The 71,520-nt window shown below is 45.1% G+C and overlaps 3 protein-coding genes across 4 annotated transcripts; all 3 read right to left on the bottom strand.

The window, feature by feature from the left end:
* Window positions 1-5,692: 5,692 nt before the first annotated feature.
* Window positions 5,693-9,735, bottom strand: RAX (retina and anterior neural fold homeobox; the record flags this gene model as incomplete). Its single annotated transcript, XM_081148683.1, has 3 exons — window positions 5,693-6,190; window positions 8,898-9,151; window positions 9,456-9,735. The coding sequence occupies 3 exons, from the start codon at window positions 9,733-9,735 to the stop codon at window positions 5,693-5,695; spliced, it is 1,032 nt and encodes a 343-aa protein (XP_081004809.1).
* Window positions 9,736-22,860: 13,125 nt separating this feature from the next.
* On the bottom strand, window positions 22,861-43,117 carry CPLX4 (complexin 4; the record flags this gene model as incomplete). Its single annotated transcript, XM_081149266.1, has 3 exons — window positions 22,861-23,154; window positions 37,043-37,130; window positions 42,951-43,117. The coding sequence occupies 3 exons, from the start codon at window positions 43,115-43,117 to the stop codon at window positions 22,861-22,863; spliced, it is 549 nt and encodes a 182-aa protein (XP_081005392.1).
* A 3,492-nt stretch (window positions 43,118-46,609) lies between these two features.
* LMAN1 (lectin, mannose binding 1) lies at window positions 46,610-69,474 on the bottom strand. Of its 2 annotated transcripts, none has more exons than XM_081150002.1 (13): window positions 69,098-69,474; window positions 65,825-65,979; window positions 65,634-65,741; window positions 64,654-64,715; window positions 63,466-63,565; window positions 61,448-61,571; window positions 59,805-59,863; window positions 59,016-59,148; window positions 57,434-57,624; window positions 57,222-57,292; window positions 51,195-51,348; window positions 49,224-49,345; window positions 46,610-48,931 (listed from the first exon to the last, which is right to left on the bottom strand). In XM_081150002.1, the coding sequence occupies exons 1-13, from the start codon at window positions 69,321-69,323 to the stop codon at window positions 48,895-48,897; spliced, it is 1,542 nt and encodes a 513-aa protein (XP_081006128.1). In that variant the 5' UTR covers window positions 69,324-69,474; the 3' UTR covers window positions 46,610-48,894. The 2 variants fall into 2 exon arrangements, with proteins under 2 accessions (XP_081006128.1, XP_081006129.1); XM_081150003.1 differs by having other exon boundaries at window positions 57,434-57,627; window positions 69,098-69,367.
* Window positions 69,475-71,520: the final 2,046 nt, after the last annotated feature.

Below are 71,520 nucleotides of genomic sequence, written 5' to 3'. Positions count from 1 at the left end.
AGAAGGAGGGAAGGAGAGAGAGAAACATTGATGTGGGAGAGAAACATCAATTAGTTGCCTTCTGTTTATGCCTTGACCGGGGATCAAACCCACAGTCCAGGTCTGTGCCCTGCCCTGTAATCAAAGCGGCAACTTTTCTGTGCACCAGCATGATGCTCGACTGAGCCACTCCGGCCCAGGGTTCCCACTGACTTCTTGATTCTGGGAGTTCTGATGCATGTGAAGTAGTATCTCATTGTGGCTTTATTTTTTATTTTTCTGATGACAGATTATATCAAAGTAGTTTTCCACGTGATTTTCTCTATTGTTTTCTATTCTCCATTTCATTAATTTCCACTCTGATCTTTACTATGTCCTTCCTTCTGCTCACTTACCACTTCTAGGGCTATTGTGTTATCCCACTTTCCTCCTGGGTATGAAATGAGCGGCTTCCTGCAAGTGCACATTGGGAACCGCTGCCCTGGCCTCCCGGTCTTGGAAAAGTGGCTGGTGGAGGTTCCAACCACCACTGTGACTACTTTCCAGGCAGCAGGAAACACTGATAGTATTTCCAGGATGGCTACATCCCATTCCTCTGTCGGAAGCAAGGATTATATCTTATTGTGTCATCATAGGCTGATTTTCCCCCCATTCGAGACTATGGTGTTTTCCCCCTTATTATTATTACCTATCACAGAAATGGCTGTGTAGGTGCCTGATGTCACATAGTCTGGCCTCTGCAACTGCCTTTCGGGACAGTAGCCCCTCTCACCGTAGTGTCCGGCCCAGCAGTTGCCTGCCATGCTATTTGTCCAGCCCCCTAGATGCACGTCACCAGATTGATGGGATTCTAAGGGAATATGTTCTTTTTTTAATTAAATTTATTGGGGTTACATTGGTTAATAAAATTATATAGGCTGTGAGACGTGGCCAAGGATCTAGATGATTTAATCCGGTTTTACGAAAGGGCTTTTACAGTGAGCGGTTAAGGCAGTTAAGAAATTAATCACTAATGAGTCATTAACTCTGCCCACTATTGTGCAGTTAACAAGCTGAGGTCAGGTTATTAGAGCCAGTTCCCAAATACGGGGACGACACTGGCACAAAGCGCGCAATGGGGCTCTTGGAGGGCCGCGCGCGCCCCGCCTGGCGAGGGGAGCCCCCCCTTTCCCGGGCGCGTTAGGGCGCGGGCCCAGCTCCGGAGAGGGGAGGAAACGCCAAGTTCTCATTCTTAGTAACGTCCCTAAAAGTCTTTTCCTGCGTTCCTAGTCCTGGTCCTGGTCCTGGGGCTGAGGCTGGGGCTGGGGCCGGGGCTGGAGGGGTCGTGTGTGTGCGTGTGTGTGTGTGTGTGTGTGTGTGTGTGTGTGTGTGTGTGTGTGTGCGTGTGTGTAGGGAGGGTCCCCACCTCAAACGCTGAAGTCGCCGGGCGGCTGGGTCCGCACCCTGACGTCCCCGCGGTGCGCAGGAGGGACGCGGCTCCGGGGAAACCGAGTCCCGCCGTCCCCGCTTCCCGCGCGAGCTCTCCCAGGTCTCCGCAAAGACTTTCAATTAACCAGTGAACTTGGCGGAGGGGGGCCTGGTCTGGATTCCCCGCTTCCCCCCGCGGGATCCTGGATTCACTAGGGCTGGGCTGGGGGACCGGCAGGGATGGTCTGCCCTGGTGTGACGGGTCCCATCTCTCCAAATATTAACTAGATGTTCAAAATAAGTAAACACAGCGGGGCTGCCCCGGTTCACTTGCTGACCCCTGGGGGAAGCCTGCCCTTCCCAAGGGGTCTCTCTGAGCCCTCCCAGCACCCACAATAGCTCCGATCGCCCTCGGGGCAGCGGAGGTGGGAGCGCGGCCCCGCAGGGGGCAGAACCGGGTCCCGAGAGCGGGGTGCCCGTGACGGATGGACAGCGGGGCCCCAGGACGCCGAGTGAGGGGAGCTCCGAGGGCTGCGGCCTCCTCGGGACCCCGTGGCTCGGGAGACAGGCGATAAGGAAGCGGGGCCCTCAGTCCCCTGCGCCCCCGCGGTAGGGAAAAGTCGCCACCAGGGGCGGGGAGCCGTGGTGCGCACCGCGGACGCGATACCCCGGGGGCAGGAAGAGGCTCCTCTACAGAAAAATCGCGAAAACTGAAGCTCCCGCACCGCGGCGGTGGAGACTGGTGGAGGCGGGGGGTGGTCGGCCCCGCGCACGCTGGGGGACACAGGGTCAGCGGAGGGTCTCCTCCGGGTCTCCGCCGGGTCCCCGCAGCGCAGCGGGCAGTCCGCGTGCGGGACTAGGGCTGCGTCTGACTCCGCCCCTCTCTCAGGCAGCGGTCAGATCCGTAGGGTCCCCCCACCCCCCGCCTCCTGGGCCCCCGGGTTCTTAGCGCCCAGCCCTGGGTGCGGCCCAACAGGGTTCCCGCGAGGAAAAAAAAAAAAAAGCTGTCCTTCCGACTCACCTGCTTCCCTCCCGCGGGCCAGAGCAGGCGCCGTCTTCAGGGGAAGGGTCCCCAAGGCCTCCCTCTGAGATCGACTGGACCCAAGTCGGCCAGAATCAAGGCCCGCCGCCATCTAGGTCGCTGGGCTTGGGGCGGCGCAGTGTCTTTCCTCTCCGCGCCCTAAGACCACTCGCAACTGGTTCTTGTTTCCCTTCAGCGGACCCTCAGGCTCATTACGGAAGACTCAAGAACCATTTCCCAAGAGATGCGGGCTTGCTGGGGAGGCCTTTCCCCCGAGTCCCGTGTGCCTGCCCCGAATCACAGCCAGCATCGTCTAGTTTTGGAAGCCGGTGCCCCAGCTAGGCCGGAGCCTCCGCAAAGCGCTTTCTGTAGCCCTGAGCTTGAGGCGCGGCCCCCTGTGCTTCAGGGTCCTTTGGGGCTTTAATGCTCCTTACTACAAGCCATTCTCACCTCCACCCTGGCTCCCCACCCCACCTGCACCACTTCTGCTGGAGCTGGCAGCTAGACTATCGGGACCTTTAGAGCCACCCCTCTAGGCAGCCCCTAGGGGTGGGGGTGCGGGTGGGGGCGCTGAGGCTGTTGTGTTGTCCGGCCCTCCCCAGGAGGCCCAGGAAAGCGCAGCTCGCTCCCACCTCTCAGGATCTCAATTCCCCTGTGGTCTAATGAGCTGTTCTTGGGAACTGAAATAAGCACTTACTCAGCAAGTGTTTCCTGGGCATACACTGTGATGGTGAACTGACCCCCAACTTCTGGTTGTTCCAGCTCCAACGATTACAAGAGTGTTAACTGGGGTAACCTTTCTGTGCCTCAGTTTCCTCCTTTATAAAATAGGGCTAATTGCATCTCCCTGGCAGGGTCGTTGTGAGGCTTCGAAGAGTCGACAAATAAATGTAAGCCACTTAGAAGCCTTTTGGCACATAGTTTTCAGTGATTATTAGCTTTGAGCAATTTTATTATCATTTTCCAAGGACTTGTCCCTGAAATCCCGTTAAGGCTGAAATTGTTGATGTCTAAAGAGGTGGTTTAGAAAAATGTTCACTTTCAGACTAAACTAAATAGCAAAAGAGGAGAGGAAGGTGGTGGAAAGTTGTGGATGACCAAAAAATAGAAAGAAAAATGTCAGAGAGAGGAGACAAAATGAACCAACGTGGAAGTAATCTAAGAGAAGCCGAGAAGATGCTGGTGGTGGGATGGGCAAGGTCAGAGGTGCCTGGCATTGTGATAAGAATATTGAGGGCAGAGCAAGTGTGGTACTCACTGGGGGAGGGGGCAGTGAATTTGGGAGCTCTTTGAATAATTTATTCCTAGGTGTTAAAGAATGAAAGAGAACCGGCCAAACTGAGAGAAATTTACTTACATATTCATCTTGAATTTACCAAAAGCTGATATCACCTGGGCCACTTCATCATTTCCCACAAAGCATCCTTTTTAGTGAAAGAGCAGATATTACTCCTTACATCTTGGGGAAATGGCCTATTTAATAAATGCTTACGGACCAGCCTACTACGTGCAAGGCACCAGAGGAAGGCCTAGGATACACAGTCCTGTTTATGCCATAGTCTTTGAGGACCGGGCTTGGTAAGGCCTGAATTCTGCAATGACACTCGCTCCATCTTCAGCCCCCGGGACAGTCATCCTTCCAAGGAGATTTCAGGAACCCAAGCATGAGGCAGGGCTGCTGCAGGGGATCAGAGAAGCAGCCCACAGTGTGTATGGCTTCAAGCCGAGTCACTGGCAATTTGCACAATTTGCACTTACAGACTATCTGATTCCATCTTTCCCACCTCCCAGAGAGGTAGAGTTCTTTCAGACTAGGAACTGGGACCGGGTGGTTTACTAATGTGCTCACCACCGACAGACAGTCGCCGGCTGATGCTAAGGCTCTGGAGGCATCTCCCCGGGTGCACGCGTAGCGGTAGGACCAGAGGACCTGGGTTATTCCCGCGGCCGCCCAGCTTCCAGGCCAACTTCGGATACGGCAGCCGCTCAGCCTGGGAGTCCCGGGCCCTCCTCTGCCCCGGACTCCCCGAGAGCCTCGCGAGCTTCTGACACCCTCGGGGACTTCGGGGATTCCTTCTCCACCCCAGAGCCGGAGAACTGCAGGTGCTGTCCACGAGGCCCCGCGAAGGCGCGCGCTCCCGTTAGGCACGGAGAGCTCCAGGTCACATTCCCCCAGCGCCGCATCTAACCCGACCTGGGTTAACCAGAACCCCGGGTTTGAGGGGTGCGGAGCGAGTTGGGGGAGGAGGAGAAAGGGGGAGCTCAGGACTCAGAAAAGGAAAAGTCACTCTGCCCCAGAATTCGGAAGACTAATGTCATCGACCCTGGGTAGCAGGGGCTGGCACCGACCCGACGACCCAGACCATGATCTGAGAAGGGACTTGGGCCGCGGCGCACTGGAAAGAGGGAGGCGGGGCCGCCAGGGGCTTTGCGACGTTTAGCTTTCATCTTGGGGAGGTGGTGCAGACGCTTCCCATTGGGGTCCATCCTTCAAAGTAGCTGTACTGTTGGGGTGTCGCACAGACAGCTGAGCCTTAGGCCCCGAACACCCAGAACGGCGCACACTCGCGCGCGCCCTTCAGCGCCAGGGGAGAGGCGGCTCTGCTCGGGGACCCCGCAGCGTCGGCAATGGGGACACGGAGTCCTGGAAAGTACGCAGCGTCCGCTGAAGCGCAGCGCCCCCAGGAGGATCCAGGAGGGAGCCCCGGCTCCGCGCGCTCGTCCGCTTTCCTGCGCCCACCGGGTCCGACGCCGCAGTCCCACCCCACCCCCATTCACGCTCACACCTTCCTCCCCCACCGCAGCCCTGAGCGCGCTTAGCTAGCCAAACCAAATCAAGAAAATCTTTTATTTTCCTCTCAAATACTTTGAAGCTACTTATACCAACAATTCTTCAAACTATTTCCCCGCCTGCCCCGCCTCCCAGTGGTCGTCTGGGGTTGCCAGGCTGCCCGGGAGCGGCCGCATCGGGCGCTTTGGGTCCTGCGAACCCGGAGGCTCCGGCGCCCCGGGGGGGGGGGGGTGGCCAGCCCGGGCCGCGTCTCCCCCTCCCGCAGCAGGGCTGGGGGGGCCTGTGGGGGTCAGGGGTGACCAAGGGGCCTCTGCCGGCCTGAGGGACAGTCCTCCCGGGTGAGTCAGGTGCAGACTCGCCCCCAAGACCCAAGCCTGGCTGCAGCTTCGGGCTGCCCAGGGAAGGAGTGGCCGAGTCAGGGGGGCCCAGGGAGAACCTTGCGGCTCAGGGTCGCCCCCAGGACGGCTGTCGGGCCCGATTTGGTCCCCGGTCCCCTAGAGGGCCTGCCACGGCTTCCCGATGGCCTGGATGTGCTCCTTGGCCTTCAGGCGCAGCGCCGCGATGCTGCTGTTGCGCGGGTCCGCCTCGTCCAGCGGGAACTTGTCCCCGAAGCCGGGCGCGCAGGGGTAGGCGGGCGGGGGCGGCGGCGGGGGCGGCGCGAGGGGCTGCAGGCCGGCCCCCGGCGGCGAGTTCAGGAAAGGCGGCGGCGGCGTGTAGCTGGCGGGCAGGCCCTGCGCCGGCGGCCCGAAGCCCGGCAGGCTCTGCAGCGCCGTGGCGCCCCCGCCCGGCAGCGGCGGCCCGAGCCACGACTCCAGCGGCAGGGCGCCCCCCGCCGGCCCCCCGCCGCCGCCCGGGCCCGCCCCGAGGGGCGCCAGAGCGGCCGCGGGCGGGGAGCGGCTGAAGGAGAGGAGGGGCGAGTCCTGCAGCTTCACCGACGACACCTCCAGCTTCTCCTGCCGCCGCCACTTGGCCCGTCGGTTCTGGAACCACACCTGCGGGAGGCAGCACGGCGGCCGTCGAGCTGCAGCCCAGCCGGCTCAGCCCCCCCCCCCCCCCCCGTGAAACAGGCTGGACCGCCCCGCGCCCGCTTCTGTCCCCAGCGCCCCACCCGCAGCATCCTTCCTTTCGCGTCCCGGTTCCTCCTTTCTGTCTCTTTCCTGCTCTCTTGTTTTCTCTGGGTCTCTCCGGCCTTCCCACCCTTGTCCCTATTTATCTCACCCGTAACTGTGGTTTCCAAAAAAAGTGAAGTTAACCCCGGAATCAGACCAGCCCGCAGGACTTTCGCATCCAGTCTCCCCGATGTCTGTGACCTGCTGGTGGGCAGCCCCTCCTGACACTTGGTTTTAGACCCTGCTTCCTCCCTGTGGGTTCAGCTCTCAGGAGCTGGGCCTGGGCTCAGACTTTCTGTGCTTTACCGACCCTCTGTCTCGACTACAAAATACTCTTCAGCAGGGTAACTGGCACCACTGGATGCTAAAACAGCTCTTTCCAACAATTACTGGTTACCCTAACCAGCACGAACGTGAGAGCTTATTTTACCCCCAGCGTATTTCGGTTGCTGCTTTGATACGATTTTCATTTTATTTCATTGATATCCATTTAGGATTTCTGATGTTTCTTAGAAATGGCTTTCGATGATCGCAATAGTTTAAGTTTCTTATATCTACGTTTCCTTTATGGAGTTAGTTCTGACACTACCCTAAGGCGGGCTCAATGAATTCACGTATTTTTTCCTTCACACATGGGAAGCGCGTGCCAGGGTGAAGTCTCATCTCAACGATCAAACTTCCGTTATTGATGTGAGAAAAGCACAAGAAAGGGTGTATAGTTCAGGTTTCACCACAAACTACCACCCTCGGAAACAACAGAGGGGACTGGTCTAGCTTAGGGGAGTATCTGGAAAGAACTTTTGCCAAACTGGTGGCTTCAGTGTCATATTTATGAAGGGAAATGGGGGGATAGATGCAACTTCAGATGGGGGAAAGCAGTTTTAGGTCAATAAGGGTGGGAGCGACACCTCCAGGAGAGCTGAGAAAAGAGCCTCCCAGCACCTGAGCAGAGCAGGGCAAGTGTGTGTAAGGCTGGGATTTGGGGGGGGAGGGGGAGGAAGAGGAAGAACAAAAATGTAAGTACCCCTGGCCCCTTCCCACAAAATATTCATTTACATACATATCTGAGGCCCCAATTTCCCCAGAAATAGGAGATAACTGCCAGTAACCAAGAAAAGAGAAACACTGGCCCCTGGCCCCTCTGCTTCTCTGCATGTCCCACTCCGTCCCCCCAAATATCAGCTATGGTCTTCAGATCCAGTATCCGCAGTGGGAGCGCTAAAGACAGGGATAGTCAGCCCTTAGACTGCTGCTCTCAACACAGCTGGGGACCCTGCTTAGCACCCCACCCCCATCTGACTACATCCTAGCCCGGCATTAAGCGCCCACCATATGCTGGGCACTGTGCTGGCCCTGTGGTCACGGAGAAGTCACAGACACTTAAGAAGCTCACAACCTTGAGGACAAGCCAAAGATCTGAACAAGTAAAGAGGGAGGAAGGGGGGGGGCAGAGGTGGCCTCAGGTATGAAGGCAGCCCCTGAACTGGCTGTGCCTCCATCCTGCAGGGGCCCTGGGAGGCTTGGCCTCCCTTCTTCCTTCACCTTTCTCCAGCGTGCTTTTCCTCTCCCTGTGCCAGCTCCCTCCCTGAACAGCAGGTGCTAATATGCCCACCCTTCAATGAAACCATTGCAGCTTGACCGCCTCAGTTGAGGAGAAATTGAACTGTCCTTGCCGGTGAATCCCGAGTCACATTAGGGAGCTATGTTTTAAAACCGTGACATTTACTCATTACTTTAAACCCTCAAACTGAGCGGAAGAGACAAAGGCAAGAGCCTGTCCCCTTTTGTTTTTAAGACAAAGCTAAAAGCCCCCCCAAAATCTGAGTGTCTCACTTCCTGGAAACCTACACACAAAAATCCCACCTTACCTCCCCTGCCTTGCAGATGCACTGAAATTTGTTCCCAGCGACTCCCTTTCGGGCCTCTGTAAACTCTCCCAATTTGGAAATCCTCCCAGATTTTTCACAGATGACTGGCAAATATTTAAGGCTTTCAAATATTTTAATGATCAGGGATTAAAGATAATTCAGCTTTAATTAAAGCGAAAACCCCTTTACGACAAAAAGAAAGGCCTCTCTGCAGCAGGGGGAAATTTGGTTGGATGCGCACCAAAGAAGCAAAAGTCGGTTCCTTAAATAAATCCAGGGAAAGTTTCAACTGCCAGGCCCCAGACCCCTCTCAGGAAGACAGCGGTTTCCTTTTAAACAGGGTACCCGCACTAGTGACTAGGGTGGCATTTGGGGCCCCCATCCAGTGACCCTCAACGCTGCCTACATCCCCTCTCTACTCAAGCCTCCCCCCCCCCCCCCCCACACACACCCTCTGGCTGCGAACAGTGAGCCGGTCCCAAGCCCTCTCTTTAGCTCAGGAGAGGGAGACCCCAAAGGGGAGATGCGACTGCAAACTGGAACCAGGTGTCCGAAGGACGGTGCTGGGGCACATGGAAGAAGGTCTGTGACGCGCCCTCGGGGCTCTGGGCCGACGGGGAAAGTGGCCTCATAACTGCGTGGCCTCGCGGGGATTCAAGGGAGCCCTGGCTGCGGCTCGGGCTCGGGCTCGGCCCTCCCGGGGACGGATCTGGGCGCTTTACCTGGACCCGGACCTCGGGCAGGTTGACCTTGCCCGCCAGCTCCTCGCGGCTGTACACGTCGGGGTAGTGGGACTTCTCGAACGCTCGCTCCAGCTCGTGCAGCTGGTACGTGGTGAAGGTCGTGCGGTTCCGCCGATGCTTCTTCTTGGGCGGCTCCTCCTCTGACGGCTTCGCGTCGCCCGCGGCGGGTCCGACGGGCAGCCCCGGGCTCGGCCGCGCCTCCCCGGGCTCCTTAGAGCAGTAGGGGCGAGGGGCTGGGGCAACGCGGCCCGGGAAGGTCAGAGGCGCTTCTGGGAGTCTCCCTGGGCCCACCCCGCCCAGCCCTGGGCACTGACGGCCCGACGCGGGCTCGGAGACCGCCCGGCGGGAGGTGGGGTCCGGTGAGCGCCCCGAGGAGCCCCTAAGCTTCCTTTGGAGGTAAGTTGGAAGCTCCCCCTACACCCTCGGCACCCCAAACCACGTCCAGATGCCTTGATGAAAATTAAGGCAGGGCTCCCCCCTCTCGCCGGGTTCCTGAGCCTGGGCTCCCCGGGGCTCCAGCAGCGCGGGCGCACTCACCTTGGTGCTGGGGCGCGGGCGCGGGCGGCGAGGGCTGCGCGCCTCCCCCGGGTGCCTTAGCGCAGGCGGCCCGCGAGCCCAGCCTCCTGTCCCGCTCCTTGGCGCCCTGGGCGCCCGGCTCGGCCGGGAAGGAGCCGAGGACCCCGTCGTCCTTGGTAAACCCCAGGATGGCTTCGATGCTGTGGAGCCGCGAGGTGCTCCCGCCCGGGCTGCGGAGCAGGTGGCCGGCGAGCGAGAAGCTGCCGTCGGCCATGGCCGGGGCGCAGCCGGGCAGGTGCATGGGGAGGGCCGGGGGCGGGAGGGCGCGCGGCCGGCCGTCTCGGCTGCGCCGTCTGCTTTGGAGACGAGAGAAAAGGCTCGAAGGCGATGCTTTCTTTCCTTGTGTGCCCGTCCAACCCGATGATGGCTCCCGATCCAAGGTCAAGCTCGGCGGGCCACGCGGGCGCCGCTGCGCTCGGCCGGGGCCGCCTGGGTCGGCGCGCGAGTCCGAAGGTGCGAGTCCTGGGAGCCGGGGCCCGGGGGCTAAAGGCTGCGGGCCGGCCCCGCCCCTCCGGTGCTGGGCCCAGCCCTCCCCCCTCCCCCGCCCCGCGGCGGGCGGGTCTTTCCCTCGCCCAGACCCCAGGCGGGGGCAGCACTCGGAACCTCCGACCCCGAATCTTTCCATTCGCTCCAAACACACCCAGGGAGCAAGCGGTGGCATGTTCGACAGGTTTGGGGACCCAGGTCTTGGAGTCGGCGCCCCCAGTCTTGCTTCAGTGGGGCCGACGCCCTTGGTCTCGTCTGTGCCCCCGGACTTGCCTCCCCCCAGGGGCTCACCTACCCCTCCATCTCCGCTCATCCCCTACGCGCCTCTATCCTTACCCCGAGCGCCCGGGCCACCCTTGGAAAGGCTTCTTGGCTCCGTGGCTTTGGAAGTCAGACCACGCTTCTTTTCCGTTTGAATTTTCCCCTCTGCGTCCCCCTTTGTACCTCCAGGGGCAATCCTCTTTCGGCCCCCTAGCCCGAAGCCTCGGACTTCGAGCTTATTTTGTTTGTTTGTATCTGTTTTAACTCTTCCCAGTCCTCTCGGACTGGTGCGCGGCAGGCTCCCTGACTCCAGCGCCCGCCCGGGAGGCGGCGGGGCCCTCGGTGCCCAGCGCCCGCTGACCGCAGGTGCCCGACGGCCCAGCAGGAGGCCAGAAGGCCCAGAGTCCGGGGCGCCGCCGGGCTCAGTCCGGACGGAGACCCACTAGGGCTCCTCACTCTCTCAGGCAGTGTCCTGCGGGAACCCTCCCCACCAAGCAATTCTCCAGGCCCAGCAGGCGACCCATCCTCAGGCCCACTGGGGAAGGACCTTGAGGGGTGGGGGGAGGCCTCTAGCTCCTCTGGCGGTCACAGGCATGCATTTCTTTCCCCTTTGGGGGACCCCTCCAGGCTTTTGTGGCCCAGAAAGACTCATAGGCCAAGTGGAAAGATGATTTATTTGGGGTGGCGGGAGTGATTTTTTTTCTTTCGCATCCCTCAATTCTGTGACCGCTAGCACTTCTCAAATCTGAGGCCAGACCCCAGGCAGGAGCCCTGCCTTTGCTGAACTGAAACGCTTCCCAAAAAGCCTAGGACTTTTAGGAAAGGACTCAGTCTTAATCTTTGCAACAGGTGCCTTGATCCCACTCAGGGTCCTGCCCTCCCCTCGCTGCCCCTGTTTGTTTATTTCTTCTGCATTCAGACAAGGGTTTACTGGGCACTTTCTGGGAGCCCAGCTCTGACAGTCCAGCTCTGACATGGGCCCTGTCAGCCCCACAAAGGAAAGGAAAGGCCACTGGCCTTGAGGAGCTTAAGGTCCAGCCTGGGACACAAAAGAAGAAACAAGAGAAAAACACCTATCATGGGATCCCCCACCTTTAAGTTGACGTTAGAAGGGCATTAAAAAGGACATGTGACTAGGCCAAGGATCGTTAAATGGGCAAATGGAGGGTAGGTAATTACACAAATCGCTTTATTTTTAATACAGCCATGAAAAGGTAAGTTAAAACAGAAAGCATATGAGTTCGAAGCAATTGGAAACTGAGCTGCTGTTTCAAGTTAAATTATTTTTAATTTTAAGAAAAAGCTAAATTAATGAAAATCAATATGTGCTTTATAGTATTTGCAGACCACTGTAATTTTCAGAATCCTTTCACAGTCTTCCTGTCATCTGATCCCCACAACCCTGTGAGGTGAGCAGGACATATTTGTCCCCATTTGACAGAAGAGGAAACTGAGTCTCAGAGCCATACCGCTGCTACGTGGAGGGGTCAGGACTAGAACTCAGACCTGCTGACTCCTTGTCCACTGTTTTCCTGCTGCAGCTCATTTGTAATTATTATTGTACAGGGTGATGTTTTGAAAAGAATCAAAGCACAGCTTAGCCTAAGGCATCTTTAATTCCTCCCAGAGGCTGGGAAGCCTGGGCAGAAAGAAGTGAAGTCAGCATCCCTAGACAGAGGCCTGTGGGTGCTGGAGGCCGGGAGGACTGAAGAGGTTCCCACCACAGTCCGGGTGAAGGAGCCGCCCTCGGGCTCTACTCAGGCTTCCTAGGCTGTCAAAGGCACTGCCCCGAAATCAGCCTGGTGGCACCCCACCAGGTCCCTCCAGGTAGCTGGGATGCTGATGCCTGGGTGACCAGGAGGCAGCCTCAGGGGTAATTAATTGGTGTTTGTGGCTTCCCTTCTGACTGAGAACGCTTTTTATGTAAACTTGCCCAATATTAAACTGATCTCTATAATCACCGTTAAACAAAGATTGGCAGCGTTTTCTTAAGCTCCTGCCCACACGCTAAGGGGCTTATGGCCTTGTTTTCCAAAGTTAATTCCCTCTGGAACTGCCCAGCTCTCTCTAATAGGTCCAGGTGAGGTTAGCTTTTATTTACTGTTTATTTCAGAGTCTGGGGGGTGGGGAGCAGAAAAGGCTTCAACAGTCACTGGTGAGGGACTAGGGGGGAAACAGGGCAAAGCTGGACAAGGGGAGGCTGGGGCCTCCTTTGTGAGCAACATAAAGACCTAGTCAATACTATTGTGGGCTTGGTGGAGGGTACTCCAAGCAATCAGCCGGGGGTCATTGTTAGGGGCTAATCTACATGTGTATTTCCCAAGAACTCGATTAGGGAAGATGAATGGACCGGGCCATGTCCCTAATTCTTCTAGCACGAAGCGGCAATTTTCCAGCAGTTACGCCAGCTCATAATCAGCCCAGCTTCAGCAAAAGTAAGGAGCCTGGCTTCTGAACTCCACTCTGTTTAATTCATTAATTCATTAGGTGGATCAAAGAAAGCTCTTCCCTCCCACCCACCCCCATGGGGCCTGAAGTGAGACACAGCTAAAGCCCCTTTAAACCAGGCATGGCTCAGAGAAACATCTCCAGAAGTGAGGAGAGTGGGGTGACTGAGGCAAGGGGGTGTCTTAAGAGGGGAGGCTCTGTGTGATGTGGCTCTTTTCTCTTGGAAGCATGCAGGAGATCCCTTTTCTGGAAGTATTCTAGGTGGACCGCTTCCCCCACAGCTCTCTTGAGAGAAGAGGGTGTCTCTAGAGTTCCCTGAGCACTGGGTGGGCAGAGGGAACGGTCACACAGTGAGTTCATGCCACTTGACCACACACTCTAGGAATTTTCCCTTGAAGTGATGTTTTAGGTTTGGGCGAAAAATGGCTATTTACGAGCCTGTGGGATATCACTTCTGAAAGTATATAAAATAACTCGATGGTCTGCATGTGAACCATCCCCTTAGTAGATGTGGCTTCGTCCTGGAGTAACTCCACCTGCCTCATAGCGCACTGGAGGACCGTCACCTCCCACCAGTCCACATTCATTCGGGAAAGGCAACTAAACTTTAGTTTTAGCCAAAGCAAAATACAACTCATATAATCATTATACACACACACACACACACACACACACACACACTGAAGTTCAGCAAATGCCATTTTCTAGAGTTAAAAACAACACGTAACAGCCCCCGCTGGTGTGGCTTAATTGGTTGGAGCATTGTCCTGTGCACCAGAAGGTCTTGGGTTCAATTCCCGGTCCAGGCACATACCTAGGTTTCAGGTGGAACCCCCAGGGTGTGTACAGGAGACAACCAGTCGATGTTTCTTTCTCACATCGGTGTTTCTCTCTCCCCCTTCCTCTCTCTCTAAAATTAATAAAAATAGATAAATATGTTTAAATCTGAGTTCACGATGATACACATAACATAAAACTTAAAAAGAAGAAAATATTCATGAGGTGCTTATCAGAAATACCATTATTACAAATAGACAACTAATAATGAATATCCTTGGAGACATTTATTTTCTTTTTTTTAAATCCTCACCTGAGGATATTTTTTCCATTGCTTTTCAGAGAAAGTGGAAGGGGGAGAGAGAAAGAGAGAAAGAGAGAGAGAAACATCAATGCGAGAGACACACATTGATTGGTTGCCTCCCGCACATGACCCAAGCAGGGCCAGGGACTGAGCCTGCAACTGAGGTACGTGCCCTTGGCCGGAATCGAACCCGAGACCCTTCAGTACACAGGCCAACGCTCTAACCACTGAGCAAAACCGGTGAGGGCATTGGCAACATTTATTAAATTGGCACTAATGATAATCACACTTCCTACACACCAATTTATGAGTCCCTATGACAATCTGAGTATTCTCTAGTATTTTCAGATTAAATGGAAGCAAGTGTTGATATAAGCAGACTGCAGAAAATAATAACCCCATCATATAACTGTGGCTAAAATACACAAACCAGTGAAGAGATGGGCCTATGTGGGTATTTCTGGCTGAACCGAGAGCCGTCTCCGATGGGCTCGTGGGAACAGACATTTCATCTATCACAAGATGAGACCAGGGCAGTTGGAAGCTGCTGTGTTTCCCGGCGGTAATACCCTGTTTGAAAGACTTCCTTTTGTGTGAGCACAGGGGCCACAGCTCTCTGCAGACCAGTCAGTAATTAGCAAGAGGTCCCTCCTCCTTTGGCATTCTCATTGTTTCCCAATTACAAAATCTTGGGGACCAACATCATAAAACTAATCTCAATTTAGTTTGCTGTTATTTCAGAGAATCATGTGTTTAAGACTTGGAAGGGGGAAACTTGGTGATCATCTTGTGGGCTCTCTCACCTTCCGCCCCCACCTTTCCTGTATAGATGTGGAAGTGGGGGCCCAGAGAGGCTAAGGGATTTACCCAAGATGAAACAGAGCACCTGTGGCAGGCCTCGGGCTCCCGGCTGTACATGAGACCGCCGTGGCATTCCCGGGCCCTGCTGAGCCTTGGGATCCCACACTGGGATGTCCCATGTTGGTACCTGGAGAAAGTCTGTGTATGAACCTGGAGGAATATGTTTGTGGCACAGACACAGTGAAATTACTCCCCACTCATCTACCGACCCGATTACCACAGTCCTGCACTGGCTTTTGCTGCTGATGCCAATCCAAGCAGTCTCTACATAAGAAAAGAGAATCCCTTGGCAATAGGCTTGCCTGGCATTTTGGAGAGCAACTGATATTCCTAGCCACTGGCCGTGAGAGCTGATGGTCAGCACCTCTCCCAGCTGAGTGCAGTGATGTTGCGTTAGTTAGTAGTGAACCCCCCCCCAGTGGGGGGGATTTCCACCACAGATATTGGCAAACACTAAACGCCAGGGCATTCTCCCTCCTCCCCCAGTGAACGGTTTTTCAATATTTACTGCGTCCCATTGGAGAGTGAAGAAATCTGAAAGTATTATTATTAAAACTAACATACGATCTATTGAATAAAGAGGTGTCTGTTGTTTTGCCAAAAAAATGGAGCATTCACATCATTATCTCAGAATATGTAAATGAAAGGGAAACTTGGGTTCCTGCCAAAGAAATGGGCTTTTTTTTTGAGTAGCTAGGAGCAAAGCTATATTAAGATCATTCCGTTTTACTTGTTTTCTAATTAAACTAATTGAATTCAGAGTGTCTAGGGGAAGCACGAGAGACATTGATCTCGAGGGGATGACGGTCTTGAAGCCGGTCAATCCTCTTAGAGTGCTAAGAGGACAAATCCAGGATGTCCATTTTGCAATAGCCTTGACCCAACCCCCACCCAGACTTTGGCCATCTTCAGGATTCTTCTCTCTTATATATATATTTTAAAGTAGGGAGCCAATTCTCATTTCATTTTCACAGCCTTCTATGAGGTCCATATTATTACAATGCTTTCTTTCCCACACCACCCACATTCCATATGCTCCTTTGGCTCTATTTCTGAAATATTTCTCATATCTGGACACTCCTCTCCACCTCCACTGCTTTGTCCTATCTTGCTTGGGCGGATTACTGAATTAGCCTTCTAACTAGTCTCCTTCCTGCTACTCTTAGCTCCCTACTCTCCACTTTACACTCAGCAGCCAGATAATCTTTAAAAAATATAAATCAGATCATGCCACTCTCTGCATAAAACCCTCCAAAGGCTTACCCTTACACTTAGGTTAAGATCCAAGCTCTGTGCACTGCTCTATAAGACTTACCTCTTCCCCATTTCTTAAATAGCCTCATTGAGCACTTCTGGCCATTCTCCTGTTTGTCCCAACTTGCTCAGGACCCCTTCCTGCCTCAGGACCTTGGCACAGACTAATCTCACTGCCTGAAATGCCCGCCCCTAAATGTTTACATGATCCTTCCTGTCATTTTATTTTTCTCATAGCACCTTCCACTCTCCAAAACTATTTTATTATTATTGATTTACTTGTTTGTTACCCATTCTACCTTCACTAGAATCTAAGCTGCATGAGAATAGGAACCTGTCTGTTGGCATCCAGAGCATACATTGCACATAGTGGTGGTTGCTTTAATGAATAATTGCAAGGGACTCTATTTTACAGCTGAGGAGACAGGCTAAGTAACTTGTCTAATTTCACACAGCCGTTAATTAACACGAATGTACTTTTTTTTCACATTCTTATAGTCAGTCATCTGAATTTTTTCTACAAGATTAATTCTTTCCCAGGTGTTTGGAAAATGTCAAACTGCTTTGCTTTCCTTCCCAAATGGTTCACAGAAATCATTTAATCATTTTCAAAAGCCAGTTCTGTCTACTCCGGTCTTGTTAGCATCAGCACTGGCTGGGGTTTCTGCCACCACCTTTGATGTGAGCGTTGGTGGAGAGAGGAGTCCAATGTGCTGAGGCCCCACCTCTCTCCTCTTGGAGTGGCAAGCACCATCTGAGGGAATGCCATTCTTTTTCCAAAGTGGCTCCTGCAACTCTACTGCAGACTAATAGCTTTAGTTTATTTTTACAGTTGACAGCAACTTGATAGACATTTGCTTGTCAATTTTTATTGTACTTTCTCCTTTGACCCCTTAATCCCTAAAAATGCTGATCTTATATGTCCTGACCTAACTAATTAGCCCCCTTTAACTACCAGATGCTTTCAATACGGCTCTCAGGATGCTCCCATGAAGTGTCTTCATTCAAATGTCAGGAGCTTACCACACTTATTGCAGCATGTGCACATCATAAGTTAAAGGAATGAGCTTTAAAAAAAAATACAACTCGGAAATCTTTAAAGATTTTCTGAAATGACAAGAAAATGAGCAGCATTACCTGGTACATGTATGCCATCTTTCTATAGCTCCAGGAGTTAGACAGCATCTAAGAACAATGCTGCCAGTTTACAGATGAAGTTGTAACAACACAGTACAGTGTTCCAAGGATAGCACTACTTTAGGGCAAAGAAGCTAAACTTGGGTACATGTGGATTTGTTTTACTTATATTTCTACTTTTGGTAAGGTTTGGAATTTTTCCAAAATAAAAGGTTTTTTAAAAGGTAAAAAATTACAAGATTTCTGAATCTGAATTTAATTTGTGTATCTCCAAATTCTCCAATTCTCCAAATGTAATTTTTGTAACTCCCCAAACTGCTCTTTAAAAAAACCACAACAACTTGGAACTCTTCCTCTCCCTCTCCCTCTCTCTCTCTCTGTAGCTTATTTGTGGTGGATCGCACACACAGAGAAAAGTAACTAAAACATAAATTACAAAGTGAACAGAAAGGCAAGGTCAGCTCCATGGCTGTGGCAACACCTTTAGCAGTGTCCTGTCCTCAGTTTAATGCTATATTGTCAATCTCAAAATTATTTTTTTTTTAATTTTTAAATATTTTTTTAATTTTTTTTTTTTTTTTTTACTTTTTAAATTTATCTTTATTGTTGAGAGTATTACAGGTATCCCATTTCCCCCCCCAATTGATCCCCTCCACTTCCCTCCCACCCCCTTCCCAGGCCTTCACCCCGTTATTAACTGTGTCCATGGGTTATGCATATAACTTCTTTGGTTAATCTCTTCCCACCCTCCACCCCCTTTCCCTCTTTCCTCTGAAATATGATCGTCTGTTGCATGTGTCAATGTCTTTGGGTCTATTTAGTTCATCAGATTCTTTTGTTCATTAGCTTCTTCTTAAAGAAGACCCTTCAACTTTTCCTATAGTGCTGGCCTGGTGGTGATGAACTCCTTTAGCTTTTTCTTATCTGAGAAGCTCTTTGTCTGACCTTCAGTTCCAAATGATAGCTTTGCTGGGTAGAGCAATCTTGGTTGTAGTTCCATGTTTTTCATCACTTTGAATATTTCTTGCCACTCCTTTCTGGCCTGCAAAGTTTCTGTTGAGAAATCAGCTGACAGTCGTATGGGTGCGCCCTTGTAGGTAGGTAACTAACTGCTTTTCTCCTGCTACTTTTAAGATTCTCTCTTTGTCTTTAACCTTTGGCATTTTAATTATGATGTGTCTTGCTGTGGGCCCCTTTGGGTTCCTCTTGTTTGGGGCCCTCTGTGCTTCCTGGACTTGTAAGTCGATTTCTTTCCCCAGGTAGGGGAAGTTTTCTGTAATTATTTTTTCAAATAGGTTTTCAATTCCTTGGTCTTGTTCTTCCCCTTCTGGTACCCCAATAATATGAATGTTGGGCCTCTTGAAGTTGTCCCAGAGGCTTCTTATACTATTTTCATATTTCTGGATTCTTTTTTGTTTTTGCTCTTCTGGTTGGGTATTTTTTGTTTCCTCATGTTCCAAATTGCTGATTTGCTTCTCAGTGTCCTCTACTCTGCTGTTGATTCCATGTAAATTATTTTTTATTTCAGTTCTTGTAGCCTTCATTTCAAATTGGTACTTTATTATGTTATCGATTTTCTCAGTTATTTCCCTAACAGTCTGCTTAAACATCCTTATAACCATTATTCTGAACTCTCTGTTAGCTTGCTTGGATCTATTTCATTTAGTTCCTCTTCTAGAGATTTCTTCTGTTATTTCCTTTGTGACATGTTTCTTTGCCTCCACATTTTGGCTGCTTCCAGGTGTTTGTTTCTATGTATTATGTGCTATGTCTCCTGGAATTTGTAGAGTGGCTTTGTGTAGTAGGTGTCCTGTAGGGTCCAGTGCCTCAGCCTCCCCAGTTACCTGAGCTGGGCCTTGTAGGTGCTCCCCTGTGTGGGCTGTGTGCACTGTCCTGTTGTAGCTGAGCCTTCGTTCCTGTTGGCATCACTGGGAGGAATTGACCCCCAGGCCAATCAGCTGTGAGGACCAGCTGCAACTACAGCCAAAGAGCTGCTGTGCTGGAGACACCCTTATGGATCAGGATTTACTTCAGTGGGGCTTTGGTGTTCACCAAGTGCTCCCCTTGGGTGTGTCACTCGTGGATGTGGTAGGGTTGTAATCCAGCGTGGTAGAGTCTGACCACCAGGTGCACTGTCTCTGGGGCCTCCCGGGAGGTGCAAAGTCAGCCTCTGCCAGTGCCTTGCTTAGGGCCACCCAGCATGAGCTACACAGGAAACCATAGTTGGCTGCTACTTGTGCTGGGCTTGGAGGTGCCCAGGAGAGGCCAAGCTATGAGCCAGTGCAGGCTGCTGCTAGTGCCAGGCCTGGGGCCACTTATCAAGCCATACAGGGCACACTGCTGCTTGTTTGAGAGATTTTAGGAAAGTCCTAAGCATGAGGCTGGAGAGGCCACTTACATAGAAAAGCCCCTGGAAATGGCCTGGATGAGCTGCAGGTGGGGAGGGGCGGGGCCTCCGGGAATCACGGGGCGGGGCCAAAGGCGTGAGTCAGGTGCTGGCGATTCAAATATGGCGCCTGCCTGCCGGCTGTGTGCGGGGAGGACGCGCCAAAGGAACAGTGGCCTCCGCCAGCCCTTCTGCCTGGGAGGAAGCTGTCCCTCCGCCTCTCGCCCGGCTCCAGGCAGGTTAGTTCCTCCCCGAGTGTCCCGGGTCCTTTCAGGCTGCTGCCCGGCGCTGGGCTCAGAGGGAGCGTCCGAGTGAGTCCGTGCCGGGGCCTTTAGAGGAGCTGCTGGGGCTCCCGCAGCCTCCGCGACCCTCAGGGACAGTCCCCCTGGTTTCCCAGCCCGGAGTTGTGGGAACGTCTCTTCCCAGCCTGGAGCCCTGGGCTGGGGGCCTGCTGTGGGGCTGGGACCCCTCCCTCCTCTGGGAAACCTCTGCCGCCAAGATTCCCTCCCGGGTTTTAGCCGCGGCACCGGGTGTGGGCCTGCGGCCGCGTCTCTGCAATTCAGCCCTGATCCGCCCGTGTCTGCGCCCCTCCTACTGGTTTCAGTGCTTCTTCAGCTCCCTGGTTGTAGGGCTTCTGTTCAGCCAGATTTCAGGAGGCTCTGAGTGATGGTGGTTCTGTATTTTAGTTGTAATTTAACGTGGTTGTGGTTCGCGGCGGGTGCAGCTGTTACCTACGTCGCCATCTTGTTTCTCAGCCTCAATCTCAAAGTTCTTAATTGCTCTTCAACAAGCTTTCATTTTGCACTGGGCCCCACAAATTATGTAGCCAGACCTACACACAAGAGCATAAATAAAACTCTGCCGACACCTCAGAGAAGCCCCTTTGTGTTTCCCTCACTGTTGAGGTCATAATGTTTTCCAAATGCCATTGTGCTATCTTTTTGACTTAGTCCTACTTTACAAGTTTATATGCAAATCTTTGAATATTTCTAATATTATATATATTAAAAAAATTTTTAAACATGTTTTTATTGATTTCAGAGAGAAGAAGGGAGAGGGAGAGAGAGAGAAACATCAATGATGAGAGTCATGGATTTGCTGCCTCCTGCATGCCCCCTGCTGGGAACTGAGCCCTCCACCCTGGGCATGTGCCCTGACCAGGAATCGAACCGTGATCTCCTGGTTCATGGGTTGGCTCAACTACTAAGCCATGCCTGCTGGGCTCTAATGTTATATATATTCAAATTTTTATTTTTCAATTACAGTCTTACATTCAATATTATTTTGTATCCAGACTGCTATTTATAATGTAGACAAAAACCTAAGGAGGATCTAGCAATTCCACTGCTGGGTGGAATTCCACGAAATTTCACTGAAAAAATTGAAAGCGGAGACTAGAATAGACATTTACACAGTCATGTATATAGTAGTATTATTCACAATAGTCAAAAGGTGAAAGCAATCCAAGTGTCCATGGATGGATGGATGGATAAACCAAATGTGGCAAATATAGAGTGTTCCAGTCCCTAAAAATATATACACACTTTAACAGCTGATAACTGACTTAGTATTCATACCTTTTCAGGTTTAACTGACTTGAAGTAATGGGTGAAGCCAAACTAGGCTTTGAACAAAGAAAATTTATCCCAAAGTGCCACTAGACTTTTTTTTTATTGGAATACATAAAAATAAAGTTTATGGTATAAAACTGGCAACAGTCGATATATGAGGGCGCACAAATACCGAAGGAAAGGATTCTTGATGTTTGCGACTCCATTGCTTCAAGTTATCAGCTATGCCTAGACCAGAACGGTCATCAGGTTGAAAACAGGCATTGACAAAAAAAATTATTCATTTCTGTAGATTTTTTAAATTTTGAAAATGAGCTATATGTTTAATAAACACTGACTTTATAATCATTCAAAGGGTATATACATTTTTGGAGGGGCACTCTGTATATCCAATGAAATATTACTCAGCCTTAAAAAGGAAAGAAATGACACATGCTACAGCAGATATGAACCTTGAGGAAATTATGCCCAGTGAAATAAGCCAGTCATGAAAGGACAAATATTGTATGAGTCACTCATATGAGGTTCCTATAGGGGTCAAATTCAGAGACGAAAGTAGAATGGTGGCTGCCAGGCTGGGGAGTGCTGGTGTTTAATGAGTACAGGGTTTCACTTGGGGAAGGCAAAGGCCTGGAGATGGATGGTTCTGGACCCCTAGTCATTTCTTTTATTTACATATTTTCACGTCATGAAACTCCTTATACAGTGCATTCAGGAACTTTGCATAGGGATCAGGTTAGCCCCTAACTTTTGGGTCTTAGTTCCCTTTCCTCCAATAGAGCAGATCTTTTTGATAAAATCTGTCTTTGAGAATTATCTATTCTACGGACATGCATTGAAAAACCAGCATTTGTTTTGGTTGGTCTGGCTTTGATTAAACAGCTCTAAGTGTTTTAGAGGTAAATTTTCTAAGTCTTTTGGATAATTCCCTTTGAAAGAGAGCAAATGTTAGGAAAAGGAAATCTGTGTATACCCTGGGAGGCTGTGGGACAGAATGACAGCATGATTTATTGGAAGCTAGCCTGAAGGGAGAGATGAGAGAGGAAAAAAGAGAGGTGGGGAGAGGGGGCAAGAAGAGAGGAGGGTGAGAGAGGAAGGGGAGCAGAGAGAGAAAGGGGGACACAGAGAGACTGCTGCCACCAAGCTCAGACAAGAGGAGGTGACGCTGGATGTAGAAACAGCAGTGACCTTGCCAGTTGCCCCCCGGCCTTTAGTTTCACCCCAAGTCCATTCTTCAAGTGGCCTCTAAAACGAAGCTCTAAAAGGCTAAGGGCTGATAAGTCTGTTCTCTGCCTTCATTCCTCATCTGTTACCCCATCCCCACTGCTGCCCCTTGGCTTCGAACTGTCCAAATGCCACGCTTGATGGGAAGCATCCACGATGGTCAAGGAGCTGGGAGTAGAGGTGGTGTGGCCTTTGCTTGCAGGTGAGTCCGCAGCCTGGGCTCCCGGTGGCACCCTGACCTGCCACATCTTTCTCTGAAGGGACCTGGAGTCATGCTAATGATTGGCCAAGGTGAGACCTTGCCCTCTAAGGAAGGAAGTCAAGGAAGAAACCCCATTTGCTTTTGTTTCCTTCTGCCTGTCCTGAGGATCTTTAAGCAGGTGTGTGTTGAACCCCTTTCACAGCTGCAACTCCGTGCTCAGCCGCACTGACAGCTGAAAGGAGAGTGTTATCATTCTCTGCCGCCAGGTGCTAGCTAAACGTCCTACGGGGAACAGTTAGAACAAACATCAAGTTGTTATCTATGTGTTTATATAGAATTTCGTCGTCACGGTTTTTCTAACCCTGCCCACTGCGTGGAAGCCTATGCTGCTGAACATGTCCAATAGGAGAGCGGTCCCCTCGCCTTCACTGGCCCCTCCCTCGCCCCGCCGCCCCTCACATCACAGCACACTTCTGCTCCGCCGTCTGCCTGATTCCCGAGAGCGTGGCCTCTGCTGTCTGCTTGATTCCCGTGGCCGTGGCCTCTGCCGTCTGCTTGATTCCTATGGCCGTGGCCTGGGCTTTTTCTTTGACGGTGTCCAGGTCCACGTTCTGAAGACTCTGTAGCTGCCTGAGGATAGAATCCTTGTCTTCTTCCTCCTCTTGGTCTTCATCTACCATTTTCCGGAGATCTTCGGGCACACCCACGTCATCTCCAGCCCCCTGGATCTGGGTCTCATCCATTTCGCTCTATGCAGAGAAACAAAGGCTTAGACGGAGAGAACACTCTGAGCCCAACAACATGCAAACAAATATTAAAAGCTGCAGGAGAGCAGAGGCCTGTTGAGGGGTGAAGGGAATGGCATGCTTGGCTGTCTCTCAGTGGAGCCCGGGCTGGTGGCCACGGCAGAGGTGGGGGTCCTGGCTGAGACACCCCTCTTTCGGTGCACTTAGGGGGGTCAGAACCGCTAGCACAGTGGTTTTCAAAGTGTGGTCCCTGGACCCAGCAGCCTCAGCATCATCTAGGACCATGTTAGAAAGACAAATTTTTGGGCCCCATCCCAGACTTACTGAATCAAACGCTCCTGGGCCAGGCACACCCATCTGTGTTTTAAGAAGCCCTCTCTGTTATGCTGATGATGCAAAGCTTGAAAACCACCCACCGATCTGGCCTCGGCAGCTCTGGGAGCTTTTCTGTCCAGCAGCCCCAGGCTGGGACTCAGTGACCCTAGCTGATCTGATTCTAGAGGGTGGGGTTGGGGTTCACAGTGGCCTCACAGTGCTCCTCAATATTAGGCATCACTCTTGAGTGGCAGCTTCTGCTTAACTATTTATTGTCCCTTCCGCCCCTTCTACTAGATGAGGGGACGGGGGGGCCCTGGTGGGTGCAGAATCATGCCAACTTCAGCCTTTCATCCTTGGCACCTGGAAGCTAGCCTGGCTCCCACTCAGCATCCTGACTGTCTGGCCATAGTTTGTCTTACAATTTCATCTCGTGTTCTAGGCATGACTGTTCCTGAATTTCCAAGAGCCTGACACCTGGTATTAAAAATCCCTTTGTTTTATAATGAGAGGAGAATCTAGAGAAAAAGTTTCTCTGGGAAAGGTTAAGGGTGGTGGACACTCCCAGATTGCTGCTATCAGATAATTTTCTGAGATTAGGTTGTAACAGGAGACACACTGGGCTTCAGGGGCAGATACGATTAAAGAGAGTGTCAGAAAAGCGAATGTTAGGGAAGACCTAGGTAAAGTTGAGGGCCACCTCGATATGTTTTAACCAGTCTGGAATTTGTCACCAAAGCGCATGACAGATCACATAAAAATAAAATGATCATCTTAGTCTTAATCAGACAACATTGATTTGGCTAAAGAAAGATTTTGATGCCTGCTGAATCCCCAGGTGGAGTTCAAGTTAGCACCTACAGGGAGCATCCCCTTGCCTGGGTGCAGAGTAGAGATAATCATAAACAAACATTGGTTGTCTCGAGGTCCAAATGGTGAGCCAGGGTGACGTGTAAACCTGACCCTCCATCTGTAAAGTGGGTGTCCGAGGGCCCTTTCCATTCTAACTGTCCAAGGCTCCATACTTCTCCAGCAGATCCTTTGAGAAGCTGGAGGCCACAGCCTTTCCACAGAGCTCCTTCCTGTATTTGTTTCTCTGGGCAGAGTAACAGCAAGCCTGGCTCTAGAAACAGCTGGAGAGGCAGACTTCTGATGCAGGGGTGACAATGCCTCAGAGGCATGAGTCTCACACAGGTCCTCCTGAAGACCTCTGAGGTCCATTCCTAGCATCACCTCCTGAGGTTGGAGAAGTCTCTCCTGCACTTGGCCAGGCCTTGGCCCCTCAAAGTGCTTAATGGATTAATTAGTTCCTGGGCAAACTGTTGTGGGGATTAAATAGTTAGCTAATCCCCAGGGGCTCTCAGCCAATCCTCCACATCTATTTATTTTTTATTTGCCTACCCTAGAAATTGCCTTCGTGCTGATTATCCTCTGGGCAGTTTTGCAGGAAAGAGAGGAGACACAGGACTGCAGCCTGGCGAGCTTCAGCTTATGTCAGTGCTGGACATCGGCCTTCTCTTATGCACCCTGGAATAACGTGATTTGAAAGGGCATTCCTGGGAATTCTGACAGCTTGTCCCTCTAGTTGGTAATAAGATCTCTGTGGATGTCACCAGGCCTCAGATGAGGCTGGGGGTTTGCACTGGGTAATTGTGACTTGTGCACATGTGGTCAGCCCCATCAGAAGGACTTACTCTCTTTGCACCTCACCTCTGGCCTAGGAATGGCCCTGTTTTTGCTCAATAGGCTCAGCTTTCCTAGCAACCTAGGCCTATTCATTTCTCTTTTGTCACTAGGCCCTCAATTCTGGGAGAAAGCCACCTAGAGGGCCCAACTTCCCCTTTCCCCTGTCAGGCCCATCCTTATGTTTGTAGGTCCCAGAGGATGAGTACTGGTGAAGATCCTGGCTCACAATCTGGCCCCCTTTTTTTCCCAGGCCCTGGCTCCATCTTCCCCTGGGAACCTTGTGTGTATGCTTCCCAGACTCCTGCCTTACTCTTCAGCTCTAGCATTACTCAGGCTGGGGCAGCTCAGTGTAGTCTCAGGATGACAGGCCAGGTGCAAAGGCCTGGGCTGGCCCCAGAATACATTTAGGCAGGGAATCTGGGGTCCTGGGCAGCCAGAGTGTGGTCTAAAAGAGGGGTGTGGGCTCTGGATAGGCCTGTCCCTTTGGCCCTGTAGACTTCTCACCCCATGAGAAGGACTGTGGCCTGAGGAAGGACAGAGGGGAGCCCTCTACAGCGTGGGTTCCAAGGCAGGTAGCCAAAGTTGTCTAGTCTAAAGACAATATTGGTTGCCATGGCCAGTGTGGCCTAGTTGGTTGGAGCGTCGTCCCAACCAACTGACCAGGTTCGAACTGACCAGGTTCGATTCCTGGTCAGGGCACATACTTAGGTTCTGTCCCTGGTTGGGGTGCATGTGGGAGGCAACCAATCGATGTGTGTGTGTGTCTCTCTCTCTTTCTCCCTTCTCTGTAAAAACCAATAGGAAGGAAGGGGAGGAAGGGAGGAAGGAAGGGAGGTAGGGAGGGAGGGAAGGAAGGAAGGAAGGAAAGAAAAGAAAGGAAGAAAAGAAAAAAGAAAAGAAAAAAGAAAAGAAAGGAAGAAAAGAAAAGAAAAAAGAAAAGAAAAGAAAAGAAAGGAAAAAAGAAAGAATTGGGTGTAGTCAATGGCTGTGGTCAGAGTCCTACAAGCGCCATACTTCTAGAAGGTCAATGCTACTGACCACCCATCAGCAACACAGTTGCTTCTGGTGACGATTCTAGTACTGGAATCAGTTTCCCTGGGCTTCAGCCTAGGTGTGGACACCTTATAACTATGGGTAGGACAGGGCCCGTGAGTGGCTAGGGGACAAAATGAAGTGCTCTGGACCCAACCTGGACCCCTGGCCTCATTAGTCCTGGGTCCTTACCGAGTGAGCTAGCCCGGACCTAACAGGCCAAGGGCCAGGGGCCCATTTGCACAAGGCTGAAGCAGGTGCACACTGCTGTCCTGCAGAGATAGCCTATGACAGTGGGAAGGTTGTGGGTTTGGAGTCAGGAGACCTGGTTCGAGTCCTAGTTCTGTCATTTGTCCGCTGCATGACCTTGGGCAAGTCACCTTACGCTTCTAGTGCCCAGTGGGAGGGCCCCTCAGAGGATTATTGAGCAGATTGAATGAGACACATTGTGAAACAGATTTATAAACTTCTAAGTCTGGGACAACCAGTGCCTGTGGTTATTTTAGAGGAAGAAGCTGCCACTCGGTGTCAAGGTCCTTGCTGAAAGGGGCCCTGGGATAAAGAAGGCATGGACAGCCAACAGAGGGGAGGTGGGTATCAGCCCTTAAGAGAAAGATCGGGGACAGAACAAGCAATTAAGGAGTATAAGTGGGAGGACCCTGGGCTGCCTTGCCTCCTGCTGCCTGATGAACCACCCTGCTGATGGGACCTTGTCTACAGTCCAAACAATGAATGTCTTTCCAGACTTTCTGCTGCCTGCTGACAGATCTTGGGTTGGATATTTTGATGCAGGATATTTTGACACCATTCACACATCCAGAAAAGGCAGTAATGCTTCTTTACGCCCACAAATATAAATGCAATTATAGCCAATATGAATCAGCTCCAGGGAGGGGAGGCTTGGCACTGAGAACCATGACATGAATGACTGACTGAATGAATAAAACGAACCACCATAAAGTTAGCGGACTTACAGGCTACACTGTGTTCTTGAAGGTTCTGTTTCAGAGGTCTTTCATTTCTAGAAATCTTATCAATCTGGGACATTGTTTAATGCAGTTAAGAGCTAATTATTTTTGTGCCAGCTGACCAGACTCAGTTTTAATCTCTTGGTTTTTAACCAGACTTACAATCTTTATCATCAGTGCTGAGTGCCCCACTATTTAAATAGTCTCACAGCCAGCCTCTGTTATTCTGTGTGACTGATTACTACTCACTGAAGGGTAGGGAGAACCCTGGACCTAGACTTCCTACACCCTGGATCTTGATAAACTGGCCTTCACCTTGTGGCAAACTTTAGATATGATGACAAACTGTTGTCGATGGTTATATAGTCAGAAAGCTGAGCGTTCACCAGAAGCGCCGTTTGAGTCTAGTCCACGAGCTTGGTGTGTCAACAAATACCAGTGTATTTGACATGAGGTAGCTTTGATTTGTTTTGGGTTTATTTATCTATTTCGGTCTACATGATACCAGACAGCTAGCTTAACGGATTTCTTTCCCTTTGACGAGTTGATCTAATATTTGATATTTACATATTTGTGAGGATCATGGGCTTCAACAGTCCCTGTCTTCATTGACCACGTGGCCCTCACTGTGCTGGCTGTGAGTGAGAGAGCTGCACTGGCCTCTAGGCAAGGTGGCGGAAGCCCTGGTTCCTGTTCTGCCAGAGCTCTTAGGACCTTAGCTGAGTGGAAACAGAAAATAGAGAGAAAACAAAGAATGCAGCCGGTCAACAAAAGCCTCCATGGAAAGTAAAAGTGAGCAAAGTAAGGGGCATCTGGGCAGGCCAGAGAGGAGTAGGCATGAGGATTTTAGGGGCCAGGCTCCAATAGACACTCATTCTTGTTCTGACCAGTTGCCACTGAAGGACAGAGCCAGGTTTATGTTCTGTCCCCCCGCCCCCCCTGCCAGGGACAGTGATTCTCAGTCCTCTCTGGTCCTCTGAATCCCTTGTGAAGGGTAGGAAAATACTGATGGCCAGGCCCCAACCCCAGAGAAGTAGCTCCTGTGGTTGTGGCAGGGGCCCAGGCAGTAGAATTTTAAAGAGCTTCCCGGGTGAACGTGTGAGTGGTGTTGAGACCCTTGTCCAGGGCTTGCTGGCTGCTCCTTCTGCGGGGTCACACTGGTCTTTGCTCTTCAGCTGCTTCAAGAGCTCTCAGTACACCCACATTAGGACAGACAGTGTAGATTTGACTTCTTAATAATAGGCGTCTGTTTTTAGTGTTGGTTGAGAATTTCTGGAGCCAGCTGTGCACATCTTACACTTCTTTCCTTTCTGCAGGCATTCCATAGGGACTCAAAAGGCTCTGTGAGGTCACTTCTCCAAGCCTCTCATTTACAGGGGAGGAAACCCAGGTCTGGCAAAGATACTACATAAAGGTCATTCAGCTTGCTGGGCCACGAGAACCCAGCATGGCCACCAGGTCAGGCAGGAAAACATGGCCAGCGGGGGCCGATCGGGTTGAGGGTCTCACCTTGCCCTGCCATTTGCAGGCTGTGTGACCTTGGGAAGTCACTTTCCCTCTCTCAGCTGGCATTCTTATCTATGAGGGGGAAATAATACCTACCTACCTTCCAGGGTGGGTGTGGGGATTAACTGAGAAAGCTGTGGCTAAGAAAACTGTATTGAATTCCTGCTTTGCCACAATAGGGTCCCAGGGCTTTTTCTTCCTTCCTCACGTCCCCTTAGGATACTCAGTCCACAGATCTTTCAAGGGCATGAGTAGAAGGGGAGAACTGAATTGGGGCAAGATGGGAGGAGAAGGGACAGAGGGCCCTGGCTGGCCTTGGATGGCCTCCCCACCAGGCCACCAGGCCACCAGAAACAGCTGCTCAGAAGCAGGATGTTTCGGTGTTTTGCCTCTTAATTCAAAGGAGGCGGCAAAGAAAGGTTCATAGAATCAAATCTTTATTTAAGAGGCAAATTTTGAATTCAATTCTATTGGAGCTTTCAGTGTGATACTTTGAAAGACAATTCTATCGATAGACTGTCTTCATCTTCATCTTTATTCAAACTGAACGATGCCCTTAATACAGCAGACAAACACCAGGTGTAACTAAATCACGGAGCTCAGCAGGGGGCATGACATTATTTTTCAATGACTAACCTAGATTGACAATTCCGTTAATAGGATTAGGGTTCATTGTGGAACTGTTTTCTCGTATTAATTTGGCTTGACTTACATGTACATTTTGAATTGGCTAGGAAGAGGGGCACCTTTGTTTCTAGACATAATCTTGTGGCTTTATTTAAAATGAACTACTTCCTCCATTTGAAGAAATATGACATCTTAATTATGATGTCAAGGAGCCTTTGCATTTTACACAAAATTATAATTTTGTATTATATTATGATCTCAAATCCAGACTTGTTCTTTTCGTGAAAATTTATTTTACTATAACTCTTCCTGTTGTTTTTGACACTTTGTTCTTTGGGTGTGTTCTCCCCCCCCCTTTCCCAATAACATCAATCATTCAGCAAACCTTTTGCATAGGGGGGCGTGTGTGTGTAACTTCTACATGCCAGGCACCATACAAGGCTTTGAGCACAAAGATGAAAAACTGAGCCCCTTTTCTGTTAAGGAGCACACAGTGTAGTCAGTGAGAATACACAGGGTGGAAACGACATAGAGACATGCACTCAGGTATCACGGGAGCAAGGAGGAGGGTGGGGAGAGGAAGGTCATGGAAGGTTCTGGAAGAAATGGCACTAGACCAAAGTCTTACAGGAGGGAAAGGGATCACAGGAGCCACATCATGGTATACAGGCCAAGGGGTCTGAACTTCATTCTAAAAAGTCGTGGTAAGTGGTTTTGTTTTTTGGGTTTTTATTTTATTTTATTTTTTTCATTTTGGAAACCTCACTCTGCCGTTTTAAGAGGAACAAGACTCGAAAGTCGAAAAGCTAGGGAAGAGCTGTTGTAGTAAAAGAGGTGAGGGAAGATGAGGCCTGCGCCTGGGGATGGGGTTGAGAATTATTTAGGAGGTGAAATTAGGGTGACTTGGTGCTTTGCTGGAGAAGGAGGAGTCAGGGTGACTTCCGATTTCCAGCCTGGGGCGGGGGGACCGACAGGAGGGGCAGGTTTAAGGGGAAAGGAAGGACTCTGCTCTGGATGTGAGGCTTGAGGAGCCCCGGGAGAGGTGACATCAGGGAGAAGGCGTGGGCTGGGTGTCTGCGTGACACACACGCATAGGTGGTGGCTGAAAGCAGCAGCGAGGTGTAGTCCCCTCCACCCCGCCGGGAACAACGTTTGATTAGAGAGGAAGAAAGAGCAGACGGAGGGGGCGCCTGGAATATTCCAAAGCTGGGGGCCCACAGGAGGAGGGTAAGCCGCGAGGGAGGCAGAGAAGGGACAGTCTGAGAAGGGCGCGGTGTCCAGAAGCCGAGGGCAGAGAGGGCTTCAGAGAGGAAGCTGCGACCAGCGCTTAGGGAACCGAAGGGAAACAAAAAAGCAACAGAGGGTCTGAGGGAGGAAGTCTCGGCAGAGCAGGGGCAACCAGCTCTTCAGGGAAGAACCTAGAAAGGCGCGTTCACTCAAAATGTGCAGTTTGTTTGTTTCGTTGGAGAGAGTCAAGTCCTTATAAAGGAGAGGCCAACAGAGAGAAAAACTCGCAAGTACAGGATTAAGGAACGGGACCCAAGTCTAACATGAGCATCCTGGCTCCCTGTAGCATTTGAGGTCCTTTCATTACCAGTGACTTGAAAACCAGAGGAAGTGAGCAGAGTGGACGTGCACAGGAGCATGATCGGGACTGATACGTTTACTAGGTGAGCTTCAGGCTGCTGCCATTTGATCACTGCGCATACTTGACTCCTTAGGTCATTACTGCAATTAAATATGGTCATCAAACACACGGGTGTGACACATGGTATTGTCACTGACAGTAAACAGTAACCTCAGAGAGGAGGCCTTTCATAGTTTGTCTGCGGGGCCAGGGCCCACACTGCTCCTTCTCGCAGCCCAAGCTTCCTTTCCCTGCTCAACAATCGGGTGACAACGCTCTTGTTCACAGAAAACACCGGCTAAATAACTTACTTAGAAAATTCAGTTCCCAAATGTGACATGGTTATTCTCATCAGACCCAACAGCTCCTGGGAAGACATTTTCCTCCACTCTGCCCGAGTGAAGGGAAGGGCCCAGGGCCATCTCCTGCTGGCTGTGCAACATGGACGTGACCCTGGGCAATAGTGAATGAGGTGCCCAGCTTGTCCCTCATTAGCTAGGGGACAGGTTGAGTGTGTCCAGCTCCCTGCGGACTGTTAATACTATTAGTGTGGCAGCGTGCCCAACGTGGACTTTATAGGATGGCACAGGGCTACTAATTCTGCAAACTTTGAGGGAGGAGAAGGTTGTTATTAGGAGCCCAGTAAGATGCAGGTGACCCTTATCTTCTGCCCAGTACCTTTTTGGTTCAGTTCTTAAGTCTACCATCCTGGGTACAGAGACTCAGGCTAGAGGGGATGTGGGGGGAAAGGGCATGAAAATACCAGGGGAATAAGGGGGCTCGAGGCCCCGTTTGTCACAGTAAACTTTGTGACCTTGGAAAAGTCCCTCAGTTTACAGGAGTTTTATGGTTGTGCATTGATGTACACCTATGTCATGAGCGTTTCTGTAGATAAGTTTAATAAAATAAGTTTAATAAAAATAAGTTTAATAAAAAGATAAATAACACTCCGACACTGGGGTCAAGGAACCAAGTGCCATGGTGGCTCGGGAGCCCATACCTGCTCTAGGGAGACAGAGAGAGGCAGAGAAAGGGCTCCCCGACCCGGCACGCTCCCCAGGTGACCCTGCCTAGCCCAAAGGTTATCGTTAATTGTTAATGACAATACCAGTTGCCCTACCAATGATTTTTGATGACCATTTAATAAAATAGTCATCATGCTGTACGTTACAGCCCCAAGGCCTATTTACCTTCTAACTGATCCCCTTCACCTATATTGCCCAGCCCCAACCCCTGCCTCTGGCAACCACCAATCTCTTCTTTCCTTCTATGAGTTTGTTTTTTTAAGATTCCACATATGGCCCAGCCAGGTGTGGCTCAATGGTTAAGCATCAACCTAGGATCCAGGAGACCGAGGTTCGATTCCTAGTCAGGGCACATGCCCAGGTTGTGGGGTCAGTCCCCCCTTGGGGGTGTGCAGGAGGCAGCCGATCAATGACTCTCTCATCATTGATGTTTCTACCTCTTTCTCCCTCTCCCTTCCTTTCTCTGAAATCAATAAAGATATATTAAAAGAAAAAGATTCCACATATGAGTGAGATCATGCAGTATTTTTCTTTCTCTGACTTATTTCACTTAGCATAATGCCCTCAAGTTCCATTCATACTGTCACAAATGGCAGGATTTCCTTCTTTTTTATGGCTGAATAATATTCCACTGTATATATACCATGATGATTTTTTTTTTTTAAATAAATGTCTAGTGAATTGGAGGGAAAAGAATGAGGGGCTGACAGGCCAGTGTTACACTCTTAGAGCAGCAGGGAAGGGACAGAGGCCTACGCCAGCGAGGAACTGCTAGGTTGGAGATGGGACAACAGATACCCAAGTCACTTCATACATCTTCATGGGCTGGCACCTTGATTACTGTACTTAATTGATTACTTATCTGATTACTGCAAGTAAAAATGGTCATCATTCACCCAGCCCGTGCCCCTCCAGGTACATGGATTTGAGACAGCATGAGACTCAAAGCATGGCGTTCAAGTCCTGGGAAATGACTGTCCCCACAGTCGTTTCCCCTCAAGTCATCTCTCAAGGCTGCATGTCCCAATTTCACAATCACTGCCTGCCTTTCAAAACCCCTCACCATCCTGGCTGCTATGGAGACGGCTAAAACCTCAGTCCTGGCATACCATGCACCGGAGGGTCCCGCTGCTCAGACGCTCCCCTCCCGGCCTGTCCCCATCGGGGTCCCTCAGGGAGCTGCCACCTGTGACAGCTGCTCCCGGTAGGGCCCACCAGCTCTCCTGGGCTTGCTAGCACTGCGACCGCTTTAGAATAAAGTGCACAATCCAAAGAATGGACTTCAAAAAAGAAAAGCCACCCTCAGACATTTATTTCTGTTCCCCACGACCACCACCGTTGGCGCTACAGCCCACGGTCCCTGCGGAAGAGCTGAGGTCAGGGACCGCGAGGGTGCGTGTCCCTGGGGCTGCCGGCTCCCGACACCAGGGGGCGCCAGCGGCCTGGGTTCCCGACCGCGCCGCCGCCGCCGCCGTGCGCCCGTCGCGGAGCCGGGGTCCCCCTTGGACAAGAGTGACCGCTCTGCACGGACGCAAAGCCGCGCCCCAGCTCTGATGCCTGATGGGGGGGCGGGGCTGGGAAATGTGGCTGTCCCCCAGCGCCCCCCTCTAGCCTCAGAGGCTACTGAAGGCCCGCTGCACTCAGAGCCTCAGTGGGGCGCGTGGGAGGGGACCGTGTGACCTGTGACAGTCACGGGGGGGGGGGGCGAGGAAGTGCCCGCGGGGAGGGGGGGGCTGGGCCGCGCGCCGAGGCCGGAGCGTTCGCCACTCCTGGGGGTAACTGGCAAAGTGGAACATGAAGAATCGCATTCCCCTCAAAATGTTGCTTTTATATGGGGTACTTTCTATCAATTACGTTTTGTGGGTAGCCTGCGCTGGGTTAGAATGTCCACCTGCTTTACAAAACCCAGGCAGTGATATTATTATTTTTAGTATCTTCTGCACCATAGGGACATTCTTGGAGCATTGTGCTCAGAGTCCACTTTTACAAAATACAGCCATACATAACGGTGGCCCAGGGGGCCCGTCTCACAGCAGACTCTGCAGGGAAGGATTCAGTGACTATTTTCATCTGTTTATCTGGATTGTATTTGGAATGTAGGCCTCAGCTCCCAGGTCTGTGGTCAAACCATGAGACAATACAGAAGAAGGAAAAGCCACGTGCCCGGCTGCTGGGGTGGCGTTCTGGGACACTTCCCTGAGATAGTGACCAGTACAGGTTGTCCTCAAGGTCGTCATGCAGTTTTTGTTTGTTTTTTTCTGTGTTGGTAGCATCACACAAATTCTGCTACAATTCATGTAGTTTTAAGCCACGTGGAACTGAAAACTGCACAAAACTTTTGGGACGCCTCGACTATTAAGAGGAGAAAGAGCAGAGACCTTGGGGTCAAAGGGAGTGGTGTTCAGATCATTTGGTATGTCACTCTTTGTCATGGTTGAGCGGCCTAAGTTCCAATCCTGGCTGTCACTCAATAGTTGCAGGTTTTTGCAAAGCTATTTAACCTATAATTCTTTCGTTTTTCCGTCGTTTCTGTTGGAAAAGTTCTTGTCCCAGAGGCTAGCTTGGCTCAAAGATGTGGGAATTATTTTTCTCTGAAGAGCGTCAAAACCCTGCTGCTAAGCCTGAAAGTGCTCACCCCCGAGGATCGGGAAATGAATAAGACCACCGGCTCACCGTCAAGGAAGAAAACAACCAAAATCTCAGATTCTTGAGGTTCAGGGACCTCGAGTTGCATTGTTTACACACATCAGCGCGCTTGCCCATGGTTTTCAGGACCCCTGGTTGTTGTTATCAAGAAATAAGACTTCTGTGCAATAATAAGAGCTATCTTATATTGAGCTCTTTCCATTAGTCAGGCTCTGTGCTAGGTTCTTTACATTATACAGGGCTGGGCAAAAGTAGGTTTACAGTTGCGGGTACAAGAAACAGAGTTTATTCTTTGTATTATTTATTAATTATTGCATTATTTTCCTTATGAACAACTGTAAACTTATATGCACCTATCCCTATATTACCACAAAGACCTTATTAAGTAGATATCATTGCCCCATTTTATAGATGGGGAAGCTGAGGCTCAGATAGATTTATTTATTTATTTAAAATCTATTTTTATTGATTTCAGAGAGAGAAAAGGAGAGGGAGAGAGAGAGAGAGAAATATCAATGATGAGAGAATCATTGATCTGATGCCCCCGACTGGAGATCGAACCTGCAACCTGGGCATGTGCCCTGACCGGAATCGAACCCCGATCGCCTGGATCCTAGTTCGACACTCAACCGCTGAGCCACGCCCAGCAGGGAATGCTTTTAGCTTCTGAAGTCAGCTTTTGGGGGATCTGCAAGGACCCACTGGGGGAGTTGGTTTAGTGGCGCATTCTACCCCACCCAGCGACTTAGAGGTGGCTCTCATCCCAGGGGAAGCATCATGTACTTTGGAGGGATCTTCCTCTCTGGCCTCTCCAGGTGGAAGATGCTCCCATAGGGACTGTGCACCTGCGGAATGTGGAGTTGAACACCAGCCCAGAAGGTGACGGTGGAGTCATTTAGAGGAACTGGGTGATCTCTGGGTAGGGGAAATGAGAATTGAGCCAGAGGAGCTAAGTGCTGGGCACTCATGTCACTCCATGCAAGCCTGGAACAGTGCATCTGAGCCTTGCTACACATGTCAACATCTTCCCAGCACTCAGCCAGTAAAATAAAAACACATGTGCAGTGAGCGCCCTGTTGAATACTTTTTAGTTTACAATCCGCAGAGCCCGTTCTTTTCTAAACCAGCTACTACACCGGAGCTTACAGGCATTGGCCCCCTCAGCCAAGACAGGCGGATGGTGGCAGGTGATGACCAGCCCTACCGCACCATCCCCCAAGAAACAACCAGTCATTCCTCTGACATAGAGGCAGAAGAGTAGAGAGTTTAAAACCCTGGGCTCTGCCTTGCTGCTGTGTGGCCTTTGGCAGGAGGGGACTTTCTCTGGGCCTCTGTTTCCCCTACTGTAGGAACCTACCTTACAGGACTGTTGAGAGGATTCAATGAATTGATACCCGCAGAACACTTAGAGCCCAGTGAATGGCAGCTGTGATCACTGTCCCTTATGTGAATTTATATATAGCAGTTCTAGGAACTTTAGATAAATTTACATAAAAATGTCATCTATAGGTATTAACTTCATTTTGCTGAGTGGAAATGGAAGTTCATAGAGGCTGAATGACTGGGATCCAGTCTTTATGAGTTCCTAGTTCAATGCTTTTTTTTTTCTTCCCATTGATTTTTCAGAAAGAGTGGATGGGAGGGAAGAAGGGAGAGAGAGAGAGGAACATTGATGGGAGAGAGACACATTGACTGGTTGTCTCCCACATGTGCCTAACTGGGACCTGGGATCCAACCTGCAACCCAGGCACATGCCTGTGACGGGGAATGAAACCCGAGACCCTTTGGTGCACAGGCTGATGCTCTAACCACTGAGCCACAGTGGCCAGGGCTCAATGCTCTTTTTCACTACAACAAAATGCCTCAACCAGTCCAAAAATATTAAATGAAAAATTCCAGAAATAAACAATTTATGCATTTTAAATTGTGTGCTTTTCTGAGTAGCATGATGAAATCTCACGCTATCCCCCCAACCTCACCTCGTACATGAAGCATCCCTTTGTCCAGCATCTCCACACTGTACACACACCCGGCCCTCTAGTCACTCAGTAGCCGTCTCGGTTATCAGATGGACTGTCATAGTATCGCAGTGCTTGTGTTCAAGTCACCCTTATTTAACTTAACAATGCCACATTCACATGACCTTTATTACAGTATATTGTAATCGCTCTATTTTATTATTAGTTACTGTTGTTAATCTCTTACTGTGCCTAATTTATAAATTAAACTTTATCATAGGCTTGTATGTATAAGAAAAAACTTAGTACATATAGTACAGTGTTCTGTACGATCTGCAGTTTCAGGTATCCGCTGGGGGTCTTGGAACATAACCCTGTAGATAAGGGAGGACTACTGTATATATATGTTCATGAGCATGATCCTTTGCTGATAATCATGCCTTCTCCATTTTTAATTATGTAAGAAATGGTTGGATGCTTATTGTGTTAAGAATGCCTCACCTTTGGAAGTCTGTACTTCTCTCGGAGATGAACTCTGAGGCACGCCCTCTCTGCCTTTTTTTGTGTGAATGCAGCATCTCTTTCCATCCTAAAAGGAAACCAATAAAGAAAGGATCTAAGGACAGGGAGCTGAGGATGTTCCAGCCCCTGCTTAGAGGAGCCAGTCACTGGGCTACCCCTGCTAGTCCCACTGCTCTCAGATGTGGGGGATGGGGCCGGGGAGCTACATTTCTAACAAGCTCCCTAGTGATTCTTCAGCCAGCTAAAACATCCAGAACTGGGGGTGCTTTGGAGGCACATGGCATTTGGGGATGCAGTGTAAAGCCATTTCCCTTCCTTGTCTCCCCTTCTAGGGGTAGTCCCTTCCCTGTTTGGAAGGAGGCATCCCAAGCAAAGCGAGGTAGATTGACCACCTAACTGGCCTTGTGATTGTGCTGGTTTGAAATAAACTCCACAGAGGCAGACACCTTTGGGGATGTCTGCAAAGTTCACAGCACCGCCTCCCCTCCCTGTCCACAGAAGTGCATGACTGGGGCTAAATTTACACATGACCATGAGCTGTTTCCATGGGCCACGTGGCCTGGGAAACGGAGGAGAGAGCTCACTCCTGGGAAGGAAGAGCAGAGCTGCACTGAGGATATGGAAGCAATGGCGAGGAGTGGAAAGGGTGCTCCCGGCTTCCCAGCAGCTCTCTGCTTCCTAGTCGAGGCCCAGGGTATCTGCTCATGGGTTTGGTGAGGCATCTTTGCATGAAGCATTATTTGCATTAAAACAAACTACGTTTTCATTTTCGGGTGGCTAAGCTGGTTTCTATTCTTGACTATAAGTTTTGAAATCATCTTAACCATGACCTGCAAGGCTGACTGCAGGAAGCTGGATGTGAAGCATTCAGATTAAACAGCCCCCTGGGCCCTGGGCTCTGGGCTCAGGCGCCCCCTGAACTTACTGCCCGCCACAAAATGTCAGGCCTGGGGTAGGCAGGAGGGAACACTGGGTTCAATCTCCTAGTTTTGGACAGGGAAACAGAATAAGTGACTTACCCAAGACATCAGTGACCTGTGGCGTGGGGCAGAAGCAGGTCTTTTTGTTCCTCCCAATATTTTATCATGAAAAATTTCAAACATACAGAAAAGTTGAAGGAATTTTACAGTGAAACCCATATACTCACTGACTAGATTCTACAATGAGCGTCTTACCAGACATGTTTTATCATATATCTATCCCCCTCTAACCATTCATTTATCCATCTTTTTTTTGGATGCATTTAAGTTGTAGAAATCAGTACTCTTTTCCCCAAACACTTCAACATGCATACCATTAATTACAGTTATGTATTTGTTTATAGTTTTATCATCTACCATCTATCTATATCTATCTATCATCTATCTATATCTATCTATCTATCATCTATCTCTATCTATCTATCTATCTATCTATCTATCTATCTATCTATCTATCTATCTATCATCTAGTCATCTATCATCTTTGTCCTATTGATTCTGTTTCTGTGTGTAACCCAAACCCTATTAAGATATAAAAAACATTATTGTCGCCTGAGTATATTCTCGCTTCCCCATTCCCAACCAATGCCTACTCCCCAGTCCTACAGTCAACCACTGTCTTTTATTTTTTTTTACACTTTTAATTTTTTAAATTCTCACCTGAGGATTTCAGAGAAAGTGGAAGGGGTGGGGGAGAAACATCTATGTGAGAGAGACACATTGATTGGTTGCCTCCCGCACATGCCCCAACCAGGCCTGGTATGGAGCCTGCAACCGAGGTACGTGCTCTTGGCCCGAATTGAACCCGGGACCCTTCAGTCCCCAGGTCAATGCTCTAACCACTGAGCAAAACTGGCTAAGGCAACCACTGTCTTTTCGCCATGGTTAGATTGGTTTTGCCTGCTCTACAACTTCACATAAATGTAAAGCTTCTTTCATTCAGCATAAAAAACTTTTGAGATTTATCCAGGGTTTTTTTTGTTTTGTTTTTTAAAATATCTTTGTTGATTTCAGAGAGAGGAAGGGAAAGGGAAAGAGAGATAGAAACATTAATGATGAGTTGTCATTGATTGGCTGCCTCCTGCACACCCCTGACTGAGAATCGAGCCCGCAACCCAGGCATGTGCCTTGACTGGGAATCGAACTGTGATCTCCTGGATCCTAGGTCAATGCTCAACCCCTGAGCCATGTCCGGCAGGGCATCCAGGATTTTTATTTATCAGTACTTTCTTCCTTTTATTACTGAGTGTATTCTACCGTATGAATATATCACATCTGTTCATTCATTCTGCTGCTGATGGACACCTGGGCTATTTCCAGTTTGGGGCTACTGTGAAGGAAGCTGCTGTGAACATTTTTGTAGGCTTTTTGTGATCATGTACATTCATTTCTACTAGGTGATATCTAGGCCTGGGATTACTAAGTGATAGGGTATTGGCTGACTAAGTGTAGTTTTATTAGAATCTCTCAGACCGTTTCCCAAGTGGTTATACTATCTTACATCTCATCGACCAGAAGAATTCTGTCACATTCAGGTCAACACATTTGGCATTGTGTCCTTTTAATTTTAGCCATTCTGGTACGTGTGTAATGTTACCTTAGTGTGATTTTCATTTTCATTTCCATGATGACTAATGATATCAGGCTCCCCCCCCCCCCCCACGTACCAATTGGCTGTTTGTATATCTTTGTGAAGCATTTATTCAACTCTTTTCCCCATTTTTTTTTTTCTTCTTTTATTATCGAGTTGTAGAAATTTTTAAAAAATACGTTTTTATTTATTTCAGAGAGAGGAAGGGAGAGGGACAGAGAAGTAGAAACATCAGTGATGAGAGAGAATCACTGATGCCCTGCCTCCTGCAATGCCCTGTACTGGGGAACCGGGCATGTGTCCTGACCAGGAATTGAACCGTGACCTCCTGGTTTATAGGTCGATGCTTAACTACTGAGCCACGCCAGCCGGGCTGTAGAAATTCTTTATATATTCTAGATCCCAGTCTCTTGTCAGATATGTTTTGCAAATATTTTCTCTGTTTGTGGCTTGCCTATTTATTTTCTTAATGATGTCTTTTTTCCCCTTTATTTTCTTTATTTAATAATTTTTGCCTTGTTGCATTAACTAAGATTTCTAGAACAATGATAGCAACCACGTGTATTGTGCTGTGCCTGACTTGATCTTTTAAAAATTTTTTATCTTTATTGTTGAAAGTATTACAGATGTCCCCTTTTCCCCATTGCCCCCTGGACCCCACTCCCCAGGCTTTCAGCCCATTATTGTCTATGTCCATGGGTTTTGCATATATGCATATAAGCTCTTTGGTTAATCTCTTTCCCCCCTCTTCCCTCTGAAATGGTGTCTTTTGATACACAAAAGTTTTTAATTTTGACAACTAATTTATCATTTAAAAATTTTATGGTTATTGCTTTCACAGTCATGTTTAAGAAACCTTTGCCTACTTCCAAGTTGCAAAGATATTCTATGCTCTTTTCTAAGAGATTTATCATTTGAGCTCTTATGTTTTGGCCTGTGATGCATATCAAAGTTCAAGTTACGAATATTACTGTAGCAATTTTTGTACCATAACTAAGGTAAAGGGACATTTTAATATAATTTAGAGACATGGAGAGATAAACAGATTGTTTTATTTAGACCTTTCCAAATGTTCTGTTTAGGTATAAACCTCTTTCAGTATTAATGTTATCAGTAGTGGAAAAAAAGCTGAACATGGAAGTAAAATAAAAATGTGCAGTAGAGTGCATTGTTTAGTAGATTTTAGTTTACAATTAGTGGAGTCAACCCCAAGACTTCTCTAAAATGATGAGGGTAGGTTTAGAAGGCTTCCATCTGCTAGTATTCATTTTAATGATATATGACCTATGATGTCTATAGCTCTCTCTCTATGTAACTTGTGATGAACTATTTTCATGCCCATCTCTTTATGTTGTATTCTTGGTGATGAAGCTCTTGAAAACTCAACAATGTACTAGAAGTGATGTCTCTTGCCATGGGGAAGCAGGCTGGCCCCATTGCCTCGCTATTATTTCTTACATTAGATGACTACATAAATTTATAATATTCACACACACACACACACACACACACACACACACGAGTAGTTGGCAAATAACCCAACCCACTGATTGGCCATACCATTTGGGTATTTTGGTCTTTGATCTGCCAGATATAAAATTAAGGAAAACCAGGACATTAGTTAATCAAACAGATACATATCTGCGAACAGATTTATTGCTTAGACATTAAATATTTTACAGAATCAGGTGTATAGTCTAAATTTCTGACCATTTTCCTTTTATAAGCCCACTTGAGCTGAGAACATTTGGTGCTATTGTTCATTGTACTTGTTTTGTTACATGGCAAGGGCAAAACTAGCCAAAATTCAAGGAATGCTGCTTTGTTTTTTTTTGCCCAAGGATAATCCTAGCACCAACATCATTTTTTCAGTTGTATTTACTTTTTTAAGCTGACCTTCATTTACTGAAAAGCCAAGCATAATACCATTCTAGGTAGTTTCTAAGCCATGATTTCTTTCAGAAAAAATACAATAGACAAGGTTTCCATGAGATGTAGGCCTTTGTACTTTCTTAGTTTCCTCCAGGTCATTAACCTTTTCACTTATAATCATCTTAGCAATAGGACTTAGGCAACTGTTATATAATTGATCGTTACCAAAATAGCCATGGTGGCAAAAGTATTTTTCTTCTGTAGCATATGATAAACATTTAACCTCAAGATCGATGTTTTGATTCTTAGTTGATTGCTAAAAGACTCTTAAAGTAATTCTACCTTGAACTTAAAACATTACATATAGGTTGCACGTGTTTAAAGATCAGTCTTTAGCAGTGACAAATTGTTTATATTCACATTCCATAATACCCAACTAATGTATTACAAATATTTTGTTTTTATTACGTTTTATATAGCCAGGACAATGTCTTTATCTTTTGGAGGTATATGGCTGAAATATTCAGGGGTGAAGGATGATGATGCCTGTAATTTACTTTAAAAGTGGTCCTATCTATCATCTGTCTATGCAACTACTCTATCTATAAGCAAATATGTCGAAATGTCATATGCCCTGGCCAATGTGATAGGAGCTTTGGTAGGAGTGTCGTCCTGCACACCGAAAGGTCTCGGATCGATTCTGGTCACGGCACGTGCTTAGGTTTCAGGTTCGATTCCTGGCCCTGGTTGGGGTGCATCCAGGAGGCAACAGATTGATGTTTCTCTCTCTCTCTCCCTTCCCCTCTCTAAAAAATCAATGAAAATGTCCTTGGGTGAGGAATATATATATATATATATATATAGTGTTATAGGTGTAAATATATGTATATGGGTATTCATTATACTGTTCTATTTTTCTGTATCTTTAAAATTTTCACAATACGCTGTCCACAAATGTATTCATAGTCTTTGAGAAGCAAAGTCACGCTGTGCTTTCTAGGGCTTTTTCGCACATGTGAGACCAAGAAGCTGCACTAGATGTTCTTTAAGGCCCCCTTCCAGGTGCCACGTCTGAATTCTCACAAATTGAAAGGTTTCTACTTGCTAGGAGGATGAATTTCAGAAAAACTACAAAGATAGGCTCACAGTTTTTCGTGTGAATAAACTGAGGTCTATTAAACGCACCCAGGTCAGGGAGTGCTAAGCTGCTTTAGAGGCGACATGCAGGTTCCCTTACTATTTTTCATTTCTGCTCACACAGGTAGGACATGGACTGCTGGTGCTGCAGCACTGCTCCCTTCAGCAGAGCGCTTCCCTACGCCTGGAGGCAGAGGGCACAAGGAGAGGCGTGGAGAGAGCCAAGGGCAGGGGTGGGGAGCTGAGGAAGGTAAGGCCGCAGGAGCTCCGTCCTGCTCTTAAAGGGAATGAGGCCGCGTGTACTTACTTCTCCTCGATCATCTGCTTCTGATATTCCTCATATTCCTCCCTGGTCATCCCTTGAGCTGCAGCAGGATCCGAGGTCCCTCCCTCTTCTTTATTTTCTTCAGACCCGCCACCAAATCCTAAATTCTTTACCTGGTTACTTATCATAGTTTTCACAAAGAAAGCCATTGTTTCTGCCCCAGAAAAAGAATACCAAAACTCAGACTAAACCTGAAGAAGAAATAAAGACAAAATCTCCAAATATCCTCAGTGACAGCCACACATTTAAGAGCAAAGGGCTTTGCGGGGCCTCATCTGCTCAAGGGCGTCCCGATGGAGGAGGCAGTTTGCGGGTGGAAGCCGGATTAGGGGCGAGCTGCCTGCTACGCAGAGGCAGATGGTTCAGATTACTGAGGCCTGCAATCAGATGGGACCGACTCCTTTCTGAATTAATACACTAAGCTAATTTCAGAGGGGAAAAAACCCTTCCCATTATCTACCCCTCCTTCCCCACCCATTTCTGAATTTTAAATTATAAGCACAGCAGGGCTTCTTCCAGAGTTCTGCTTCCGTTAAATTCATCAGAACTGACATTATATGGTTGTGGTAGAATTTCCAAATTCCAGCTCTTGAGCATAATTATCCTGTTGAAAACTGAGTCCAATGACACTCAAAACCCAAAGTGCTTCATTAAGCAAAAAATAATCCTTTGATTCATCATTCTGTCTCATTGGACTTCTAAGTGCCATGGGGGGATTTGCCTTTGGTTTGCTTGGGTTCTGTCCTGCTTTGGTGGTTACCATGTCTCGTACGTAGACAACCAAGGGAGGCAAGTCCAAAGGGACGGGGTCCTTAATGTATATCTGGCAGGTTCCCTTGGTCTTCTGCACTGAAATGTTACACTTCTGCGTGGAAGTGATGCTCTGGACATGTTCTGTGCTCCCACCATCCGGAAGGTCAGGACATGCATGAGTCATGTCATTATTGTGTAATGGGTCACCTTTTTCTCTTACACGAAGCCCACTTCCTGGGTGCTCTAGCTCAGTGTTGTATAGTACTTGGAGAAAGCCTTTGACAGTGATTAGTGAGGCAGCGTTCTCAAGTCATGGTTTTCCTTGGGTCAAGAGAGGAACTGAGTATGGCTAAGACTTTAATCTACATTAGCATCTAATTACAGCATTCCAAACCGGGGGTGGGGGGGAGACTGGGGTGGGCTGATATGGGCTATTTGTAACGTATGCTTAGTATTCTATCTGTAGACAGGAGCCATCCCAGGAAGCAGATGACTATCCTTGATTGTACAGAACTACATAATCTGGATTTTTGCCTAAAATGCTTTTTTATATATTTAAAGATCTGCTTTCCCTTTTGCTAACCTATTTAAAAAACTTTTATTTCCCAAAGATAAGGGCCATTTGCTGAAGATCTGTCCTATATAATAGTTTTGGTTAGAAAGTGAAATCCCCAAAGCCAACTTGAATTTGGTAGGTCTGACCAAAAAAACCCCAAACAATAAAAATTCATTTAATTTTATTATAAATTATTTATACTTATTATAAAATCTACTTCTAAAATTTTACTTTATTAGGAATTAGAAAATATTAATGATAATGGTGTCAATTCTACACTCTAAAGCATTTGTAAAGCAGCCTCTCCCTGTCTGGTCCTTTTGTGTGTGTGGGTGTGTGGGGGGTGGTGTCAGCATTAGAGACCTGTAAGTGGTAGCTACACCAGTGCAATTGAAGACTCTCTGGTTTTGCTTTGTTTTATGAAATCAAATCACTCAGTCTCCCCAACAGATAATTCCATTCAAAATGGTATGTCTTTAAACTTTTTATTCCTCAATTTATTACAATGGCCTTTCTACTTGGACATCCAGTAACTGTACTTGCTGCTGTGTACAGAATCATTCATCCCTCCAGAAAGGGAAAATAATTTCCCCAGGACCTGTGAAATGGGTCCACTAGGTGTTACCCCTCCAAAGGCTTCCCATCCTACTTGAATAAACCCCAGATGTTTACTATCACCTGCAAGCCCATGTCCCAATGCCCCAAATAATGCCTAGGGCCTTCATAGCATCTAGTTTGCACCATACCACCTCCAGCAAGCTTGCTAATCTGGCTTAAGTTCCCTTTGATTTCTTTCAAACCCATCTAATTTATTTAAATCTTTTATCCAGTATTTCTCAGAAGAGGTGTCCATTTCCGTAGTCTACCATTTTCTGAAACCACTTTATAAAGATTCTCTTTTACAATGCTACCAACCGTGGAGATAAGTATTCTGAGGAGACTGAAGGTCATCTTTACTGAGTGGCAGAGCCAAAATTCAAACTCCGATTTGCTTCACCCCACAGCTCTACTCTTCCCTTCTTATACTGCATGACTCTCAGAACTAGAATTACCTGGTTAAATGGTGCTTGCTAAGAAGATTAGAAGATTTTTTCCCTGCCATTACTAATGACTAAGAGTTCAGGGTGAATTACACTTTGACCAGTAGTTGGTTATTAAAAGAGGTAACACCAAATACAGTTTTAATTGATTTGTGCTTTTCATACCAGTAGAGTTAGCATTTATCCATGACCACTGCTACCTCTTTTTATGCTTCCGTGTGTTGATTCCACAGGTGGTGCCCCACCTTGGGCAGAGTGCACAGCTCATCATAAATGAAATACTATGAAATACTATCACGAATCAGGGCCTATTTGGAAAATAAATAGCTACTGATTACCAGAGACCAATGAAGGAAAAAGCAAATTTACTAAAATAATTTCTTTATTTGAATAAGGTCAATGTCATTTCTTTAATTCCAGCTAGCATCAAATAACAATCAGAAAAAAACACTTGACAAAATGTTATCCAATTGAAATAAACAGTGGATAGAAAACTCTTTTAAATTTTAAAAGCAATATATTAAACAGGCAACATACAGATCTAAAAAGTTGCAAGTGGTGATTTCACATTAGATTGCATAAATAAAAAATTCCCCAATATAATCATTTGTTCATGATCTCCCTGCGAAAAGCACAGGGGCAGGGAAAGATATCACATCTTAATATTCACAACTGTCATGTTCTCTACACAGACACTGTGTCTCTCCAATGCAGTGGACCTGGCAATCCCTTATTCAAGTAATTTCTGTTTTCCCCAAGTTATCAAAAAGTACAATTGTCTGAGATAAAATGTCACAAAAATCGCAATCAGGAAAGCAAAAAGTTTTAGCAGGCAGATGTGAAGATGAGAGTTTTCATGGTTTGACCATGATCTGAAAATGATTTTGTAAGTTTAAAAGCCATCAACCAAAGTACAAAGGGCTACAGGCAACAATCTGGGTTTAGTTGGTAGCTGCTACTAAACCGCGAGTTTCAGTAAAAAGACCATGAATTAAACTGGAAGTATAAAAGAATCAGTGCACACTGCTAATACCACTGACAATGAAAGTGTTATATTATGCTCTCAGCTCAGCTTTAAGCCAACAAAACAGCACTTATTTTTTCCCCACTCTTCTTAGTGGTTCTCAAACAGTGTGCTCAGAATCACCTGAGGTGCCTGTTGAAAACTGATTCGGAAGCTGACGCCTGAGTTTTGGTTCAGGTGGTTTGGAATGGAGTCCTAGGATCTGCACACTTAACAAGCACTTCAGGACCCGGAAGGCCCATGGACCACACTGTGAGAGACACTGATATCCCCTCAGTAAGTAACAAAAAATTGTTTATTATTTGTGGTTTCACAAGAAAGTTTCCAGCGGCTTAAAACATCCAAACATTTAGAACACAAATAGGCACATTAAATAAGGGTGTCAGCCATTATGTAATTGCATTTCTTTTTAAAAGTGGCATCATAAGCTCAACTTACACTAACATTTAAAAATCAATTTTGTTTTAATCCAAGGCACCTGTAAAACACTTGCTGGTGTGAGAGAAGTTAACAAGTTCAATTATACAAAACAGTACAGAAATGAAAGAATCCTGGCAGTGACGGATTTTTCCACAGAGCAAACATTTTTCTTCAGCAATGAGCTTTTAAAGTCAATCGTTTTGAGGAAAATAAAACAAATTTCAGTTAATATGATAAACACCAGTGTAAACTGCTCGGCTGAGTAATTTTTAGCAAATTAAATTACTAAGTAGAAAAGATTCATGCTCATGATCTTTCATAATAGATGTCTCCAATTCTGTTAGGAACGATGAGCATGGTTCCTCCAGAATTTCAGCCTGAAAACGCGCACTGCATGGACTGGTATTCCTCTAAGTTCAGGCACACGTGACCATGGATTTATAATACTGAATATTTGGAAGCCTTTTATCTCAAGAGGATTTCCAAGTTCACAGTCTACAACTTAAACACTCTTCTGAAGGTATTAATTTTCATGAAATAAGAGTAAGTTCTGTGATGATGGTGTCTCTCAAACATGAATTCAAAATGTTAACACTATAAGGAAAAACACTAGGGAAGCATTTTTTATGTTGCAGTGACTGGAGTTGAGCCAGTAATCATTAGGATATTCTTGTTCAGTGTTCTAGGATAAATGCTAATATAAAAAGCAACGTCAGGACTGTTTGCATATATAGTTCAAGTTAGGTGCTACTTCATAGTCTTTGTATAGATTATAACCAGTTAGCCTAATCTGTAAATGACATTTTAAAATAAATTTATGAAGGTTTAGAAGAGTTAAATAGTTCTATTTTACAAAAGAGTATTATTTCAGATTCTATGATAAATGGAAGATAACCACTTTAGCTAAAAGCGATAAGGGGGTTTTGAAGCCAGCAAAAATAAGTCTACATCAGCTGTGAAAACAAAGTGCATTTTAAAATGTCATTGACAGACTGTTTCTCTGATACCTAGGACCCTGTACAAAGACTACACCAACTCCTTCCAGTCTGACATTTCGAGGGGAAGCTTACTAACAAGTACTTCACAATGTCCTCAGTTCTGACTTGAAAGAAGGGAATCAGAAGCATTAACTCTGTTTTTCAAATTCTGCCTTCAAAGATCCTAACCCTGCTCCTATCCAGCCTCCTTGATTTACATGAGCATGCAGTTGCTAACACCAGGCTGCATGGAGTAATGTAAACCAGAACACAGTGGTGGGTTTTGTGAACTAAAATATCCTCCGAACATGCAATGTGAACTGAACTTACAGGCTGCACAAAAGGGGAGAAGTTCCTTAAATTACAACTACAGACACAACAGTATTTTCATGATATTGAACTGACACTTGTAGAATGGAGACGTTCAAGCATATGAACGATCATGAAATGAACACATCACCAGGTAAAGTACTCATAAAAACTATTGTCAGAGGAATACGGTCACCTAAATTTTTTTTTAGGCAAAGAGCAGCTCTTAATTTCCCCCTAAAATTTCCATTAAAGGTGAAATATATCATTGATAATGAGAGGGAAAAATACTTCGAAAAACATTATGAAGCTTATTATCCAGATCCTAATGCTCTCAGACAAAATATTCTTTGATGTCAGAGGGAGTAGTATTAGATTGCAGGACTGCAGGGTTGGGTCTTAGAGTAGAAAATTCTGGTATCTTAAAAAAGACTTTGTTACAAAATAATCATGATGAGGAGCTCTTAGTTAGACCTCATATTTGGAGGGCAGGAGGGCAAGTGTGTTTATTTTAAATAGAGATCTCCAACATCTGAGACTTAGAGGTAACTTTCATATCTGGGGGTTGCCCCATTTTCTATTATTTACCCTCTTATTTATCAATATTCTGTTCAGTGGCTATATTCCACTGGCCAAAAATTCAGTGAAATTTAAATAGATTTTATGTACTATGCACAAATTTACACATGGTTGTCTTTAAGGTCTACTCTTACCGCAAATCAATGTTTAAAGTTCTTTTATACAAAATTTAATAATTTAGCCTATGAAGCAATTTAAATACTTACAGTCCCTCAAAAAGACAACATTTTGTACATACATACATGATGTACACATATGAAAATGGTGGTCAAAAGAATTTTTTGGCAGCTGCTTCTTGCTGAGTCCTAAGGAAAAAGAGAAAAAAAAGCCACAAAGAATTTCTATATATTTTTCTTTGGAAAGAAAGAGGATTGCTTAAAATTAAAATATACGTCTTTTGAGGTATAAAATACATTAAGATATGCATACATTTTGTACATACATGCCCATATGAACTGAAATAGACTTGAAATGATATTTGCTTTGTATAAGCCTAATTTATTAGTATTGAAAGTTCTGGTATGAACACAAATAACTTTATCGAGTATTTCAAATTAAACAAACACAAAAATGTTCGGTCAAATTTTAGAAACTTACCTATACATGATGTAACCAATGAATAACACCGTTTGTATCACTACAAATAGAATGAAGTGAACCGTAGATAAACATGATGGAAATGGTGGTAGTTCTGGGCATTTTGGTCTTTCATTTGATGGCTATAAGGCAAAGAACACTCTTAGAAAAGGAAATGTGAAATCTCTATAAAACTCATGGCTTCCTGTGTAAACTCAAGTATTTCCACTTATTCATCCTATAAATACCTTCCATCCCCTTACTTACACCACCAAACTTTCTGAAAGAGTGGCCGACACAGGACAGCTTCCATCTTTCACAGTCTATTCACTAACTCACTGCCCACTGGCTCCTATCTTCATCAAAGTGACAATTATTTTAGTGTTCCTGAAGGTCACAGACCACAAATTCCCCGGGTACTACCAGTGGAAACTTGCTGCACTGGAGTAATTCTTAATGGCATCACCTTCACCAGGGTAGCCATGTAATTGTCTGAACCAGAACACTTGAGAGCATTCAGCATCACTCTCAGAAGTGCTCTGGTTCAGACAATCACACGGCTATGCTCCCAACGAACTGCTGACAAATCTAATGGCTTGATTGCTGCTCTTGTAGCATTCAACATTACTAATTAGTATTTTGAAAAATGTTTCTGCCCTGGCCGGGTAGCTCCTCCGGTTAGAGCATCGTCCCCATACACCAAGGTTGCAGGTTCCATCCCGTCAAGGCACATACAAGCAGCAGCCAATGAATGCATAAATAAGTGGAACAACAGATCAGTGTTTCTCCTCCACCCCTTCCTCTCTTTCTAAAATCAACTTAAAAAATAAAATAAAGAAAAATGTTTCCTTTCCCATTTCCATGAGTATTATAAGGAGATAATTAAATATCAGGGACAAAGATTTCCTCAAGGTATGCAGACAGAATGGTTTCTAAGAGTATTTGTTTTCAATATGCTTACATCTATGGGACAAAGTTCTTCAGTATGTATATATAATACCCACAGCATCAACTTGGTCATTTCAACAAAGGCTCAAGTGGGGGAAAAATAACCTCAAACAGAATTAAGATAATAATGCTTACGATGAGGGTTAGTGGTCAATAAGAAAACTAATAAGCCACATTTGGAAAATTGGAAGGGGAGGAGGCAAATGCTACCAGCATTTGTGACTTTTATAAGGATTTTTAAAGCAAATAATTAAGAAAAAACTTAAAGTTTCAGAGGTCTGTCTTCTAATATTATCTTATATACATGTTTAATTTCAAAAAATGTTACCTATTTTTAATATTTATTGCCAATCTCCAATAATGCAGATGGGGCTTACATTATTAAAAATACCTGATAAAGTAAAACAGAAAAAAACAAAAAAGTTTTAAAAACGAAACAAGACAGGAAAAGTAGCTAAAAAAAAAAAAAAAAAAGAATCTTGCTTAGAGAAAGCTGCTATCAGATTTAGATCTGCGCTTCCTTAATGTCAGAGAGAGAAATGTGGGTTACCCAGCATGGTTTGTCAGTCTAACACAAGAGTTTGCCAAGAGAGACATTTACCTTTTAAAGTTGTTGAAAGGTTATTACTGAAAACAAGAACCTTGTTTTGTTTTTTTAAAGAAAACTTACAGAAAAGAATCTAGGGGAAAAAAGTCCGAGATTATGACAGTTCCACTAATTGGAACAGCAATTAAAAAAATAATAGTTCTCTTCAGTAAGCTATGGAAGCATGACAGAGAACTTATAGCATATGGAACAATTCTACCTGAATAGAGGGGTGGGAAAAAGTAGGTTAATAATAATAAATACAATAATTAATAAATACCAGAATAAACTCTGTTTCATGTACTCACAACAGTAAACCTATTTTTGCCCACCCCTGTATTATAAAAGAGCATTCAGCACTCACTAAATAGTTAAAACAGTTTCAGTAGAATTAGTAGAATATGTGTCCTTCCTTTCCTAGAAAAGGCTGGTCCTGAGGCTGAAGGAAGAGAGCTCACCGCGTTGCGCAGCACGAGGCTCTCTATGTCCCGCTTCACTATGTGAAGATGCTCTTTGATGTCGTTGAAGTGCTGGGTTGTCTCGTAAACGCCCCCTGCAGACCCAGGATGCTGGATGCCGCTGACCAGCCTGATGGTTTCACTCATAGAATTCCTTCAACAGAAAATCCCTTTAGACAATGGAATCACTAGAAAGATTACTTTTTTCTGTCACAGATTTCAAATGGTTAGATATACTTCTAAGCTCAATATATCAGATCATAAAAAACAGATAAAGAATATCAATATTTTTAAAAACTGAATTGTCTTCAACAACTGGAAAATAACTTATGAAACTATAACTTAACATTATACCTTTATCTTTTATTAAAAGTCATCTAACCATATAGAGAATAACACTAAATAACTTGTGTTAAAACCAGTATTATAAATGGGTACTATATAACATAATGGATGACAATTTTAATGAACTTAAATCTTTCTAGGGTGTTTAAATGCTATGCAGTAAAGAATTAAACCTTCAGGCCTGGGCTGCCCAAACCCTGTACATTCCAAGGGTTTTCAGGACTGGCTATTGACCCCAGGAGGTAACCTCTAAGCCTCTGGGATATCCTGCTTGATTTAAGAGTGTTCTTGTCTGCCTGGGAACTTGGACCCCACCAGATAGTTTAATGCTAACAACATGATTTATGTTTTTGTTTGCCTGGGGCCTTTAGATGCTGTATCAGTTTGACCCCTAGGGGGACTGCAGACTGAGTAGTTAAGTCACATGGGTGCTTCATGACTATGTGACTGGCACCTAATACAAATCCAGGAGGCCAGGGCTTGGCGAGCTTCCTTGGTTGGCAACACGAAACACGTCACATGTCACTCCTGAGAGGAATAAGTACTGTGCATGGACTCCACTGGGGATGGGGGACAACTGAAAGCTTGAGCCTTGTTTCTCCAATTCCACCCTACTTACCTTTTTCCTTGGCTGATTTTATTCTATCCTTTTGTTATAATAAAACATAACTGTGAGAATAGCAGATTTTCTGAGTTCTGTGTACTTCTAGCAAATCACAGAACTGGGGATAGTCTTGGGATCCCTAAGTCAGACGTAATTCTATTTCCCCTTACAGTTCTCTCAGCCCCAATATACAAACCTACTGCCTTGGCTAGAACTCAGCTAAAGAGGCATCTCTCTGTTTCAAATATGAAGGAAAAATTGGTTGGTTAGCATACTGAGCAGTGGTATGTCAGTCTTTAATGTGTCATCTTTCTGAAGGGTAATTTTGATTTTATACATTTCACTTTACACATATTGACTTCAGAATATAATTTCCATGTAAAATCTGATTCCACTATTTAGATATAAGATCAAGACGACCACTGAGAGGTGCAGTGGTGGGCTGGGTCACGGGGCTTGAGGAGAGTGGTGAGTATCTTGTATGAGTAAGCTATGATCAAGAAGGAAGAAGGATGCTAAGCAGCTTAAGTATTATATTACAGGGACAGGCCAAAGGCAGAGAAGAGGATAACTAAGGGCAACCCGGGAGAATATGTAAAAATAGTCATGTGACAATGCATAGGCCAGCCCTGGCTGGTGTGGCTCCGAGGTTACAGCGTTGGGCTGCACACTGCACACTGAAGGGTCTTGGATTCAATTCCCGGTCAAGGGCCTGTACCGGGTTGCAGGCTTGATCCCTTATCCCAGTTGGAGCACATGTGGGAGGCAATAAATTGATGTTTCTCTCTCTCTCTCTTCCCCTCTCCCCCTCCCCTCCCCTTCCCTCTTTTCCACTCTATCAAAAATCAATGGAAAAATATCCTCAGGTGAGGGTTAACAAAACAAAAATGCCTAGTACAGTACCTAGAACGCAATAGGTATATGATAAATAAGGTAAGTAAACATGAAATGCTAAATGCTGTCTACTCACCAAAAAGAGCATTTAATACTTTGAATTCAACAGTTAAAATATATAACCAATTAACAAATGACACAAACTACCACATACAAATGGCAAAGTTCAAAAAATATTTGTAACTCTGTCCACTGAAAAGGCCTAGAAGCAATGACAATCCAGTAGCAATGAGCACTTGACTGCCTATAAACAACATTTCCCACTGAAACACCAGGGCTCCAAAGAAAAATGGCTTTGCCGGGTGTGGGACAGAAATGTACAAGAGAAACCTGGAAAGACTTATGCTGGAAAAGAAGGAAGCTACTGAAGATTACCTGGTTGTGTTGATAGGATGCTGACGCTAACTTGACTGGGGGCACTAGTGGCCAAAGATGAGACAATTTGAACATTAATTATAAAGACTAGTGGCTCGAAACAGCAAGACCTTAAAACCCATGAGTTGAAGGAAAAACATCCCCTTGCTACCTCTCATTTAACCTTGGAGATTGCCAGGGCCCTGGCTTACTATTCTGAAAAATGGTAAGGAGAAAGAATCAAGTGTTTATTCTGCCTTTTCCGAATTGGCTCAGGATAACGAGTGATGGGGAAAATTCTAATTTTTAAATGGAGAGGAAATTTTAGGATGTGAGAGTCACCCCTCTTTAACCTCTGATGAAATGATAGATTCAGGCAATGGCCATCACTGGCTACTAAAACTTAAGAGTGGTCGAAGAGGCATTTTATCATGAACGGCTCAGGCTGACACTGGGGTATCTATCAGTTACTGCTGAACGTGGATGACAGTGTTATGAGGGAGGGCTCTTGTTCGCAACACTTTTTACGTTTGAAAATTTCTGTAAGGCTTTATGATATCCTAGAAATAGCACTTGAAAGTGAAGAGATAATGAGAACTAATTCTGACTCTGTTTTCATATTGTGATCTTGTATCATCCAGGGCCTTTCTTTCTTTTTGTAAACCAAAGGGGATCGAACTCCATGCTTCTGCTAAAAAAGTAATTCTACAATTCCCCAAGAATATGAAAATCCATAAAGACACAAACCACCCTGACCATAAAAGGCATATATTATATCTCTTTACATTTTTTTCTGAAACTTAATCCTGAAGAAACAGCTCTAGAGGACAAATTAAGAAATCTGAGTTCAGTTTTTATACTAATTTATTGTATATATGACATTTGGTCTCGGTAAGTGGGAGTTTACAAGGACTGCTAACTACCCTGATTAAGTGCTTCCAAGGATAATACAAATGGATGGCTAGGAATTACTAATCACTAATTGAATCTTAAGATGTTCTTAGCATTACTGTTGAGTAAGACAAGCAAAGCACAAGAGTATCTAGAGCAGGCTACCATCCACATAAGAAAGAAGAAAGTCTGAGAAAATACATATGTGCTGAAGTACAGGAAGAACAAACTAGAAATTAATGGGATGAGTCACTAACAGGGGTGGGTGAAAAAGGCTGAAAAGAAGGAAAGAATGGGAAAGGGACAGCAGTGATGAAAAGGGAGTGAAACATCAATGGAAAAAAATATATATGTACACACACACACACTAGCTCTTAGAACCCATAGTATTCACCTATCCTTCATATACCCAAAACATAAACAGTTAAAATCAACCGGATATAGGAGGAATACAACCACTAACAAAAAACCTAACTGTATTATAAATAAATATCATAAACATACTGAAGAGAGTGGGGAAAAAGAGAATTAAACTACCTGGAAAACCATGTCTGGACTGGAGGCGAAAGAACTTGACATAAATCTTGTCAGTAAATGTGTTTCTCACAGGGATATGTGTTAACAATTTGAAACCACTTTATGTACACGCTAAAATTAAACCAATAAGAAAATACCTTATAGATACTAAGAACCAGGTTTCTCCCTGTTGGAGAAAGAATTTTCAAACAGGAGAAGGAGAAAGGCCAAAATGAACCCTACTGTTCAGTCTAGTCCAGTCCAGTCCAACTAGAATCCTAAGTATCCACATAATCCCATGGTTTTTTAATACAAATGTTGTGATGGATACAAAAATAGAGATATGTGTACATGTGTGGGTTAGTATACATTCATCCATTCTGTAGCTCTGTCCACTAAGAGGGCCTAGAATCAATGGCATCCCAGTAGTAATGAGCACACCTAGTGCTCAGATCTTGGTTTCTAAATACCGTTCTCCAATAAAAGGAATCAGGACTCACTGGAGAAGTGGCTGATTCTAGAGCTGGAGCAGAGAAAATACAAGATGCGCCTGAAACACAGTGTGGCATCAGAAAGTAAAGAGATGCATAAAAAATGATGGGGGTGTGTCAAAAGAACACAAAAGCCAACCTGGAGAGGTTTCTAATGGCCAGAGCTGGGACAATTTGAACAAAATAAATAATGATAGTACTAAATTATAACCCTTAGGATAAATATTCATGAGTCCATACTGATATAAATAATTGATTAAATAAATAAATGGGGGAGAAGAAATATCTGGTTCATACAAAATTTCAATAAATAAATGTAGAAGAAATGATGGAAATAGAAAAATCAGCATTTGGTAAATATCACATTCTTGTTTCAGGCAAGACATCAATGATGCTAAAATGTGAGCAAAAGTTTAAAGTGAAACAGAGTATTTCCTAAAATATTTAAACAAGGGAAAGACACTAACTTTAAAGTAGAGAAACTGGGAAGGAACTATCATAAGTAAGTGATCACAGCCAACATCACCAGTAATAAGACATATGGACATCATAAACATGATACACTGTTGTATCATTGTGAAAAATGTAGAACCTCTATTCAGTCATGAGCAAATACCAACAAATCCAAACTGAGGGACAATAAACCAAATGACTGATACATGCTCTTGGAATCTGCATAGTCATGAAAGTCAGTGATGAATTATTTCAGACTGCAGAAGTCTAAACAGAAATAACTAAATGCCTTGTGAGATCCTGGATTGGATCTTAGAAGAGAAAAAAGGCATTAGTGGAAAACTGCTGAAATGTAAGATTGTTAGTTAATAGTACTGTACCAATGTTAATTTCTTAGTGCTAACAATTATACTGTCTATGTAAGATGTTACATTAGGGAAAGATGGGTGGGGGATATATGGAAATATGGAAATTATATTCTTTTGAAACTTCTGAAGTCTAAAATTAGATCAAAATAAAGATTAAAAATATGTTACATGAACTAGTCTATTTCTAAAAGTACTTAACTATTCATTTAGCATCATAAATATTTTAATGAGTTTACAACTTGAAGATTTTTTAAAATGCCAAACAGTACAACTGAAAGAAATACAAATCTGCTGTTAAAGCTGGGTTGCCTTTAATGTCTAGGTGTTTGATAGTTTCACCTTTTAATTAACCTAATCCTGTTTAGTTTTCCAGTCCCAAAGAACTCATATGACATTCCTGTTTCTCAAGGGTTGTACTGGTTGGTGCAGTGCTCTAAAGTATTAGCTTATGAAACATGACATTTTGGCTGTTTCTCTGCTCCAGGCATTGAAAGCTGTTAATCATCTGCACACGTGGATCCTTTTTAGAAACTTATCAAAGTTCCAAGGACACAGTATCTCCTCTCTGCTCCAACTCTTTGTCCAGTCCCTCTTAGAGTACAAGATGGAATGAAAAAGAGGTCGTCACACATAGCATATTTCCTTCAAAATTTTTTTCTTCCATCATGAGTTCTTGTATCAGGTATGCTTGTACTACAATGCTATGCATGCTTACTGCCCTAGTATTTTTCAAAGAATTGTTATATATTACTCATATTCTTTTTATATTTCAGAAATATATGACTAGTTCTACCTGTCAAGTAACTGTGACAAACCTATTTTTTTAAAGATGCTACAGCATTTCCTTCTTTTCTAGCTTAGAACAATTAAAAAATTAGACGTTTGTAGTTTCTAAATGTCAAAAGTTCCTGTATCTTACATTCCCCTATTTATGAAATCAATCTAGAATGTGATTCTTACACTCATCCAGGAATCTTAAATAATGTGCTTCACAATGCCATGAAACTAGAAATCAACCACTATAACAATAATGTGCTGGTATACCTAGAGAAGTCACAAATTTAGGATGAAACAAGCATGTAACACTCAGACATTACTGTTGTATACTTACTTCACTTCATTTACATGTCTCAGAATCTCATGCTGAGCGTTCACAACAGTATCCAGTTCTTGTTGAGAGATCTAGAGGAAGAACAAAAGACGGGCAGCCAGCTCAATAATCCACATTCTACAGGAACACCCAGCGCAGGAGCCTTTCTTTTCTACCTCTCTCCTCCATCAGGCCAACTAACTTGGGCATATCTGCGTATTTCAAAAGCTCACCTGTCCATGTTGCCCTGGGATTCCTGCTCCTCTTTTAGAGATCTCCTCCGTCAATGAAGAGACGTATTTTCTCTGTTCATCAAGAATCATATCTAACTGTCGGTTCAGCTGCTTGATTTCAAGATGAATACGATTCTGTCCTTCAAAGATTTGTCTCAGCTCACGATCTCCTACACTCTCAAATATTTCATCTGCTGAAGTGGAAATCACAGATTAAAATTATTAGAATCACCTATGCACATGTAGTTTTCAAAATACCATAAGTGACAAAGGTACCAATATATACTAAAATTAGAACATCACCAACACAGTAGTATAATCTCAACAGTGAACATGTAGATAATGAACTCAATTATGATTAAATTACTATTTGTTTTTGTCATGTTTGGTGGTTGAACATTTACTATAAATTCAGTCTGAAGTTTTTCACCTAAAAATAATTTTCTCTGTAAAATATACTGTGTGATTCTCTTTATGTGATTGGGCAAAACTAATCTATATTAATAGGAATCAGAATAGTTACATCTATGCAGGGGTGCTGATATTGAAAGAGGCACGAGGAAACTTTCTGGGGTGTTAAAAATATTCTGCGTACTGATCTGGTTGATGGTAAATGGGTATTCATGTCTGTCAAAGTTCATCAAACTATACTCTTAAAATCTGTGCATTTGACTTGCATGAAAGACTAAGAAATGGAATGACGAGGGCCTGAGTGTCCTTTCATACCTGACCATACTGAAAATAGCTAATTTCATTCAAACACTATAAAAAGCTTCAAGATATACGCACAAATCACATGTGATATCTGAAACAAATCTAAGAAAAGAGTAAAATCCATCTTTCATTTTTAGCTTAGTATGAATCATACTGTTAATCACTTAGGAATCACGTACTAATAAACAGTTCAACTGTGCTGATGGAACAACCCAGATAACAAAAGTTAGCAAATAAAATAAAGTCAGTCTATTTGGCCTTAATGTGTTTTATTTTTTGACATGTAGCACATTTAGGTTCTTAATTACAGGGGCTTAGACATGTATTTTAAAACTTTCAACCTTTAAAGTCCAGAATTCTGTTGAATAGTAAGGGGAGAAAAGCCAGATAATCATTTCACATTACTCTCATTTCACATTATTGGGAATAGTTTTGACAGTTTTCAAGTATTTTTGCTATATAAATAATGTAATTGTGTGCAACAGTAAGGAAAGAAATCAACCTTGGACAATTTCATTCAACATATATTTACCGAGTTTCAACTACTAGGTCAGCATGGTTTTTCCTCAGGTTTAGGGGACACAGCAGTAAACACAACAAAGTCCCTGTTCTCATGGGGCTTACACTGCAGTGGGTCACTGCTCATCCAGGGCATCATGGGAGTCCTTACTGCACACTTCACTATATCACTCTGACTGGTGAAAGCATCCATCTCCAAGCCGTTAAGACTGAAGATTTGCTCATAGACTGTTTCCAGAGATGACCTGGCATGTGCCAGATAAAAGGATGAGCAGAAAGAAAGTGTGTGGGGAAACACACGGGTCACCATGAATGCTGCAGTCCTGAGGACAGCTTCGCTACAACTCACCTGGTTGCCCTTGAAGGTCAGGGTGGTCCTTCTGAAATTCTTCTTTTTTTTTATCCAATTCTTGTTGAAAGTGTTCAAATTCCTCCTGATATTTTTCTTTTTCTGTTTCTGAAATTTCTTTATCTGGTGTAGGCTTTTTTGGAGTTTAAGAATAGATCATTAAAAAAAGAAAAAAATAGAAAATAATAAACCTCAATATATGTCCTTTTTCTCATTTTAACTACTCCACTACTAGTTAAAAGGTTAACATAAAAATGTTCATATTTAAATCATAACTGATTTACTTTTGCTACTACTAATTCCAACAAATACTACTAGCCATTCCCATTCATCTAGTGCTTGCTGGAAGTGCAGTATTTTTTTTTTGGTTAATCCTCACCTGAGGATATTTTTTCCATTGCTTTTCAGAGTAGAAGGGAGGGAACATTGATGTGAGAGAGTCACATTGACTAGTTGCCTCCTGCAGGTAGTGAACCTGAAACCCAGGTACCTGCTCTTGACAGGGAATCGAACCCTTGACCCTTGGGTGCACAGGACAACACTCTACCCACTTAACCACACTGGCCAGGGCTGGAAGTGCACTGTGTTATTTAACACTTATAGACGTCTTGTGATACCAATACAAACACCTCAGTTTCCCAGCAAAAAAATGCTAAGTAACTCATACAAGGTCATATGGCAGAACTGGCAGAAACAAGAGCCAAACCTAACTCAGTGCCCCAGGTTTTCAGCTATGAGGCAATACTACTAATCTGAAAATAAACCTTTTGAAAAACTGTTTATACTTACTGGCTCTTTCCCAGGCTCAGTCAATTGGAAAGTCAGGAAAGAAAGGACATCATGATCATCTATAAATTTAAAAAAAAAAAATTGGGAAAAGTTCCATAATAGGTTATTTTTATAGTTATGAATCTACAGATACCTATTGCTTTAAAAATTAATAATCAGTAGGGGAAATAAAAACTAGCTCCAATTTGGTAAATGCAATGGTGCTCTGTGAGCTTAGACAAAAATTCATCAGAAAGATTTACATTGGAAAAGCGAAATTCACTCTCTTAAATCCTAAACCAGAACATTTAGCAGTGTTTAAAATAAAACAGATGTCTAATAAATGTCTGATGAGGGAATGAACAAACGAAGGGTCAAATCAAGCCCAAACTCCTAACCCTTGCACCAAGATCCCCCCATATTTTCCCACAAATCTTCATGGACTATGTCCCAGCCAAATGAGACAAAATCCTGTCCACGTATTTCCTGTACCTATCTGTCTCTACCTACCTGTCTTATGGCACTTACCACTTCCTGCCTTACTTTCTGGCTATAAACCCGACACTGCTCTGTCTCTGGCTTACAGGGAGTGTCCTGATTTATCCACATTGTCCTGGTATTACTAAAAGCATCTCCTTTTACTCTCAAAGTGTCCCAATTTAGATAATATGATTACTCTACCTATACAGCATTCATATTTGTTTCTCTCACACAGCAGGTATTAATAATTTTGTTTTATCTAAAATCAAATAAAAAATAAAATTAATTTTACACTGTTTAAGCTGAAAATAGGGACCTAGAAGATCAAACCTCATTACATCAAACTGAAACACCAATCCTGGCTGGTTACATCCACAAAGCAAGGGCAATTAATTTCAACTGTGGCAATCTCTAAGCTTTCTCCCGCTATTATGGAGATCTAGATGTGCAGCCAGATTAAAGAGAAAATTAAAATACTACAGTATAGGTTAGGTAACTTTAGGAGCAGTCATGCAATGCAAGAGAGCCCTGGACTCAGGAGAAATACACACCAAGTCCTGCCTGGGTCTGACCATTATTGGCCATGTGATTTTAGAAAGTTCTTTAATCCAACATTTGGCAAACTCATGTAAGATCAGATAAAAATCTGTCCTCTTTCTCTCCCTGTTTTGTTGTTAAGGAACAATTCATATATTTGAAAATAATAAAAATATTATGTAATGTATCACATAAACACAAGACGGTATTAATGTCAAATGATAAGTTCACTTTTCACCACATGTGGGAAAAAATGGTAAATATATCTTGTTAACATTTAGTCCTCGATAATATTTTCTGAGATACCAAATTCACGTAAATGTGTCGTGACACCTCTCAGGACCCTAAAACATTTGACAATTAACCTTTACAGCCTGACTTTAAATGTCTCCTGCACATTGAAATGGCACCTAAACTGATGCTCTAACTTACATTAGTGTATGTAGCCCCAGCCATCTGTATCCCTGCAGAATATAAGTAGAGAATTAGCAATCCCAAGAGACCAAAAGACCGACCCTGCAGGCTATGGGAAGCTCACAGCTAGTCTTAAAGGTTAAAAGTAAACAAGTCTATACACCTTCAAAATACACTATTCCCAACAAAACTCAATTCACAAACTTTCAATGTTAAAGGATAGCAAGATTTACCTGCAAGGCCTCCAGTAGCAGCAGATATTCCAAAATGCCCTTGTGCAGGGATTACCATATTTTCCACTTTGGCACAAAATTCATAATCATTTTTATCCGGTGTGAAGCCATTATTGATCATTACCTAGAGAGACGTACAGTAGCTACAGCTTTTACAACAGACATTGTAAAAGGAATTCCAAGTAGTCAATTTATGACTAATGTGAGCTGATCTATATGTGGTCTAATAACCAATTGTCAGAAAGCTATCGGCTTTCTCTCATTATCATAAAAGATAATTCCTTGTCCGCTAAATAACCTCGCTTATTTTTGGTACATTATACAAGATATTTCACTTAATAAAATGGTTTTTACCCTGCTATGTGCCAAAGCTTAATGAAAAAAATATACAATAACTTTCCACGAAAATCTTTCTAAAATAGAATATGGTTCGCTTTTCTTAAGAATTCTTAGGGCCGGGCATGGCTCAGTGGCTGAGCATCGACCTAGGATTCAGGCGATCAGGATTTGATTCCCGGGTCAGGGCACATGCCCGGGTTGTGGGCTAGGCAGCCGATCAATGACTCTCTCATCATTGATGTTTCTATCTCTCTCTCTCCCCCTCCTTTCCTCTCTCTGAAATCAATAAAGATATGTGTGTTTTTTTAAAAAATTAGGAAGGTAATTGGACTGTCATTAAGTTAGCAGAGAGACAGCAAAAGTGTCAGAAGTCATATTGACAAAAAATGTGGAAAATGAAAACACTGAAAAGACACTGTTTCTACTCTGCAGAATGTATTTTTGAAGTAATGACCCTAAATGCTGTAAAAGAATCTTGGAATTCTAAGCACAGGAATCCACCCGACACATGACTACTCTTCTCATGACCCCAGTCCAGCAGTGGTCTAGCCTCCTCAATACCTTTCAGTTCCAGCCTCCCCACTCCCCCATCAAGTAGAAACAAACGGCCGCTCTTGGCTAGTTAATGGTACCACTTAGTTGTACAACCGGCCAGAAATTCAGGAACTACCTGACTCCACAACTGCATCCACCCTTCCACCCTGAAGCAAACTAGTACTAAGTCCTGTAGTCTCTACCTCCCAATCACTCTTCTTAATGCAGACCACAAGTACAGTCTTAAGAGTTAAGATGCTGTTGGGTTCAAATCAGTTCTGCTACTTATTTGGTATGACATTGTCCAAGTTACTTAAACCTCCCATATTCAATTTCCCCATGTAACTGGGGATGCCCACCCCATAGGGCTGATAGAATAAATGAGAAACTGCATGTAAAGCATCAAGCACAGGGCATGGCCCATTATGAGTAAAGGAGTCTAAATGATCGTATCTTTTGCTCCTTTCACAAATACCATTATAAGAACACTGCTGCTTAAGTCTTCTTCCTAAATCGCAAATCTGATCATTTTACTTTCCTTCTTAAAACTCTTTAAACAGTTTCTTATGAGACAAACTACACAAGACCTGAAAAACTTGTTACTGTCAGCCTTTTACCTCACTTTTACAATTTCCTGTCCTCTAGCCACAGCAAACTTTGTCTTTCCCCAATTTTTCAATAGTCCCTATGCCTTGTCTTCTCTGCCTATAATACGCACCTCACCTAGGAGATTCCTACTTCTCCTCCAAGCTACACTCTTTAATGGTATCTGTGTTGTAGCATTTATTACATACCATGGTAATGCTACTACACAAGTGTCTCCTGCATTGGGCTACAAACTCTTTGGAGAAAAGGACCTTTGTCTTAATCATCTTTGTATCCTGAATGCCTGGATATGCACATAATGTGTGCTACACAGTAGGATGTTTAAATATTTACTGACTAAATGCAAACCTAGTGGCCAGGTTATATAACACATGACCACTTACATCAAGCTTTGCAACCACTTGTTTTCTCATATTAACATTGATGAGTACATGAACAATATCCCAATGTAAATGCATTTAATTTCTAGCAAAGATTCAAAATGAAAACTCATATGAGAATACTCTTCATTTGATTATCACAAAAAACATGGTACTTACTGTCAATGTTTTCTGGTAATATATAATCTTTGCCCGGACAGGATAGGGTTTATTACGAAAGTCCCTCTGGCAACTTGCTAAAGCTTGATTAGCACCATCACTACAGTATGAGGAAAAGGAAAACAAATAAGAAACTTAAACTTCTCACTATTAAAGAAAAAAATCACTATTTAAAATGATTCATGCCTAGAAAGATTAAAATAGTATCAAGTTAAGACAAAGTCTCTGGATAACATGAGGAGCCACTGCTAGCAGGTGCTGATGGCGAGGGCAAAGCTTCTCTATTCTTCTATGTGAGACTGGGGCCTAAGTCCTTCATCCTAGAATAGAATCAGAATCACAAGGCTTGGCACCTTTATTTTAAATAGCTACACAGGTAACTACCAGAGTAAACAAATTCACTAAGGTAGGAAACAGAAAACTGGAATGGGGATGAATAAATTTTTCTTACCATTCATTGACTGGCTAGAAGGTAATTTCTCCCACAACAAACATGGAAAAATAAAAAAATGTAGATACCTAATTCCTACATATTACAAATATACTGAACATTTAGAAGCTTTGTAGCCCACCAAGAATCTTTAAACATAGCAATTGTAAGGTGGAAGAAGATGGCATACATTTCTTAGTCATTAGTTTAGTCAAGACTCTGAACTTTATTTTTGAAAGAGCCCTTTTAAATAAGATAAAAAAACATGACTAGTGGCATCACCAAGAGTCAGGAACATTTTATTAACTTTTAAAAGTACTATACAGCCCTGGCCAAGTAACTTAGTTGGCTTGGAGCATCGTCCCAATAAGCCATGGTTGTGGGTTCAATCCCCAGTCAGGACACATACAAGAATCAACCAATGAATGCATAAATAAGTGGAAAAATAAATCGATGTTTCTCTCTCTCTCTCTCCCCCTCCCCCTCTCTCTATAAAAATCAGTAAGTTTAAAAAAAAAGTATATAATTTTAGATGAAATAAAACAACAAATTTTTATATTTAAAATCTGAGGTGGTCCATAGAAAGAACTTTAAAACAGAACCAAGTTAAAATAAGATCTTTCCATGAAATTATAAAATAAATCTCAAGAAAAATAATCTTATTTCACCTAGAAAATGTTCAGATTTGAAACAATATATTTTACAAGGTTTCCAGAAAGAAGCTGAAATCAAGGTTAATGTAAAAAACACACACTTACTTTTGATGGTCATAATGGATTTGTCCATTGTTGCCTATAATTACTATAGCAGGATTATTTTTCTAAAAATAAAGAGAATATATTTGTTTTAAAGTCCTTAGACCAAATAATTCTATATCATTCAGGATGTGCTATAAAGTGTCTTATATTTCTAATATTGTAGAACCTAAAAAAATTAAAATAATAGAAGAGATTCCTACTTAATTTAGAAAACATTCAGTAAACTCTTACAATCATTCAAAAACAGTCACTTAACACCTCAATAAAGACTGGTGACATGTCCTATCTTTGAATCATCAACCTCAACATGTATCTGAAGACACACCGTGATTATGGGACAAGTGTGGGACTTGTGGAAGCTAAAACAGGAGGACTAACATGGCTTCAGAATTCAAGGATTTATTAAAAGTTCTCCCTTAAACGGCTAATAATGACCCCAGTAGAGAAAACCACCACCTCAGACAAAGATCATCAATCTTAAGGCTGTTCAAGCACAAGTCAATGTTCCTAATTCCTAAGTACATTTTGTTCTTAATTGTTTTAGGGGAGATCAGAGAAACTGGCTGATCAAAACAAGTGATTAATACATGAAAAGATATAAACGTGAGCTAGTAGCAGTAATGCACATGGGTATTTTCATAAAAACAAACTATAATGGTTGACTCTAAACACTACTGGTTTCACTGTCTACATCTAAATGGCTCATGCTTATCCATCAAAATTACTGTGCACATACAGGGTGGTAGGGAGGGGGGGGGCCTTACAAAATTCTCAGTTAGGGCTCCGTATGAAGTCAAGTTGAAGTATCAGGAACTCAGAGCTTTAAATGTGTAAATTCCCAGCTACATAAAGACTAATCTTCATACTTTGGGGAATTCTCTACTATTAAACCTACGAAAGTGTTAAGTAAGTTGTATCTCTCACAGCTTAACTGTTAGCAGACATATTAAAGTGGGTAAGAGTCCTGACAACAAATATACCTTTCCATCATTGTCAAAAGAATCGAAGAATATTCCAACACCATTCCACATATCAGCTGATCCAAACACAGGACCCTCCAAGCCTTGATTTTCTGCATACCAAACTGCCTGTAAATATATAATAGGGAACACTCAGAAGCTGGTGGTATATGCATTTATATACATTTTCTAAGTTAAAGAAATGATCATACCAGGCCATCAGCTCCAATTCGACCTCTTCCAGTCACTCGAAAAGTCACCTCAATTTCCCAGTTCTCAAAGGCTGCTTTTGTTTTTGTCCACACTGATCCCCTTTGGCTTTTTAAAGATGGTGCTATTCGAATTTGATCTGAACTTGGAATAGCATCTAGAACAAAAATCAGGGGAAAAAAGCTTTAAGTTATAATTAGATAAAACTCAATGAGTCACCACCAAACTGTTACATATACTTATAGAGATCTAATTTTAACTCAGTAACCTGTACAGTAATTTTTAGGAAAAAATTTCATGTTGACAGTTTTAAGGTTTAAATTTTAGGGCTTTCTAACACCCCTCCCCCTATCTTTTGAATAGTGAACTATCTCTTCAAAGAAAGAAGAAAAATTAAAGCTGTAACCATACACTAAAAGTGCAAGGGGCAGGAGGGAGAAAAATTTTGGCTTAAAAGGCAAACCAAATATTTGATTCTTATATTATCTTCAAATACTTATAAAAACTGCAATGTATTTTATCAGTTTACAAATGTTTAGAAAGCTCAAACAGTGTGAAAAGAACATACTACTAGGAATCAAGAGACTTATTCCTAGTCTCAGTTCAGCTGTGTGACTTTAAGCAAATAATTCTCTTATTCTCTTGGGCTCACCATAGGTTCACCTGTAAAATGAAGGGGCTGGGTTCAATCACTTCCATAAAAACCCCAAAAGCTATGTGCAAAATTTTGTGCATATATACATTCTTCTAGGAATAGGCTCAACTGAATAAGTCAATATGTAGTGCTTCAGCATCAGAAGATTCTCAGAGATAAGAGATCCCCAAAATGGTTGTTCCCATCTCCAAGCTAGGTTCAAGTCTCAGCTCCACCACTTACTAGCTGTTTAGCAAAGGCAAGTTATTCCAATTCTCCAACAACATCAGGTATGTAAGTTCCTATACAAATGCATATAAATATCTCAATAAATGTTAGCTCTTCCTATTACTATACTAAATAATTATTAAAGCAACTATCAGGCCTAAATTTGAACAATTCTAGCACACCCTCTAGGATATTAACCAGTTCTGGCACTCATGCTGCGCAATTACTGTATTGTCTCTTTACAGGTAGGAAAAACTGACAAAAATTTGAGAAACTTTAGTAACTAGCCACTATCTGTCACTACTACTTTCAAACATTTAAGGGATGGGGGCAGGTATCCTTGAGAGGAGTACTGGATATAGAATCAAGACCTAAATTTGAGTTCTATTCTATTCACACTAGCTATGTAACCTTTTCCAAGAACCTTAACCTTTCTGAACATTCCTTTTTGCATCTATAAAACAGATAACACCTGCCTTGCAGAATTAAATCAGAATGAAGGTGAAAGAGCTCCGAGAGCAATAAGGGGTTATAAATTGTTATCATTTGTTGCCCTTATGGACTCAAGGATGTGTACTGACAGTACAAAAGGAGATTAGAGTTAACAAAAAGAAACACCATAAATTTGGTCCTAATTTGGGGATGAATGTAAAGGGCCATGTTTAAACTAAATTTTAAATTTCTCTTCTTTTCAAAATTGTTTTAAATAACGAATCTCAGGGCAAAATGAAAAGGTAAAAAATAATCAATGGAGTTAAGAAAACAGTGAGACTATAAAAGTCACTGTGATAATGAAAGCAAAGGATACCCGCAGCAGTGATTCCCAGCGTCAGTAGGCAGAAGCGTCATGGCTAATATACTAATTTATTTCAAATTCAGTCTGGCCATACAACTTTAATTCACCCAGGCACATTATCTGACATTTCCGTAGCAGACAAACTTAGTTCATTATATAGGCTCTGTAAAGAAAGCCAAGGTAACTAATGTGAGTAGCTGATTAACACTGCTAATTGGCTGATTATGTGGCATAAGCACGAGAGGGAAAAGCAAGCAGGCAATGGAAAGATGCAGAAGTGAAAAGGGCGAACAAATTCATCATCATTCCAAAGAGAAAAACAAAAAACTCCAAATCTGTGTTTGGTACATCGGCATCATCTTTGTGTATTAAGAACATTACCTTCATAACAAATGCCCAGAAACATATGCCCTTGATGAGTGGGCACATAATTAAGGTCTGCTGAGTAACAAAATAATTGCACACTCTACTTCAAATACTTAATGACTTGGTCATTATGTCAAATTGAAATTTATACCTTTTAATTATACATTAGTTTAGTGAAATGGCCCTTCCTAGAAGTGTGCTTCCCATTCAAGAATTACTTTCTAGAAATGGAACATTCTGTTCCATGTATTGGGCAGCCTAAAATGATGTACAGAAACCTTATATAAATGACTTCCAATTACACATAAAGGTGGAATTCTGATGGCCAGAACCTGCATGTCAAGTGCTATGGCTGACTCCTTAGCAAAGACACATCAGCACATATGTTTCTTTCACATATGTAAATGTCTGGGGAGGCAAGCTCTTACCTACTAAGAGAGCCAGACACAGAGTGAATAAAAAACGTGGAGAATAGGTTATTTCGGTTTTTCAAAAAAACTATTTTTTTAAAAAGCTGTAGATATAATGGTAGTCTCAAGTTCTGAAACAATATCAGAAAATATAGCTCATCGTCTACTAAATAAAGAGATGTGTGACTATTAAGTTACATAATGTACAAGAGGAAAGATCAAAGGCCACACCAAGTCACTGAGAGTGGCAAATTTAAGGTATCCGTCCAACAGGGTGACAACAATGTCCTGACATAAAAACTTAAAAATTACTTGAAAACCAACATATACAATCTCTGAAACCATCAGGAGGCATCGGGAACAAACTGAAGCATTAACCATTGCTAATGCCAGGTTTAAAAAAAAAAAAAAAAGCAGGGGAAGGCCGAGCGGGAGCGGAAAAGGAGGTCGGGGGCTGCTTGAGCAGGTCTCAGGTTGGGAGAGTTGGGGGTGGGAAGCCGGCCGTTTCCCCTGGGGACGTGGCGTCAGGGTGAAACGTGATGCCCAGAAGCGAGTTTGAGTGAGTGCTTGGAAGTGTAAGTAACAAAACACTCTTAGAACAAACGGAAAGAACCGAGGAGATCAAACAGAGGACAGGCGGAGGAGAGGTGGGCAGAATGGAGGGGAAGACTGGGGGGCAGGTGGCGGGAACCTTGCGGACCACAGCCGACCTGCAGGAGGGGAGGCATGGGAGGGTCCCCTCCCCCGCGCATGAGGCGAGCAGCAGAAAGAAGGTGAAGAGGAGGCGCCAGACGAGGATGGGACCCGGGCCCCCCGCCCCCCGCCCTCCGCCCCGGCTTACTCCCCGCGTGGGCCCAGAAAGGCACTGTCCCGTCGCTCTGCACCAGGTGCGGCCCCTTGAAGCTGTATTTGTACTCGAAACGGCGATGTGGCAGCGGCCCGTGCGTGCCCGGGGCACCGGCGAACGCGGGGTCGCTTCCCACGACGAAATGACTAAGCGACAGCAGGAAGGCGCAGAAAAGCGGCCGAGCTTTGGCCTGAAGACCCCTCTGCCTGGATCCCGCCATCTTGGATTCTGGAAAGCGGAGGGCGGTGGGAGGGGGCGGGGCACGGGAGCTGCGGACGGCCAACAGGGCGCTTGCTGATTGGCGGAGCTCGAGGTGCCCCGAGGGCAAGGGTGAGCTCCGCCCCCCGGCCTTCACTGTGTCCGCGGCCGCGGGACCCGGAGCATCTGTGGGCGGGGCCACGCTGAAGGGGGCGGGCCCACGCCGAAGGGGCGGGGCCTGGCGGTGCTGTGTGCACTTTCCTCGGCTCCAGGCCGGGTGCACCGAAGCCCTGCCTGCTGGAAGCCTCCTCCTGCCTGTAACCCGTTAGAGGGGGAATTTGCGAGCCCTAACTCCTGGGGAGCCACCACGGCAGTCCTCCACGGCTGTAATAAACCTTTCCGCTGTTAGCTGAAAGAAAGGCATTCCTTTTGCTGCGATGCCAATGGTTCCGTATCCGTTCCTCACCACGTGTTTGCAGAAACAAGTCTTCACGGGAACGGGGGAGGCCTAATCCCAGCCCGCTGAGCTCCACCGACAGGTGCCGGGCATTTCAAACTGGGAACCCGCGACCCACGGGGCTGGGGCGCCCAACGACCTATTTGGTGGTGTTCAGTGGGGGGTTTCTAGGCATTCGTCATTCGGCCTTTACCTCTCTCAACACTGAATTCCGAGGGCTAAGCATGATGGCCCGGGGAGCAGGAGGAGCCTGCTTGAAGGTTCCTTGGGCCCTGGGCGGGCCAGCCCGCCCCCAGCTTCTGTGCTCTGCCGTGGGACCCTCGCGCGCGTGAGCCATCCTGTCCAGGTTTTGTTAGCGTCACCCCTGGTGTCGGAGCTCACCTGTCCTCAGCGCTGCTACGCGTCAGGCACCGTTGTGGGTGACAGACAGACATTCGGTCATTTACAAGGAAACTAGTCCAAGGTTGTCATTTAAATATCAGGCTTTGCTGTAGCTGTTTCATTCAGAAGAAAACAGTACTTTTTCTCAAATTACATGGCTGCCTTCTATACAAGAGCATGTCGGGCATCTTAAACGCTCTTCTCCAGGTTTTCCACAATTACAAGGCAGTGGTGAAGCCCAAAGGCTTTGGAGTCAACTGGCTGGGGCGGGGTGGGGAGGGTGACTCCTTCTTTTCCCAGTGTGGTTTTGCACAGGGCTTTTAACTTCCCGAAAGCTTGGTTTCCACATCTAGTGAAGGGAGATTTATACCAGTACCCATGTCATTCCGTTTTAAAGGAATTCAGTGCCTGGGACCCAGTAAGCTCCCAATAAACAGGAGCTATTCTAGTGACATTTCTTCACTCTTCCACCGCTAGCAAAGAGAAGCCTCACTCGGCCCCATTGAATCAGTGCCATTGTGGTTGCATTCATCACCACAACACACAGTCCAACTCTTTATTTTCTTCTTAAGAAAACACAGCCGGTGCGGTCATACCTGGACAGTGAACACTGAAGTATTTGTTGACTTTATATTAATCTAAACTGCCTACCTTCTTTTAGGTAAGTAGCAGGCATTTTATAAATAGTCTCAGGGTCATCCCACAGATCTGGACAGAGCAGAGCTAATATGATTAATTTGGTATGTTTTAACTGTGTTGTATATGTTAGAGTAGTGCTAAAGAATTTGTCAATTATAATTAAATCTTCAATTTTATTTTTTATGTTTGCCTTTTAGTCAGTGAATAAGAAATGTAGATAAGAATTGCTTTGGATGCAGTTTAGGTTAGGAAAGGGAAAGGGCGAATGATGTTCTATTTGACACAGTATGTATCGGTATCTGTTGCCTGTGTATGAGCACGTCATGTGTGGGTTAAGCTATCAAATAGTGTTTGTCTTATGCAGTCAGTGTATGTGAAGATACTTTTTCTTGGCCCTGCTAAGTTTAGATAGACGAATTGACCCCATTTCAACCTTTACTATATATTTTTTACTTAGTAAATGTAAAATTAGGGCTCTCACTTGAAAGAGGATATGTTGCTTATTATAAAACAAAGGTGTTTAACTTTTCTTTGTATATGAAAAGGTCAGCAATAACATGCCCCTTTATACCTCCACTGAGAGAAAACATTCTCTTTAATTCCTTAGAGAAATTCAGGACCCAGTTAAGAGGGAAAGGTGGAAAGTAAAAGTAGGCAGGGGAACAGAACGCAAAAGAAGAGAGAGACATGGTTGGAGAGGAGAGAAAAGGGTTCTTATCTGAACTAGGATATCCGGCACCAT

The sequence above is a fragment of the Miniopterus schreibersii genome (assembly GCF_964146895.1).
Source record: "Miniopterus schreibersii genome assembly, chromosome: 10".
Lineage (NCBI taxonomy): Eukaryota > Metazoa > Chordata > Mammalia > Chiroptera > Miniopteridae > Miniopterus > Miniopterus schreibersii.
The sequence above is the reverse complement of the archived record's forward strand: the minus strand, read 5'-3'. Positions and strand labels throughout refer to the sequence as shown.

Excerpts from the sequence above, each read along its gene's own strand:
- LMAN1 (XM_081150003.1), bottom strand. The coding sequence starts at position 69,323 with ATGGCGGGATCCAGGCAGAGGGGTCTTCAGGCCAAAGCTCGGCCGCTT. Across the intron at positions 65,980-69,097 it reads TTTCTGGGCCCACGCGGGGA|ATGCTATTCCAAGTTCAGAT; the intron begins GTAAGCCGGGGC and ends TTTTTGTTCTAG. Across the intron at positions 59,149-59,804 it reads CTGAGCCTGGGAAAGAGCCA|CCTACACCAGATAAAGAAAT; the intron begins GTAAGTATAAAC and ends ACTCCAAAAAAG.